This window comes from Hibiscus syriacus, unplaced genomic scaffold (genome assembly GCF_006381635.1).
Source record: "Hibiscus syriacus cultivar Baekdansim isolate YM2019G1 unplaced genomic scaffold, ASM638163v2 tig00110429_pilon, whole genome shotgun sequence".
NCBI lineage: Eukaryota > Viridiplantae > Streptophyta > Magnoliopsida > Malvales > Malvaceae > Hibiscus > Hibiscus syriacus.
In genome coordinates, this window is record NW_024062733.1 from 3,160,226 (window position 1) to 3,232,314 (window position 72,089).

Below are 72,089 nucleotides of genomic sequence, written 5' to 3' on the forward strand. Positions count from 1 at the left end.
ATATTATTATTTGAATTTAATTAAAAAATACATTAGAACTCGTCACCTTGAGGTGATGAGTTGCGTTTAGTTTTTTCTTCTTCAAAATGTAATAGATTATATTGAAAATAGCAATAAACTATGAACATTAGATTAGACCTTCAAAATTGCACATTAAGGAGAAAAAAACCACAAACTTAATACAATAACATAAGGACGTAAATAGGACTAACCTTACGAACATCATAAACATTAAATGAAATTGTTAAAATAATAGTATTGATTAAGAAGTTTTAATCTTCATAATCAGTAGACTCGTCATAACTAATATTAAGTTCTTCAATTCTCCATTCTTTTTAATGTTGTCGTTCACGTACGAATTGGAAACATGCTTATGGTTCTTCATCATATATGTTTGTTTCTTAGTCATTTGTCTTAGTTAGTGGGATATTCGAGCTGAAAGCAACATCCTCAATGGTACTAGCAAGGTCAAGATCATCAAACTCTACAAACACATCGACATTAGGCAAAGAATGATAGAAGTATGTCTCAATCATGCCAGCAAGGTCTACATCATTATTTAGATGAAATCTCGTGCATGATATTGGAAATTTATAATATAAGGAAGATACTCTTCTACTACTTCCAAGTACAACTCTTGTTTATATACTAAACTTCAACTCGTGTAGTTGGATATTTTTTTGGGAAACACATGGTTATATATTTTGAATTGTAAAAAATAGTTGCACAAATAGTTGACAAGTTTGAAAAAAACTCAAGCTTTGGAAGTGAAAGATTGAAGGTGTTTTAGTTTTTTTGCTTCAATATCATAGTTAAATGGATTTCAACTCACACATATTAATAGTTGCTGAAGATGATTAAATGAGCATTGAAAAGTTGGTGGAAAGGGTCATTATTTGGCCTATGTGAAATACACGTTTTTTCTGATATGAAGTGATAAATGCACCACAAAAAAAAATTTCTGATTTGAGTTGATATATCACTAAAAAGTTACTGAAGATGATAAGACACCACTATTTCAACCGTTTTCTGAAATGTTGTTTAAATTATACATTGAATGGCCTCTAAAAAAGTTGCATTATTGATGTAGTAAATGTCCTCTGAAAAGTTTTTTGATTTCAGTTCATATTTCACTGAAAAATAGTTGGAAGAGTGCATTATTTTGCCTAAGTTAAAAAATACATTTTCTGAATTGAGTTGATATTATCACTAAAAAGTTGCTAAAGATAATAATACACCACTATTTCACCCTTTTTCTAAAAATTTGCTTGAATTTTGCATTAAAGACCTCTAAAAAAAGCAAATTGTTGCTGCAATAAATGACCTCTGAAAAGTAGTTGAAACGGTGCATTAATTGAGCACCGAAAAGTATATGAAACAGTGAATAATTTGGCCTGGTTGAAACACACATTTTTTATGATTTGAAGTGACAATTCAACACTAAAAAGTTATCTGATTTCAGTTCACATTTCACTGAAAAATAGCTGGAATGGTGCATTATTTTACCTGAGTTAAAAACACATTTCATTATCTGAGTTGATATATCACTGGAAAGTTGCTGAAGATTATAATGAATCACTATTTCACCCATTTTCTAAAAAATAACTTGAATTATGCATTAAATTACCTCTAAAAGCCAACAGTTGTATTATTGCTACAATAAATGACCTCTAAAAAGTAGTCAAAATGGTGCATTAATTGAGCACTAAAAAGCAGCTGAAACAATGCCTACTGAGATGGCATTTCACTGGATAGTTATTGAATGGTAATTAATGGTGGGTCGTATTTGTTTTAAATTTGCTCAATTCAGATGAATCTTCACAAGGCTTGTTATTTTTAAAATTGCATTGAACAAACAAAAACCAATCTCTCTCTAAAGCTATGGCAAATAAGTTTTTCACAGTCGTCCACCCAAATGGCTAAGTTGTCGAAAATGAAGATGGTGTTCAGTTCATGTCACAGAGGCCAGTGAACATGATGTTCCTGATAGATGTATCTCATAGGCAAATGAAAACGAAAATAGAAAAAAAAATTAGAGTTTTTGTTTTAAGTTTGAGATATCGACACATCATTTCAGAGACTCCGCTCAAATATGGAGCAATCCTACTCGACAACGACGACGATGTATCTATTATAGTTAACTTTTATCAATTTTCCAATAATCAAATGATTGAGATTATTACTAAAATTGTAGATGTTCTTATTTCCTCAATTGTTGCATCGGTGACCGCAGAAGCATGACCATCAAAAGATGTAGATAACCTCGTCGGGTGATTCGGTTAAATCCTTGCTCATTTTAGCGAGGACGATGAAACTTTTGTTCCACTTATGATGAAAAATGACACACTAATAATCGATGAATCTGATATCATCGAGGCTACTTTAGAGGGGAAAGCCTAAGATATAGAGGGTGATGTCTGAGAGGCAGACGTTTCTCATGGCCAAGCAATGCATAATGCTCCATCAGTTAGGCACACCTACCAAAAACCATAATTTTTGCAACCTCATATGCCTCAATATCGTTATACAGTTGTAATGAATGAGATAAACTATGATGCCATAAGGAATCTTGAGATTCCTGATATTCTAGATATATGCGCAGCCTACTAGGGGCCCTCGGATGAAGGATCGACAAAGTTTAAAGATGGGTCACAGTTTGGGAGGAAGAAGGATTCACAACTAGCTGTGAAGGAGTTTTATATCAAAGCTTATAAGGAATTCATTGTTGTGGAGTCTAACCAGAAGACATATTTTGTCAGATTTATTAATAATAATTTCGATTGTAATATATTGAAGTCTAAGTGTTTGTGGTCGGAATTAGACTTCGATGTCATATGTGCATACGTGAAGCTACTGGTGGAGAAAAATCCAAGCATTCTGGTATCAATGATTATGGAATCAATACGAAATACATTTGGTTATATTTCGTCTTATTACAAGTCCTGTATGGCCAAACGGAAAGCTATGACACTATTGTACGGTGATTAGGATCAGATGTACAATAGGCTGCCACATCTATTGACGCAATAGAATATTTTATCCCAAGAACCATTGTTCGCTCATATACTTATCTTGTAACCACATTTGATGGACAAGTTATCCCTGAGAAGAGAGTTTTTGAAGACTTATTTTGGGCTTTCAACTCACAAATTGAAGACTTTCGTTACTGAAAACATATGGATCAAGCGAATGACATTTTTTTTGTACGGCATATACAAACACGTCCTTATGATAATTGTTGCACAAGATGGTGATAGAAACATTGTCCCTATTGCAATCACCATTATTAAAAATGAGTCCGAAGAAACGTAGAATTTCTTTCTGTCAAACTTGCGCTCCTATGTTGTCAATCAAAATGGGGTTTGAATGATCTCAGACCATTCACCTGGGTTGTTGGCCACGATTGACATACTAAGAAGCACGTGGTCGCCTCCGTATGCATTTCATGCGTATTGTATACGTCATATTACTTCCAATACTATGACGAGGTTTAAAAATAAGAATATACAGAAAAATATTATCATATGGGTAACTTATTAAGTTTTACCCTTCATTTTTTAGTCTTTGTTTATAATTATACTTAAACCTAACTATTTTTTCAGGCTACGAATTACTATAACCGAGCTTTCATATAAGACTGAAAAATTTGAGGAAGTATGTAGAAGAGGTGTATAATTTTACAGTTGAGATACCTCGGGAAAGATGGGCATATGTATATAATGATCAAGATCGACGTTACAGTCATATGAAAACCAATATTGTTGAATGTATCAATTTAGTGCTAAAAGATACTAGACATCTTCCAGTGGCAAGTATTATTTGGGAGACATACTTTAGATTAGGTAAAGTTTGTCCAGACAAAGGTACCCAGGTAGAGGCAATGCTCAACGAAGGTAGAAATTGGGCTCCAGATCTAGAGAAAGCAATGGAAAAAATCAAACTCATGCAATATCAATGTATGTTCGTAATTTCTCCAGATTGAAATATGATTATATTGTCTAAGCACTTGTTCTACCGCATGAGGGTGGGACTTTTTCCACCTACACTGGTAATCTGAATAAAAGATGGTGTGATTGTGGTTGATTTCAAGCCTTCATATACCCATGTACTCACGTGGTTGTTGCATGTATGTATGTGAATGTAGACCCATACATTTACGCTGATGATTGTTATATCTTGCATACTCTGCGCAACATATACAGTTGCAAGTTTAAGTATTTCAAGAACGATGCATATTGGCCACCTATTGTCTTTGAAGAATGGTTCCCAATCCACAATTATGAAGGAAGTTGAGGGTGTAACCCCTTGACCCGGCCTAGATGTTATGACCAAATCTAGGCGGTTACATATCGTATTCAGAAATTCTTTCATATTTAAAACAATGTTAAAATCCATATAATAATATAATATGGAATTAGCCATAAGAAAGATTCATACGATAAACATATATATATTAGAAAACTGTATAAAACATACATAAAACAAAATACTGGTAATACAGATATACCAAGATAATAGCAAAAACAAGTGTCACCAAACTATAACTAAAGGCATATAGAGATATACAATAGTACAAAAATAGGAGTAATCGGTCCTTCTGATGCCAAGTCTGCTACTCTACAGTCTGCTACTATTTGAAAATGTTAAAATTTATAAAAATGAGCTAAATAGCTCAGTGTGCTCCTTACGGTGTATAAAAACATACATATAAAATACTTTCAGTAAAAAATAGTTCATCAAACATGCTTTAAGAATATGAACATTACCCTCATCCGAACACCAGAATGTGTAGGTTCCCCAGAACCGTACACCCACCTGTACACCCAATAAGGGCCTTATACATATAGCATAAGGACCTGCGGTAAGGATTTACCCTGTGCATAAAGCAGAGGAGTCTACGGTAAGGTCTTACAAGTCATAGACTAAGCCTGATATACTTCCTCCAATAATACCCCCAATGACAATAATAAACATGTATGTATTCGAGTAAAAACAATAGTTTAATCCATTAAAACATGAAAATATTCCATACTCATAAATCAAATAAAGAAAAACTGTAACCAGATATCATATAAGAAATATACAATAAATCAGGTATCAGATAAATAATATTCAAAAAATCAGGTATGATGTCGTAAAAATATTCAATATCATCATAAATCTAAAATAGTTCAAATAAATAGTTTAAAACAATAATTTAACACCATCAGTAAACACACATGTACCGGTATGAGTAGTTTGATTAGGAAGCCTACTAGCGAGTCTGTCGATCACGATTTGCAGCAGCGCTGGATCCCACGAATCGAAAAATCTATATCGAAATCCTAATATGAATAATAATAACCTCAATTTAAACAATTTACATAAACATATGGGTAACTTTCGAAGAACGCAAATCAAATGGATCTGACGGACCAAAAGCACCATATCTAACCGACCCTTGGTTGAGGGAAGCATGAGTACCTTCATAAAAATATATACTTGAATGAACTCCATAATCAAATATAAAATAAATAAGCAAAAATGCTAAAAATACTAAGCATTTTCAGATTAACGGGCACGATTCAAGGCTTTTGGGGTCAGAATTTGGAAAAATGGATTGTAAAATCAGACTCAAGACGTCGAAAAACGTCAAGATAGAGGTTTTCAGAAAAAGTCAACGGTGATCAACGGTCAACAGCTGACCAGTTTGGTTCGATTTGGACCAAGTCGGGTTATATCGGGTAGGCGAGTCAGGAAGCTTCTAGAAGCCCACCAGGCGGTAGACTTTCCCCACGCGCAGCGGTGGCACGTGGGGGCTCATGCGAGGCCTTCGGGGGTCGAAAAAATTACGAAAAAAATTCTATATGCATTTTAAAGGGTTTTGAGACACTTACCAAGTTCAGTTCATAGCTGTAAATGGCGAAGAGCTCGATTTCACAATGTCGAAAACTTGATCTTCATTACCCCTCACACGCCGACGGCAACAGAGACAAAATGGACTCGGGACGACGCAACGAACACGATGGTGCAGGAGGTGTCAAAATCAGAACAACAGTCGATGATGAAACGTCGATTAAAGATTTTCTTCTAAAAGAGGAAAGGTTGAAGAGAGAGAGATAGGAGAAGGGTTCAAACTTTCCAGAAATAGAAAGTTTCTGATTTTTGGGCTTTTAAACATACATTTGAAAAAATGGTATAATTACACTATAAGTCATATAGTTTTAGTTGCTTTATTAATTTGGATTTGAATTTAATCAAAATTTTCACTATGGTCCCCAAATTTAATTAAAATTTCAATTTAGTCCTTAGAATAAATTTTAAGCCCTAATTTAGGGTGTGACAGAGGGGTTGTCCTGATTCTAGTTAAATTCATAATGATAAGGATGACCCTCAAAGAGAGCAAGGTTTGTCAAAGTTATGTGGCTATTGCAAAAGTGAAGGCCACAACATGAAGTGTCAACATCTCCCAAGATATTGAGTGGGCCGATAAATCCTCATTTGCAATTGTTTCCCATGTTGTACCGATTTTACAAAATTAATCAATATCAATGATAATTTTTCAATTTTTTACGTTTCATATATAATTGCAAACTATAATGTTTAACTAAACTCAAATTCATATATTTATTTAAAATATTTTTTCAACAAAATAAACAATATTTCCTCTTCTTGATCCTCTCAATTTTTACATTATTATTTTTCTTATTCTCATTCATTTCGATAAGTCATTTGTTGCGTCGGCTTGCTAACTTTTTCATTATTCTTCTTCTTCTTATTCTCATTCTTCTTCATATTATTCGTCTCCTCATCCTTTCTTTTCAACTCCTTATGTTGATCAAGAATAGACTTTATTGATTCTTTCACCCACTCTTCATCTGAATACGAGCTTGAATCCGATTCATCAATATTAGAGTAATTAAACCAAATATGATCTTTCAAAAATTTCTTGAAATATTCTTCCTACAAATGCATGTTTTGGTTCTCCTATAACTTTATCAACTAACACAACTCCAATTTATAGTTACAATTTGAGAAAATGAACGTTGGAACTCGTCACATCGAGGTGATGAGTTTTAACGACTATTTTTTAAATCTAAACATCTATAAATTTTAAACCTAGACTGAGCACATCACAATGTTTTTTAAAAAAATTAAATTCACATGATAATATGAAAAAAATAAAATTCATTACCTCGAGGTGACGAGTTCCACAAAAATATTTAAATATTAAACATGCAATATAAAAATAATATCTCAAAAAAATCATCACTTCGATGAATTCCCCTATACGGTAGAAAATGTAGTAGATATCAAAATAAAATTTGGATTGGCATACTGAGCCAAATAAAAACCGCACCCGCCGTATTGGGCAAAAAACCACCGTGCGAATGTGGTGGCCCTGGCGACACGTTCTTCGGGGCTCACTACCGGACATTCATATACACACAATAATTCGGAGGGCATTTTATAATTCGGAGGTCTCTTACGGAAGCTGCTCTCAACCTGGTGTTGGGGGTAGCCTACTATCTTACCTCCCCCTTACCCCATATATATGGGAAAAAGGGACAGCCACAATAACAGATATCGTGTCTGAATCTCATATCTTGTTCCAGACTATTCCAAAATCCAGCCAATAAACAACCTTCCTTTTAGTTCTAGAACTTATCTTCCTAATATAAATATATATTATTTGGTTTTTCGGGTTATCTTTTAGTTGAAATATTAATTTAATTAAAACTTATTTTATTAATTTTTAGGATAAATTTTATATTTAGTATTTTCAACTATCATTTCTATTTCATTTTAGTCATCAAACTATTTTCTTAAATCATATATAATGTTATATTTTGATTATCTATCGTTAAATTATTAATGACTATAATAACATGTCATCATAAGATAATTTCACGTTATTATTAAAAAAATTATCATCAACAATTTTGTTAAATTTTTAATAATAGCTGACTAAAGCTTAACATAAATTAAGAATAGAGGCCAATGCTTTACTTTCAACGCAAACAACAACAATTCGCGCAATACGGAAAGAGCTTCGTCCAAGACAAGACAAAGTTCCTTGGCATAACTTGATATGGTTTCCTCGGGAACTTCTGTTGTGCGGCGCCTAAAACGGCTAAAAATGGCGTGATCGGTTATGTTATATCATTTAACCGGAAATATTATCAAATACAATAATATATTAGGTAGCGCTTATATAATGTAATAGGCAGCGCTTATATTAACCTATTTTCTAACTAAACATGTATATTTAAACCAGTAACATTGCAAATTTACCTATTACATTATAATTATCGGTTTTGATGTTTTTGGAATTGATATAATTTTAAATGTATCGACACTTTATGCGTGCACCTCGTTGTGCATTCATTTTGGGAAAAAAGTATCGACACATTTAAAGAGTGTCGATACATAATGTAAACCTATTTGCTAATTAACCAATATATTTTTACCGGTTACATTGTAAATTTACATGTTTCTGTGTTTTTGTTCTTTGAGAAACTGATAACAAGGTGGGTTTCCCAATATTATTCTTTTGTTACTGCAAAGTTTTTGTTCTTTTCTTACTGGGTTTTGCTTAAAATATCCTACTTTTTGTATTAAAAAATGAAAATTCTGAAATAAAATGACCACATAAGCAAACTTTTTTACTACCGGTTTTGTCATTTCGATACCGATTTTGTCATATTTTTACCTGTTATATTATTATAGATCGATACATTTTTATAAAGTATAAACACTTTATTGGCGCCATAACTTCTTTTCTTTTAAATTCCAAAATTGTCGATACTTATAATAAAGTATCGACACTTTCAACATATCCGGTAGCTCTTTATCGGTTTTATCATTTCGAGACCGATTTTGTCATATTTTTACTTGTTATATTGTTATGGATTGATACATTTTTATAAAGTATCGAAACTTTATTAGCGCTATAACTTCTTCTCTTTTAAATTCCAAAAGTGTCGATACTTATAATAAAGTATCGACACTATCAACATATCCGGTAGCGCTTTACCTGTTTTGTCATTTATAGATCGGTTTTGTCATTTTTTACCTGTTATATTGTTATAGATCGATACATTTTTATAAAGTATCGACACTTTCAATATATCCGGTAGCGCTTTACCTGTTTTGTCATTTACAGACCGATTTTGTCATTTTTTTATCTGTTATATTGTTATGGATCGATACATTTTTATAAAGTATCGACACTTTCAATATATCCGGTAGCGCTTTACCTGTTTTGTCATTTATAGACCGGTCTTTTCATTTTTTTAGCTGTTATATTGTTATGGATCGATACATTTTTATAAAATATCGACACTTTCAATATATCCGATAGCGCTTTACCTGCTTTGTCATTTATAGACCGGTTTTGTTATTTTTTACCTGTTATATTGTTATGGATTAATATATTTTTATAAAGTATCGACACAAACCGACAAGCTATGTTTGCCGGTTACCAAATTTTTTAATATTTCTTCATGATTTCCACCTATTATATTATTATTACTCGATATTTCCGGTAGCTCTAAACAGAATTTGTCAAATATCTTTTAATGTATCCGGTAACGCCGTATATTAACTGTATATTAGTCCGCATTTCCTGAGACAATCCCACGGTTTCCTCTACACATTCCCAAACATAGCATGATTGCTTGGATGACCATTTTGGACAGACTTCCAACCAAAGAAAGACTCAAACACATGGGAATTATTAGCGACGGATTATGTGTCTTGTGTAACACAACCCGGGAAACAAGAGACCACTTGTTCTTTGAATGTCAGCTGTCAAGTTCACTTTGGAAAGACATCCTACAACTCACCGACTTGCGGAGATCTCCATTGTCTTGGGATAATCTGTTGTCCTGGGCATGTGCTGCTTGGAAAGGTAAGTCCCTCTTAGTTACTATTTTGAAGTTTGCTTAGACTGCTTTTATTTATTTTCTTTGGGAAGAAAGAAACAAAAGGTTATTCCAAGGTAGCTCAAGAAAAGTTGATGATCTTCTTAAAACGATCAAGGAGATTGTTAGTATTCAACTAAGAGATAGGAAAATTAATAAACTAGATATAGTTAATATTTCTCTTTGTAATCATTGGGGTATTGATTAACCTTTTCTGTAAGTTGGTTGTTCATTCTCCATTCTGGTTTGTACTAGTTTATTTGATGATTATACTGTAGCAAGTTACTGCTCCTTTTGGGTAATAATATTCTTTTATTTATCCAAAAAAAATAATATATGATTAAAAATTTATTAAATAACTAAAATAAAATAAAAGCGATAACTGAGGCACCAAACTTGTAGTTTACCCTAACTTTTAAGTTACTTAATCCTTTAGAAAAAGAGAGGAAATTGTGAATCCCAAAACAATAAAATTATAGATTCACACCATTGCTGTTCTCAAATACCTCTAAAAGATTAAGATGCTTCGATGTGTTACGCTTGTTACTTGTTTTTCTTCCCTAACCTCTGAGCCTTTATTTTGTCTGTCTCCCAAGCTTCCCCACTCTTTATCTCATCTTTCTCTCCCTTTCCCCCAAACCAAGCGATCCATTTCGCTTCAATCCCGCCCCATGAACATCCTTAAAAACCTCGGATTCGGAGCCAACAGCAAGCCAGCCCCGTCAATGGAGGATTCCTCCATTGCTCAGGGTCCAGACGACGACGTTCCGGCTCCCGGTCAACAGTTTGCTCAGTTCGGTGCAGGTTGCTTTTGGGGTGTTGAATTGGCATTCCAAAGAGTTCCAGGGGTGACCAAAACGGAGGTTGGGTATAGCCAAGGGTTTATGCATAATCCCAGTTATGAAGACGTGTGTTCGGGGAGTACCAACCATAATGAAGTTGTTAGGGTTCAGTATGACCCTAAAGAGTGCAGCTTTGACACTTTGCTTCATGTCTTCTGGGATTTCCACGATCCTACTACCCCCAACCGACAGGTCTTATCATAGGAATCCCCCTCCCTTTTTAAAAAAAATATTACCCTTTCGGTTTGTGAATTTTGGTTGTTGTTAGAAGGTGAATTTTGTGTTTACTACTGAAATTATATGAATTATCTTATAGTGATAAATTGGAGGTAATTCATGGACTTTTTTCTTGATGTTTTGTTTGCATGGAGTTTTATATGATGATAAATTCTGGAATTTGAAGCTGATGTGTTTGTGGTATCTTTCGAAGTTTGAATGTAAAACCAGTGAACCTAGGGGAAAATTTAGTAGTTGGGCCCTTTTCTGTCTTGTAATGTGTGTGAATTCTCAGCTTTAAAGCAGAGTAAAATTCTCCCGTAATATGTGTTTATTTCTATAGTTGATAATTAAGGTGCTGCGTGATAGGCGATTTGTGGTCATCTTCTCTCAAGTTAAAAGTAAGTTTGTATAGTTGATAAAATCTTGTGATTGTGTTCAACGCTGGTGTTTTCTGGATTCTTGAACTGTAAGAGTGTAACTACGAAATACCCTGCTGTAATTATTGGATGATAGTTGCTTTCGTCTTCCATGTTGGTTGATTGGTTTTCCGTGACTTGCGAATGTGATTTTGTATCTTGTTTACCCTCGACATGTCATGATAAAATCATGTCGACTCCCCCTAGTGATAGATCTGCGGCAGGGTAGTCTTTGCGGATGATGTTGGTATGCTTGCACCTGCATCCTAATATGTTGTGTATCATCTGACAGGGGAATGATGTGGGAACACAGTACAGATCTGGTATATACTTTTACACCCCTGAGCAGGAGACGGCTGCACGCGAGTCCATGGAAAAACAACAGAAACTCTTGAACAGAAAGATTGTTACCGAGATCCTGCCTGCCAAGAAGTTCTATCGAGCAGAGGAATATCACCAGCAGTACCTTGCAAAAGGAGGTCGGTTCGGTTTTAAACAATCTGCTGAGAAAGGGTGCTACGATCCGATCCGATGCTATGGCTGAGTTACCCACCGCTCTATGCAGATTTTAGCTTATGCTTGTTTATAGTTTTCTGCCCTGTGTCTGTCACTAGCATTTCTACTACTAAACCTCCTCCTCTTAAATGGAAATTTGAATGAATGCCTGCTGATTTATGTAATTAATGTTCCCATTGGAAAATGTTCTTAAACTATATGTTGTATTTTGCATGGTGATTCGGATTTTACAAGATAGTATATGTTTAGAATTTTCAACCAATTGACAATACATACTTCTTGTAAACGTAATTGCTCGAATCTAAGGCTTTTAGAGATAATAATATTCTATTTTATCATTAAATCCAGTTTATACAATAAATTAAAAGATTAGGAAATTTCAAATTTTGTGTACCTTCTCAATTGTTGGTTAAATTATGTTACATTCTTTGATAAATTATACACATAATCCAATGCCAATTAACCTGAAAAGAAAAACCAAATAAAATGTAAAAGAAACATAACTCACCCTTAAAAATTTCATGGAAATTATGTATATTTGCAGTTAAAATTTTAAGAAAAAAAACCAGTTAATACGATTAGTTAAGTTAAATAGTAATTACCAAATACATAGTATAATTTTCTTGATAAATATATGGTGATTTCTCTTGGTTTGACTTGGGAATTTATAGGATGCCACTGTAAAATGCCAAGTTTTCGGACATGTCTAACAACTTAATTTTAGTTCCAAACAAAAAAATCCTCTTCGCTTTCTGTCTCTCTTTTTCACTCCATCACAATAATGACAGAAACAAAACAAGGCAAAGCTCTAAATTTAATTTAATTTTTATTTGCCTTTTTTTTTTGTCAGTAACCGGTCCCATCCTTCCACAAGCAGGCAGGTTCGTGTTCGGTCAACTCAACAGTCATGAATACTGAATAGTGTGCTTCATGATCAGTGAATTTTAGATTTGTTTGCTTATGTCTTTGTTCTTTCTTGGCCGTGATGGGTTCCTTTTTAAAGCTTCTTTCTGTATGGATCTATCCTGAATAATGGTTTAGCGATTCGTTGAGATCTGCAACTGTTATGATATTGAAGAAATGGGGTGTTTGTTACTTATGATAAATGCTACAGCTTTTTATCAAAAGTTATTGCTTTATCAGAATTTTGCCCATTTTAATCAGAAAACAAAGTTGAATTGTGGGGTTTGGTTGTTGAATTCTGATAAAAGAAATGTTGAGTTCTGGTTCTGGAGTTCTCAGTGGCTGCTTTATGATATTTTGTATTGCAATGAAATCATATACCTTATTATAGACTGCTAATCTAACCTAGATTTCATTGTATTCATGTCCTATGCGTCACGGGAACAATGTTCCTGCACTTTTGTCACTGACTTGAGAAATTGGGGAAGGCATAGTTTGTGCCCAAGGTGGTGTTTGAATGTTAGAACTTCTATGTTCAGGGTTTTCCATTTAGTGTTGTTGATGTGGTGGTCTTATGCGTTCATTCTTCTTAGATCGGATGGAGAGTCGTAGACGGCAGGAATCTTACACGGTTCATTTCCTTAGATTGAACGGAAAGCTGCAGTCGGTGGTGGTCTTGACTACAATGTCACCAGTTAAATCTAGTATCTGATAACCAAATCTATCTACTTGCCAACTCATCCATAGCCATCAACCCTAGGACTGTCCGACTGACACTAACCACCCTACTGCGTGGTCAGTGACACATATTCTCACATGCAAGGATATTCAACTCCAACCTCACTATTCATTGTCTCTTCAATCATTTTCTCTCCGGATTGCCACCGATTATGGTTCTCCGCTCAATTAAGAGGAAGTGACCTGTTTAAGGTTACTCAGACCATCAACAAGTACATGTATCGATTTTATTTCGAGTTGTTGTTTAGTTGAAACGTTTTTAACTTGTTTGTGCAGTGACTATTTATTCAAGCTTTTGCTAATAGGAGACTCGGGAGTTGGCAAATCGTGTCTTCTTCTGAGGTTTGCTGTAAGCTTCCATTGCAATTATGAATTGTACTGTACTGTTTTTCATCTATTAATGTTGCTTACTCTTTATAAATAAGTTTCCTACATTCATCCTTAAACAAATTGTACCAGTTAATTAGGCATACGATGGATGCATATTTTACCAGCTTCGTAGTGTCCAAAAACAATTCAGTGCTTATCAGTAAATGATCCCTGCAATCTGACTGCATTTTCTGTCCCTCAACTACAGGACGACTCATATCTGGAGAGATATATAAGCACCATTGGCGTCGATTTTGTGAGCATAAGTGAAATTAATCCATCTTTTTATTCGAATTTTTCGATTTATACGTTTGTTCTATGCTGCACAGAAAACACGCACTGTGGAGCAAGATGGGAAAACTCTAAAACTTCAAATTGTAAGAATCTTTCCTTCTTTATATCTTCACCATAACATCTTCCATTCTTTTTCTGTTTCTAATCTAGCCCATAGTTACATAAATCGCTCATTTGGCCATGATCTACGTATTGAACGTTACGATCCAAAATGCGGTACGAACACATTCGGATCGTTTCAAAATCGCGATTCGGTACATCGTAGTTTTGCAGTAGGGATAAGAGGAGATGCAATTAGAAAAAATAAAGGGATTAGGGGTTTGAGAGAGAGAAAATCATAGGAGAATAAGAGGGAGAAGGGAAACCATTCGGGGAAACCAGAAAAAAAAAACAGTGAGTTGAAGAGCCTTAACTTAGGTGTTGTATCATGGCCTCATCGGAACTGGAAGAGCCCATAATCGTTGTAGTCAGTGTTTTAAAAAACGCGCCTGTTTTAAAAAGTTGCTCGGGTCTGGAGCTGTGAAGAGTTTCGGCTATGCGGGTGTGAGGAGTAGAGGATGAAGAAGAGAAAAGGTTTTAAACGGCGCATGGGGAAGGGATTAGGTTTAGCATAAATTATGATCTATTTTTAGGTTAAATTTTAAAGGCTTTAGATAGTTTGGTTAAACACTGCCGTTTAATTGGGGTCCAGGATGGTTCATTTTTGTTCGCGTGGGTTTATTCTTAAAGGAGCCATGCTCATTTTTTATTCAATTTATTTTAGTCCTTAAATCGGATTTATGCATATTAGATTTTGAGTTTTGAATTATTTTGTGTTTATGTTTTGGTCCCTATGTTATTTTACTTGGATTTGCATAACTTTCTACATTTCCAAATTTCTTCTATAATTTATCTCAATCTAAGAAACTGGTACATCGTACCAATTTATATGGTTCATCGTACCGGAGCAATCCGAAAGAAGTCTATCCCTCATACCGAATTTTAGGGACCAAGCAAATTGTGATCCCGTTCCACTTTTCCGTACCGAGCGTACCGCGATCAATGTGACTATGATCTAGCCTACTTAAACATGCAGTGGATACTGCAGGGCAAGAACGGTTCCGGACGATCACCAGCAGCTACTACCGAAGGGCACATGGCATTATAGCAAGTTCTCTTTTCGGCGTTCGGTTTTCGCATATTATGAAGAGTCTGTAATATTGCTCCACATCCGGCAGATAGTTTATGATGTTACCGATCAAGCGAGCTTCCTTAATGTGAAACAATGGTTGAACGAAATCGATCGTTACGCGAGCGGGAACGTGAACAAGCTTCTGGTCGGAAACAAGTGTGATCTTACGATAAAAAGATGGTTCCGTACGAAACAGCCAAGGTAATAGTGGTTCAACTCTATGTTCTGCATTATTTTCACGAACTATCGATCGCACAGTCGCATCCATAATGTTGTGTGAATAGACCTTTGCAGATGAACTTGGCATTCCGTTTATGGAGACTAGCGCGAAGAATGCTACTAATGTGGAGCAGGCTTTTATGGCAATGGCCGGTGATATTAAGAACAGGTAGTAATTGCTGATGAAACAGATTAAACTATGGTTTGCTTTCATCTCATCTTTGGAAAAACATATATTCGTTCCGGATTCCGATCACTATCCATGTTGATTCGCTTTTTTTCTCTGCAGGATGGCGAGTCAGCTGGCGGTAAACAATGCGAGGCCGCCGATGTTGCAGATACGAGGACAACCTGTTAACCAGAAGACTGGTTGCTGCTCTTAGTTGATTTTAAACCATTACCTGAAGAGTGAGTAAATGCCTGTTAGAATAGATTTCTTGATTCAGCTCTTTCAACAAAAGAAAAACTATGCAGTTTCAGTTTGCCTGTAAGCTCTTTAGAATTTTGATTCTTTTACACTTCACTCTCAATGGCCTGTACAAATTGAGTATATCTGCCATCCATGTTTACCTTTCCTTCAAATGTTTGTCATCCATATAATTTCTTAATTTTATTAAAAAAAATAACAAAAACATATTCTTGTTTAATATATATTAATATGTAATAAATATAAATACAGCTTACAAATTCTAAATTTGTGATGATACAGCTTTCAAATTCTTATACACTACTCAACTCTCACACTCAACTATTTTGTTTTAATTTTAAATAATTTAATATATTTAGTTTTTATTATAATTTTAAATTTTCAAAAACTGTTAAGAAAATAAAAATATAATGATTTGTACTTATTATTTTAAAAGTTAAACACACAAAAAAATCATTGATGATTGTGAAAAACTATAATTAATTATAAAAATTTATTTAATGTCTTAGAGTTATTATTTAATTATTTTATAATAGGCACGACCTAATTTACCTCAGTAGTTAAAGGAATTATTGTTGTTTATAGAGCTCAAAGGTTCGAGCATCAGTGGCTTCACAAGACGATTGAGCATTCATTGTCAAATGGTTAAGAGTATTTATAATATATACTACTTTGTAATCATTTTAGTTACATAATTAAAAGATATTTTATAATAGTTGTCGGTGCTCTTTCAATAGATATATATTATTTTGTGGTTCATTTATCAATGTGGTCATATATATTCGTATCTATCTTTTGATCAAGTTTTTTAATAGATTTTTAATATTTTCTTTATATAATCATTTTGTGATCTTAAATGACTAGTTTTTGTATGGTTATAGAAAAATATCATAATTATGTATTCAATTTATAAATTATGGTTGTAGATCTTTATTATAATTATGAATATTTTCTCTTTTTAATAAAACTATTAGTTTCTATAAAAAATTATTCTATAATAATTTTATATATATTCATATTAAATAGTGACTCGTTATATGTTAGTAGATATTATTTTGTATAAATTTTTTTATATTTTTTAATTTTTTAAAATTTGATTTATGATTATGATTTTGGCATTGATAATGATGATAAACAGTGACCAATTTAGAAAAGAAATTATGGGGTAAATTAATATAAAATATAATAAAAATTAGGTAAATTACATCGGTGATTACTTAACTATTGTCAGATTTTATTTTGATCATCGATGTTTCGATTTAATTAATCAAACCACTCAACTATTTAAATACTTCAATCAAACCACTATCCATTAACATTTAACGAAGATGATGATGACGCAATTAAAAAATTGGCATAATTTTACATTTAGTCTTCATATTTAAACGTTTTATCAATTTAGTCTTTATTTTAATTCAATTAAATAAATTTAATAACTAATTAGATGATAACATGTGTCATCACATAATTAAAAAGAATTTTATTAATTATAATTTATTTCTCACTTAATCAAGGGATGATATGCGTCATCCCCACCTGAAAAAATAAATTGAAGATGCAGCAGTCATGAAAAGCAAATTTGGGTCTTGAGGAAAAATATGGCACGCCTGAATCACTGAGCCGAACTATAAGCTACTTCAGTAATTGATTACAACAACTTTTATATAAGTTATTTACCCCTCTTTGTCCTTTTTCGTGAAACAAAAAAAGGGCAAAGACAAAAGGACACAAATTTTCGTTTGGTGGAGTTGAAAAATTGACTCTGATAATTCAATTAAGAATAACTCCCTGTCGAATTGTGTTGCAGATGGCTCATTTGTCGCGAAGTCGAGTCTATCTTGAAATGGAATTGAAGCCATAGTTCAGAATTTGAATTGGAATGTGGCTTCTCGTTGCCAAATTGTAATCAACTTCGGTCTTCTTCTCGGTCAAAAGACCTCGGTTAAAAATTTGACTGGAAAGTAGTTCCTTGACTCCACCATGTGGTTGATAGGCCCTTGAGCTGAACGAAATCGAACTCGAAAGGTTTTCGTTGACAGATAACTTTTTTTGACTTAAGCTATGCTGCTGGAAGATGGTTCCTTATCACTAAGGCACTGCTAACCCAGGTCTTCTTCTTGACTTGAAAACCTCGATTGCAACCGGATAGTAGTGTGATTAAGGTGTCATCGAGCTGAATGGAATCGAACTTGATAATTTTATTAATAGATATCCCTTCTTACTTTCAGCTATGCTGTAAATTTGATTTGCCTCTGAGATGAGTGTAATCGAACTCGAAGGTATTCTGGTGACAAATAGCCCTTCTCGCCTTGAGCTATGCTGTAAATGATGTGCCTTTGAGATGAGTGTAATCGAACTCGAAGGTCTTTGGCAGATAACCCTTCTAGCCTTGAGTTATGCTACAAATGATGTGCCTCTGAGCTGAGTGTAATCGAACTCGAAGGTATTTGGCAGATAGCCCTTCTTGCCTTGAACTATACTGCAAATGATGTGACATGGAGCTGAGCGGAATCGAACTCGAAGATCTTTGGCAGATAGCCCTTATTGCCTTGAGCTATGCTGCAAATGATATGCCTTTGAGCTGAGTGGAATCAAACTCAAAGGTCTTTGGCAGATAACCCTTCTAGCCTTGAGTTATACTGCAAATGATGTGCCTCTGAGCTGAGTGTAATCGAACTCGAAGGTCTTTGGCAAATAGCCCTTCTAGCCTTGAGCTATGCTGCAAATGATGTGTCTTTGAGTTGAGTGGAATCGAACTCGAAGATCTTTGGAAGATAACCCTTCTACCCTTGAGTTATGCTGAAAATGATGTGCCTTGGATCTGAGTGTAGTCGAACTCGAAGGTCTTTGGAAGATAACCCTTCTTGTCTTGAGCTATGTTGCAAATGATATGCCTTTGAGCTGAGCGTAGTCGAACTCGAAGGTCTTTGGCAGATAGCCCTTCTAGCCTTGAGCTATGCTGCAAATGATATGCCTTTGAGCTGAGTGGAATCGAACTCAAATGTCTTTGGCAGATAACCCTTCTAGCATTGAGTTATGCTGTAAATGATGTGCCTTGGAGCTGAGCGTAGTCGAACTCGAAGGTCTTTGGTAGATAGCCCTTCTTGCCTTGAGCTATGCTGCAAATGATATGCCTTTGAGCTGAGCGTAGTCAAACTCGAAGGTCTTTGGCAGATATCCCTTCTTACCTTAAGCTATGCTGCAAATGATGTGCCTTGGAGTTGAGCGTAGTCGAACTCGAAGGTCTTTGGTTGGCAGATAATCCTTCTAGCCTTGAGTTATGCTGCCAATAGTTTCTTTAAAAAATGGCTTCCATTCACGGGTCTAGGGCGGTCATAATGCTCAGGTGGTTCCCCTAAGCATGTCTGAGCCAGGTGAGATGATCTTTGAATGACTCCCTTTCACAGGAAAGCCCACTGATAAATTATGTTAGTCGGATATCTTCCGTTGTGGAATTGAAATCTGGCTTGAAAATGTTAACTGGAAACCTGCTACTCGTTATTGAGTTAAGTTGATATGGATTCATTCTGAATTGGCTCTGGAGCCCATCTGAAATTGATTCTGAGATATGTAAATATGTCAAGTCGGTTGAGGTGTAGTTTCTCACTACTGAGTTAAGCAACCACCATCGATCTTTAAAGGAGCTTTTGAATCGAGTATCTTTTGTCATGAAGTCGAAACTTGACTCTGAAAGCTGCAAAAAATCATGCATGTGAAAAATGCTAAATGTAATGCTCTTAAGTATATCTAAGATGTATGTAATATGAATTAGCCTCGGACGGAGTCTCATTCTTTGTCTGCCGATCTTGATCATTGGAATCGATCATGCCCCATTTTCTTCTCGGGTTGTAGTCTTTCACATTTGAGACTGTCATGTTTGAAAAAGTTTTTCCTTTCTCTTATTTAGGAGGGAAAAAAGGAAATCAAAATAAAAGAATTCTGTAAAACATTGCCCCTTAATTCAGGCTCGTAATCAAATTGAATCAAATCATAAACATTAGTTCAAAGAATATCAAAGGAATCAATAGCTCTTTTAATGCTCTCAGAGTTATAGCTCTTTGACAAATATTCAAGTGGATGAGTTGGCTTTAGGTTGACCTAAGGTTTCAGCCATAAAAAATGTCATTTTTTCGGTCATTGCAACATACTTTTTCTTTGGCTTGGCATTTTAATTGGATGCGGAAAAAATGACGCAACTAGCATTATCAATTACTATATCTTCTATTTTGGTTCTTTGAAATCTTCTATTTGTTCAAGTTTTGTAAGTTCCTCTAACGAAGGTAGTACAGAAATATCGGTCTAAAAATGAAATTCTTGAGTGCTCGTGTGAATTTGACTATAACAGGTGTTCCTTAACTCCCTTAGTCCATTTTTACCGAAACTCCTTATTTAGATAAATTTAATTCGCCATTGTCTGGCTTGCTGAATCCATAAAGTCGGGGCGTTTAACCAATTGCTCTAGAGGGACATCTCAATATATAAACACCTTTATCTGGTTAGCTGAATTTCCATAAAGCCGGGGCGTTTAACCAATTGCCTTAGAGGAACAACTCAAGCTTTATTGTATATATATTATAATCACCTTTATCAGGCTAGTTGAATCTTATCCATAAAGCCGGGGCATTTAACTAATTGCTCTAGAGAGACAATTCAAGTTTTATTGTATACATAATATTATAATTTGGGTATACAGATCCAATTTCTTAAGTTTGTCAAGAAGAACCTGTTATAGTCTAGGTGTTTTTGAAAGTCAAGGAATCTCATCTTTAGAGTTCAATTTCCAAACAACTGACCTAAACTAGATTTGCTTACTCGATTATTTTATCTTTGAAGATCATTATCATCATTGAACGTCTTAAACAAAAAGTATAGTAATTCCATATGCAAAAGATGCCCCATGTTGTCCGCACCTATGCACATCTAAATACCAAGCCATATGAAGGGGGAAGGTTATATTGGTTATTTACAAGAGAATGGTACGGTGTTTGAATGTATCTTCTTGGGTAAGGTCAAATTCCTTTATCAAATATATGTAACTCTGATCACTTACAGAGTTTTTAATTCATTTGATATTCAAAGAATTTCAAGATTGCAAGTTTGATTCGTTGCTCGTCATCTTTAAAGTAACATAAATTTACAAAAAAAATCCGCATAAATTCATTGAAATATCCAAAGAAAGTTCAAAAACAAGTTCCAAACATGAGAAAGTTCAAAAAAAATTTAAAAAAGATGCTTTAAAAATGAATAAGGCCTCATTAGGATGCCCCACTTTCCATGACTTTTTCTACTTTGGGAGTGTCATTGCTTTCATCATAAAATTCCAGCTCTTTTTTGTCCATCATTAGCTGGATCAAGGCTATAAATTTGGCATATTCTTGTACATCATGTCCATCTTTATTGTGATAACAGTAATAACTGTCACCTTTGGAATCTGATGTGCCAGGATGTGGTGCAAGATACCCCGCATTTATCATTTGCCTTCATACCCAAGCAAGAGGTGACTTCACATCGGAGACTTTAGTTTTGGCCTTTTTACCCATCTCCTTGGTGATTGAATTTTCCTCATTCTCTTGATGATTAGATAGAGGGTTATGTATGACTGTGGGTGATTCTGAATTGTTAAAATGAATCAAACTCTTATTGCGTATTCTTTAGATAATCCTCTTAAAGGCGATGCAATTTTCAATAGCATGCCCCTGAACACCGCCATGATATTCACAGTGAACATTTTGGTCATGCCACATAGGGTATGGGGGCTTTAGAGGTGTCTTTCGATAGGGGACACAACATGTGCGTCAAACACTGTTGGTAGAGCTCCTTGTATGTCATGGGAATGGGATAGAAATGCTTATTTTCTCTCATTGGTTCTCTAGAATATGAAACAGTTGTAACGGGTTTTGATTTGCTGATGATCTCTATTTATTTCTTCTTTAGAGGAGGCTTTCCACTCGACCTACCTCCTGATTTAATGGTCATTTTGACTTCTTCCCCGAATTTCAGAATGCGATAACCGTTTGAATTATTTTGAAGTCCTGATAAGATTCTAGGTGAGACAGCTACTTGCGAGGTAGGTGACATAGTTACCCCTTTCGATGAACCTGCCCCAGGTGCACTTATCTGACATAGGCCAGCTAAATTGGCTACGATCTAATCGACCAAGGACTCTTGGCCTTTAGCAATTGTATCTAAGACACTCTGGCTATTTTGATTTATCTTTTCTTCTAGCTCTCTCTGGAGCTTCAACATGTTCTCTTCGATCTGAGTAATTCTAGCTTCCATCTTCTTTTCGGTTTGAATGAGGATGACACGTGTCCGAAGCTTGTGGAGGTATGTCCAGTGTTTGTACCCCTTTTGCTGAGACATTCTTCTGTTAGTTAATGCGAATACAAAGAAAATAACAAAATGCAAAATATGTCTAAATGCATGATGCATGAAATGTTCGAGGCATTGATCCTAAAATGTGTCTGTTATTATAAATAATCCTTATTGGGGACAAAATTGTTATGCTTTAAGAGACAAAAAACATTTTGATGGTATAGATCTCGAACAGCTCCTGACTAGTTGGTTCGTCTTCCGCCTTTTTCGTCACCGGTTGAATATCATGTTAAACCGTTCCAGCTCCTTTGGCTAAACTGTGCAAGTGATGAGCTACTTGCTCCAAAAAACCTTGAATAACTGCATCTCTGACTTTCACTCTTTGTTGAGCCTGTTCCTAATGAAAGTGTCATTGGAGTCCTCCATCGATAGGAATTATTCGAAGCTTGCTTCTTGAATTTGTTAATAGTGACCTGTTGTCTTTGAAAGAGTTCTCCAGGTCAATAACCTTTTCTCGTCTTGCCCCTGCAACTTTCGCCATCTCGTTTAGGAAAAGTTGACTTTTGACGTGCTTGGTGTAAATCCGATCCATTACGAGTCTTTTCTGACCATAGCTGGACTTCTGAGCTTTTCATCTCTTTGTATTATAACACCTTTTTCCATTAATACAAATTATTTACATTTAACGAACACGTTTTTGGTGGATCAACACCTCTTTTAGATGAATGATGCAAAAGATGACAATAAAATAAAAGAAAACAAAAATGAAAAGAGTTAGTGAGGTAAAGATAAAAACACAATCATAAAATAAAAGTCCTACCCCTCATGATATCTACCCCCACATGCTTATTATTCCTACCCGGACATGATCTCTATCCCGCATGCTAATTTCAAACAAATCATAACCGCATATTTGTCTAGTTCGCATTCTTTGAACCGAAAGTAAATCAGGAAATACTTTAAGCATCATAGGGTTTAAAATGAGGCTTTGGGGTGGGCTCTAATTCCCTGTCGTCCAGGTTTAGGTTCTAAAGAGGTACCCGAGTTCTCCTTACTGGTGCCCCATTGGGCTTGCCAGACCCTTAATCCTAAGCCCTTTACAAGCTTGTGTGGACTAAGTTAAACTCGAGAGGAAACATTCCCTTATGCCCGTACGGTGAATAAATTCACACGAAGACATAAGGTATATGAATCCCGAAGGCTACTTGTTAGGCTCGTACGGTGAATAAATTCACACGAAGGCGTCACTTTTACCCCTACTTAAATAGGGTTCGGAGCTCAGGTATAGATCTTGAGATAGAAACTTTTCAAAAATCTGAAATCATTGAAAAAATGTCAGTACAACTATTTATTTAAAAAATAATCAAATGTAAATAATTAGAATCAAATAAATAAATTAGAATTTAAATTTATAGTTTTCACTCAAAAAGACAACCGAAAATGAACTCTGGCCTGACTCACTTACCTGTTCCCCAGCGGAGTCGCCAAGCTATCGCAGCTATTTTTCGGGTGGGCCTGGAATTGGGCTTCGACTTGAATTGATTGGGTTAGAGTCACCACCGACCATTTCTATAGCCCTGTGTTCTCGTGGGTTTTTTATTGTCCCCTGATCGATGGTGGTACCGTGGTATTTATATAGCCCCGTTGGGAGCTATTTTCGGCTATTTCTAGGGTGATCCCAGATATTCTGGGGTTATTTGTTGTGGATCGTTTGTGGTTGATCGGTCATCTCGGGATGGGTCAGTCCCGAGATTTTAGGCCGGCCGTTTCACCCTTTGACTGCTCAGTTCCCCCTGTGCGGCGTTGTTGACATGTTACCTGTAATACCCCCAACCCATACCCGATCCAGATCCGAGTCTGAGGTGTCACATTGACTTTTCAAACTTTGACTCTTGACAAAATTCAAGAAAATTTAAAACTTTCATTAAAGTAAAAGTGGTTTATTTACATAAATTGACCACAAAAACCAAAATCGATCAGAGCATATTTAATTCAATCAAATAGTATATGCCAACTATATTCAAAATAACCAAAACCATTTAAATCATCTATTTTCTGATATGAAATTTTATAAGGAAGATGTTGACCTGTCTTACTCTTCTTCGCTTCTCTTCTAGCTTCTGTAACCTACGTGTGAAACAATCACACGCTAAGTCTATGACTTAGTGAGGCATAAAAACTTATAATGCACTTTATAACATATATCAATACATGCATGTTCTGTTATATCATGCTATACCAAATTACATGATTTCCTCATATCATGTAAAATCATATCAGATTAATTAACAATAAATACATACATACACATAAATCATCATTAGCAATTTATCATGTAATCACATACTTTTATGCTTAACCTTTTCAATCAAACACTATACACACACAACATTATATCATTTTTATAACATTTATCATATCACTAACATATATTTGTTTATATCTCTTGATTAGCCCATGTACATATGTGAGAACTATAGATATGTGAGTCTATGGAGGTTGTGCACTAATGCTGTCACCACAGCTCATATAAATGCACCGAAGTGCCACGTAGAATTGCACCGAAGTGCCACGTAGAATTGCACCGTAGTGCCGCATAGAATTGCACCGTAGTGCCATATAATATGTCCATAAGGACCACATATCATTCCTTATGAATCATATACATATACTAGGGATCAAGTATGTGTCTCACAAGACTTCACACATGTTCCAAAGAATATATATATATCCTGAAGGACCACGTAGACCCTCGACTCTTGGCATGCCAACTATACCCCTAGCTCTCATGACACACAACATGGGCATTGTCATTTATATCATTTCATATTCACACATGCATATTAATTATCTTTTATCGCATGTCTGATCTCTTATAATCATGTAATCACATAGCTCATGTCATTTCTTGTAAAATCACATATATCATGTAATACATATAACTTATACACTTTCTCATATGTTCACATAGTTCACATCACATGAATCATATCTTTTCATATAGTTTATGTTTTATTCTCTTATATTCCCAAACGTGTAATACATATCAGGCATGGTTACACAACTCCTTTCTATATAACTTGCATGTACCTATATTCTTTTTCATATACTCACATAGTCATATAGTATGATATTTCATATAACCTCATGAATCACCTCACATGGATACATACTCAAATACTCATAGTTACATATCACTTAAATTATTCATATTTACCTAATCCATGGTCATATAGCTTCTATCACCATGTCACTTATCTAATCTTTTATTCTCATATGTTCATATTTATCATATAACACATAAGTTTTATTGCATATTTATATCTCATTCCTACATCACTAATTCATAATATAATTTACATCATATCATCTACCTTATTCTGTATTTCTTGGTATGCACTTGCATTACCTAACCTACATTATACTTATAAACCTAAATATATTACTTCTATTATTTCTTTTATATACAATTTAATCTATTTACTTAATTCAATTCCGTACAACTCCTATAATCATTTCATATCACTCCATAGCTTCTATTATACAACTAATGTATCATAATTTTATTTAAGCATATGAATCTTTCTCCTCTATCTTATCTTATATGCTCATAGTATCACTGAAGTTCAAGTCTCCTAGTTAATATATTATTTATGTAACCTTTTCTTACTTAGTTCATATCCTTTCTCATAAACTCACTTTTACCATATTCTCATATTATTACTTAAATTATCTCATAGCATGTATTCACGTAGTAATATTTCATTTATATATATGTATATATCAAAGATCTTATCACATAACTTATCTTTTATATTCATATAATTTATTATCATATCATATGGTTTATATCATCATAACATAGCACATATTCACATCAGCCATATAATACATATATACAATAACATGTCAACACATATAAATCATACACATATATACTTCTATTTATGAATTCATGCATTTTACTATGGAAAATAGACTTGTCGCAAGTCTTATTTCCATTTAACACCATATAATACTAATATGCACTCACCTGACCTCACTAGTCCATTCTAATCTCTTATCTTCTCTTTTTATCGATCTTACTTGTCAATGATTCCGGAACTCGTTTAGGCTCTGAATCTACATAATTATACATTTTAAGGCAATTATTAGATACCTACACCTTGTAATTTGATACTCGCAACTTAAACGAACTTATTAAACCAATATTTACAATTTTCCTTTAGGGGGAATCGGTTCCCTCCTTTGGGGGTATCGGTTCCCCCATGACATTCTGGAAATTTTTATTCGCTTGAAGGGGTATCGGTTCCCCTTGAATGGGTACCGATTCCCCTAGCCCAGAATTACATTTTCAGCACGAAAAATACTTCATTTCAACTTAAACACTTCCTATTTCAACCTCTTTTATATGCTAAACTCAACACACATACTTAAACCCATTTGTACTCATTTATCCCATCTTAATTCTCAAAAACCTTTCCTCTTATGAAATTCAATAATCATACTTAAATTTCAACATGTTCTAAATTCCTTTCTATCACTCCAAATCTCTTAATTTAACTATTGACAAGTCAAATTTAACTTCAAATTCTACTTATCAATTCTTTTCCAAAATTTCATATAAAAACTCCAAATCTTTAATCTCTCTTAACCCCTCCATTCTTTGATTTTACCATAACCCAAGCTTTCCTTAAGTTTATCCATCAACTAAAGATCAAAACCAAACTTAAAATTCAAATAATAATCAACTAATAAAACTCTCATCTTTGCCTTGCTCTCCCAAGTATGAAGAAGAAGAAAGGAGAAGAGAACTCTGGATGTTTCTCACATTTCCCACGTTTATATTACTCAAAAAGGGAGGATAAAAATATTTCCTACGAAAAGACCATTTTACCCCTTTAGTTAATCAATCTTTACTATTTAATCCAAAATCCTTTACTTAAGTCCCTGAACTTTTAGCTTATTTCAGAATTGAGCACAAAGTTTCCAAATTTTACATTTTAGTCACTGACCCGGCTTTTGGGATGTTACAAATCTCCCCTCATTTTAAGAAAATTCATCCTCGAATTTTCACTGCATACCTTTATAATATCATGCCTTCTAATATTTTAATGTTGCTTCCCTTTCTTAATCTTTCCTATTACCGCTAGCAAATTTACCATTTTCCCCAAACTCAAATCTTCATATACATCCACATCTTTATAAGTCCATATAATATTATTCATTATATAGACAGTAACCCTAATCCTTATTCATCAATATTATGAATCAATTGATCTTTTTCATCATTCTCTATATGCTTTGCACATAAATCAAGCTTTTGCTCATTCTTAATCCTTGTCTGTATTACTATACACACAATCTTTTTATATAACCCTTACGTATTTACTCAAAGAATAATCACCCGTTCTTGTTCTTCTAATAATTGAAAATTGTATTGGTCCATATTAAACTCATAACTGATATCTCAATATACCTCTTGCCATCCTTGCTCTTTTAAACTCCATATTTGACCTTTCCCATCCATTTTATTCCTTCAAAAATAAAATCTTCTTATACACATATCATATCTTTTCTTTAATATACACATACTCTTTTTTATCATTTATACTCATCTCTGATTACTGATCTTCATCATATCTTCGTAGCTTGATAATCTACTGTACTTATACAAAACCTTATTCTTTACCATTTCTTATATTTGTATTTCCTTCCTTAAAACACCCTTTTAAACATAAAAATACTTATTTCCTTGCCTACATCATATCTATATGATCAAAACCATATCCAAATCCACATCATACTTGATTAACTTAACTTTATCTTTTCTTCAAATCTTATAACTCTATTATCCATACTATTACAATTAATCAATAACAATGCTTCAATTTAGGGCATAATCCCTAATCAAACTACTCATATTCATCTTCTCAGTTGAAATCCAACCAGTGCAATTTACTTACTTATCAAATCCACATTTATTCTCATACACCATACAATTTATGTTATTCCAACACAACCTTATAATTCCTTTATCTTATAAATTGATCACTGATGTTCTCATTCTTAAACTCTTCTTATCAATCCTTATCTTTACTCAAACATATGAATCCTCACATTCTTCACTATATCACATTATTATGATCAAAATATACAACTGTATCCAAATCCACTTCATATTTGGTTATCTTATCCTGACAATATCTCAATATCTCAAAATCTTATAATTACAATACATTTTCCATCACCTCATCTGGTTAGCCAACACTAACTTTTTCGATCTAGAATGCAAGTCCTTATAATAGCCACACTCTTGCTTATACACGGTACTATCTCTTTGTTTCAACCTCATAAGTTCTGACTTTATATGTCTTATACGCTTGTCACTGATGCACTTATTCTTGAATTCTTCTAACTAAAAACCCTATCCATGAATCTTCTATCATTCTTATGTTAACATCTATTCACTATACTTCAACTTCTCCACATAGAACTAAACCACTTCATCTAACTTCTTCACGTCAAAACAGTTGAAACTCTTTAGCGTTCTTATGGTGACACTTATTCACCATATTTTATCTTATTCACGTAGTAACAAAACTAATCCATATCACTTTTTCGATTCAAACAGTGAAGATCTTTTATCACTATTCTGATATGATTTCAACTTTCTGAAATCAATTTTTGATCTTACGAAAAACTTCCTGAGGTGTACGCTCTTCATCCTGCCTGGCCAGGGCAGGTGAATTGCTATCACAATCAGGAATATCGCCTCTCACTTCACTTCGAAATTGCTATAATTATACTTCTATTATAACTTAGTAATCTAATTCAATTAGCAAGACAACACACACCTTATATTATCATATCAGAAATTTTCACCTTATATTGGCATGTACATATTTTAAAAACTCTTTTACCTTCGGTTTAAGCCTAGAATCGGATAAAACTTGACTCTGATACCATTAAATGTAACACCCCCAACCCGTACCCGACCCAGATCCGAGTTTGAGGTGTCACATTGACTTTTCAAACTTTGACTCTTGACAAAATTAAAGAAAATTTAAAACTTTCATTAAAGTAAAAGTGGTTTATTTACATAAATTGACCACAAAAACCAAAATCGATCAGAGCATATTTAATTCAATCAATTAGTACATGCCAACTATATTCAAAATAACCAAAACCATTTAAATCATCTATTTTCTGATCTGAAATTTTGTAAGGAAGATGTTGACCTGTCTTACTCTTCTTCGCTTCTCTTCTAGCTTCTGTAACCTACGTGTGAAACAATCACACGCTAAGTCTATGACTTAGTGAGGCATAAAAACTTATAATGCACTTTATAACATATATAAATACATGCATGTTCTGTTCTATCATGCTATACCAAATTACATGATTTCCTCATATCATGTAAAATCATATCAGATTAATTAACAATAAATACATACATACACATAAATCATCATTAGCAGTTTATCATGTAATCACATACTTTTATGCTTAACCTTTTCAATCAAACACTATACACACACAACATCATATCATTTGTATAACATTTATCATATCACTAACATATATTTGTTTATATCTCTTGATTAGCCCATGTACATATGTGAGAACTATAGATATGTGAGTCTATGGAGGTTGTGCACTAATGTTGTCACCACATCTCATATAAATGCACCGAAGTGCCACGTAGAATTGCACCGTAGTGCCGCGTAGAATTGCACCGTAGTGCCATATAATAATGTCCATAAGGACCACATATCATTCCTTAAGAATCATATACATATACTAGGGATCAAGTATGTGTCTCACAAGACTTCACACATGTTCCAAAGAATCCTAGACTCTTGGCATGCCAACTATACCCCTAGCTCTCATGACACACAACATGGGCATTGTCATTTATATCATTTCATATTCACACATGCATATTAATTATCTTTTATCACATGTCTGATCTCTTATAATCATGTAATCACATAGCTCATGTCATTTCTTGTAAAATCACATATATCATGTAATACATATAACTTATACACTTTCTCATATGTTCACATGGTTCACATCACATGAATCATATCTTTTCATATAGTTTATGTTTTATTCTCTTATATTCCCAAACGTGTAATACATATCAGGCATGGTTACACAACTCCTTTCTATATAACTTGCATGTACCTATATTCTTTTTCATATACTCACATAGTCATATAATATGATATTTCATATAACCTCATGAATCACCTCACATGGATACATACTCAAATACTCATAGTTACATATCACTTAAATTATTCATATTTACCTAATCCATGGTCATATAGCTTCTATCACCATGTCACTTATCTAATCTTTTATTCTCATATGTTCATATTTCATATAACACATAAGTTTTATTGCATATTATATCTCATTCCTACATCACTAATTCATATATAATTTACATCATATCATCTACCTTATTCTGTATTTCTTGGTATGCACTTGCATTACCTAACCTACATTATACTTATAAACCTAAATATATTACTTCTATTATTTTTTTTATATACAATTTAATCTATTTACTTAATTCAATTCCATACAACTCCTATAATCATTTCATATCACTCCATAGCTTCTATTATACAACTAATGTATCATAATTTTATTTAAGCATATGAATCTTTCTCCTCTATCTTATCTTATATGCTCATAGTATCACTGAAGTTCAAGTCTCCTAGTTAATATATTATTTATGTAAACTTTGCTTACTTAGTTCATATCCTTTCTCATAAACTCACTTTTACCATATTCTCATATTATTACTTAAATTATCTCATAGCATGTATTCACGTAGTAATATTTCATTTATATATATGTATATATCAAAGATCTTATCACATAACTTATCTTTTATATTCATATAATTTATTATCATATCATATGGTTTATACCATCATAACATAGCACATATTCACATCAACCATATAATACATATATACAATAACATGTCAACACATATAAATCATACACATATATACTTCTATTTATGAATTCATGCATTTTACTATGGAAAATAGACTTGTCGCAAGTCTTATTTCCATTTAACATCATATAATACTAATATGCACTCACCTGCCTCACTAGTCCATTCTAATCTCTTATCTTCCCTTTTTATCGATCTTACTTGTCAATGATTTTGGAACTCGTTTAGGCTTTGAATCTACATAATTATACATTTTAAGGCAATTATTAGATACCTACACCTTGTAATTTGATACTAGCAACTTAAACGAACTTATTAAACTAATATTTACAATTTTCCTTTAGGGGGAATCGGTTCCCTCATGTGGGGGTATCGGTTCCCCCATGATATTCTGGAAATTTTTATTCGCTTGAAGGGGTATCGGTTCCCCTTAAATGGGTACCAATTCCCCTAGCCCATAATTACATTTTCAGCACGAAAAATACTTCATTTCAACTTAAACACTTCCTATTTCAACCTCTTTTATATACTAAACTCAACACACATACTTAAACCCATTTGTACTCATTTATCCCATCTTAATTCTCAAAAACCTTTCCTCTTATGAAATTCAATAATCATACTCAAATTTTAACATGTTCTAAATTCTTTTCTATCACTCTAAATCTCTTAATTTAACTATTGACAAGTCAAATTTAACTTCAAATTCTACTTATCAATTCTTTTCCAAAATTTCATATAAAAACTCCAAATCTTTAATCTCTCTTAACCCCTCCATTCTTTGATTTTACCGTAACCCAAGCTTTCCTTAAGTTTATCCATCAACTAAAGATCAAAACCAAACTTAAAATTCAAATAATAATCAACTAATAAAACTCTCACATTTGCCTTGCTCTCCCAAGTATGAAGAAGAAGAAAGGAGAAGAGAACTCTGGATGTTTCTCACATTTCCCACGTTTATATTACTAAAAAAGGGAGGATAAAAATCTTTCCTACGAAAAGACCATTTTACCTCTTTAGTTAATCCATCTTTACTATTTAATCCTAAATCCTTTACTTAAGTCCCTGAACTTTTAGCTTATTTCGGAATTGAGCACAAAGTTTCCAAATTTTACATTTTAGTTAGTGACCCGGCTTTTGGGATGTTATATTACCCGTCCTGCTAGGGTTTTGCAAACCCTAACCTACCTTGGGATAGATCAGGCCCCAAACCCATTAGGCAACCCTTTGAACTGGACCGAAATATTGGACCTGGACAAAATTTCGAAAAAAAGAAAAACATTAATAAAACAAATAAATAAAATAATAATAATAATATACTAATTAATAATATAATATTAACTATATAATATATACTTCAAAAATATTTTTAAACTATATATTATTTTTAAAAAAAGTTTTCAAAAGTATATCTTATATAGTTTTCAAAATGTTTTTTTTAAAAACTATATATTATATATATTTTCAAAATTATTTCATAACTATACATTATATAAGTTTTCAAAATTTTTTAAAAACCCTATATTATATATTTTCAAAAATGATTTCAAACTATAATATATTTATATAAAAAAATACGGACGAAAATGAGTGTCTGCACTATTGTTACTGAGGGCAGGAAAAAAATGAGTCAATAGAGAAAATCAACCTTGAGTCCTTGGAGTATAAATGTCACACTTTATCCACCAAACCAAAGCTTATATTTAGTAAATCTATTTAATATTTTTGTATTTGTTCTTAATTTTATATAATCACATATTGTCGTAACCGTCCCTCGGGTGGGCCCAAAATTGGGCTTCGACTTAAATAAATGTGTAGACCCACCACCAATCATTTAAAATTAGGTTGATTGGATACCTTAATTTACTGTCTTACCTGATCTACACTTTACCATAAATATATCGGATTCAGAAGTTGATTACAATCAAGGAATGATTATCACCCATGTATTGCCATTTCGATACCAATTTAATTTTCTAGTTGTCTTAATTGAGAAAGTTAAAAGTTAAATTAAAATTTAAAATTATATCCAAATTACTTACCTTTGATCGATTAAAATTCCCATAAAAAGTCAAAAAAAGTTAGATCGTAAAATAAAATAAATAAATGTTAAATAAAAAAGAAAAAAAACAAAGGTTAAATTAAGAAATAAGAATAAAAATAAAGTTAAGATAAAAAGAAATAATAATAAAGTGAAATAATATTAAAAGAGAAATGAAGAAAATGTTAAATTTTAAAAGAAATAAAAAAATGAAGAGAATATTAATTTTTAAAAGAAATATTAAATTTTAGAAGAAATAAAAAATAATAAATAAAAAAAGAATGGAGAAAATGTTAAAGGATCAAATTAGAACAAATTAAAATATACGGACCAATTTGATGCTAAAAATGAACTGCAAGAGAAAAACAAAATGTAAGGGTGCTAAATTGTGAAATATAAGAAATTTAAATAGGGATTAAATTGAATAAATTTAAAATTCAAGGGTAAATTCACAACAGGTGACCAAAATGAATTACACTTCAAACTTCTAGGGACTGTGGAAATAATTTAAGAATCTTGTATTTACACATTAGTCCTCTGATTATAAATACCCCTAAATAAAAAAAATCATTTTTCAACCCCCACCAAAAAACACTCTCAAGCTCTCCAAATCCTCTCAACCCCCTTCTAGCCGACCTAGCGTCAGTCACATTCCGATGACACATTCGTCGCCCAACCGCCACCCCCGGTGGCCGAGAAACCCAAAAATACCCAAAACACTCATTTCACCCTTGTGAACACCGAACCGAGGCCGAAATCCTACAAAAATACCCCAAATAACATAGATATACACTTAAAGGTTCAGTTTTTTTTACCTTTTCAAAGTGACCCGTCGTTTTCTCGGCGACCGCTTCACGTTCCGGCGATGACCTTCATTCGAGCAAAAAATTGACACTTTCTTGGATTTTTTTATGATTATTTTGCTTACTTTCGAGTTTTAACTTGGTTTTTTTTATGGTTTTGGTTGTTATATTTGATTGGGTTGGTTTCGATTGTTTTGTTGTGCTTGCTATGCAATATTCCTTTGTATTTTTCTTTTTGTTGTTTGACATTTCGCCAGAGGCTTTTATAGCCTTAGATCCGGTCGGTGTAGTCCTAAAGATCTCGGGGTCATCCTTGATCTTTATGGGGTTGTGACTAGTTTGTTTTGTTCAAGTTCCCGTTAAGGTTGTTGTTGGCCGGAAATCCTAGGATGGTTCAGTCCCAAGCGCTCGGCCGAAAATCTTGATCGATATATTGGCGCGTGGCCTCCACGCGCGCTGCTTGCTTCCTCTTTTGCGGAGTCCTTGGTTAAACACAAAACCCTAATTTGATTTTAGGCTAGGTCAGGCCCCCTAATTGAGTTTCTGGGTCAGGCTACCCGATTGGGCTCCTTGCTGGACTTCTTGGACTTGAACTATTGACTTGGACTCTTAATTTGGACCTTAAATAGAAAATAAAATGAACTAAATAAATAATATAAATAATAATATATACTAAATATAATAATAAAAACTATATAATACTGTAATTTCAAAAATATATTTTCAAAAATTATATTATATGTTTTTAAAAATCGTTTTAAAAAACCATATACTATATGTTTTCAAAATAGTTTTTTTTTAAAAAACTATATATTATACGTTTTCAAAACTATTTTAAAAACTATATATTATATGTTTTCAAAACCGTTTTTAAAAACTATATATTATATGTTTTCAAAACTATTTTTAAAAACTATATTATATATGTTTTTAAAAAATATGTTTTCAAAAACTATATATATATATATATATATATATTATATTTTCAGAAACTATATTTGAAATTATTATATATATTATGCTGTACAATTTAATAAAGACCTTGGACGGAAATAAGTGTCTACAGCTGCCCTCTTTGCGAATTTATCATGTAAAAAGAAATTGGGCAAAGATAAAGGGACACAAATTTTCGTTCGGGAATTGCAAGCAAGCCTACTGTTGATCTCTGAGTTTAAAATCTGACTCAATGTTATAGTTGCAAGCAAGCCTACTTGGCGAGATCTTTCCATGTATGAATGTGTGAGAGATTTAGCTAATTGTACCATCTAATAGCCGAACCTGCCAAACTCTCATAGAAGCAGTGAATCACGAGTTGGTCATTCCCTACGTATCATGTCATCTTTCGACAGAACATGGTAATGTGAGTTGAAGGACAACTGTTCCCATCGAACTTCTCGAAGTCTGGGATTTTAAATTTAGTAGGAAGAATCAAATCCTGGACTAGGCTTAATTCCAAAGCATCAACTCTATAATAGTCGTTGTCCCCTTTAACCATTTTCATCTGGTCTTCTAACTACTTGATATTTTCTTCCAATTTATTTGCCTTGCCCTCTTCATCAAAATCCGGTATATGGTAGTCATCCGGATTATTCTGAGGATTCGATGCAGAAGCTTGTACTTTTACAATAGACGAGGCTTGTGCTTTCGCAGCAGATGAGTCCCTTTTAAGTCATGGTAAGATTCCTGGTGAGATAACCACTTGTGGGGTAGGTGACATAGTTACTCATTCAGATGTCCCTGCCTCAGGAATACTCGCTTGATTCAAGCCAGATAATGATGTGACAATTTGATCAACCAAAGATTCTTGGCTTTTAGTGAATGACTCCAAAGTGCTTTGATTATTCTAACTTATTTTTTCTTCAAGCTCCCTTTGCAATCTCAACATGTTCTCTTCGAGTTGAGCAATCTTAGCTTTCATTTTCCTCTTCTTTGAACAAGTATTGTGAGAATGAGGTGGTATGTCCTGTGTTTGTTTCTTTTTTTGATGAGACATTTTCTGTTAGTTAATGTGAATGTAAAGAAATGTAAAAGAAAGAAAAAAATAATGCAAAATGTGCAAGAATGCATGATGCATGAAATATTGAGGCACTGATCCATAAACGTGTATGTTATTATAAATAATATTTATTGGGAAAAATGTTATTTCTAAGAGATCAAAACTACTCAAATGTATATCTTGACTAAATCTTCTAGTCCCCAAACGGCTTCTAATAGGTTGACAAGTATTCTTCCTTCATCTGTCATAAGCTGAATACCTTGTCGAACCACTCCGCCCTCTCTCACCAAACCATGCAAATGATGTGATGCTTTCTGTACTTGCTCTAAGAAGTCTCGAATAACCATATCTCTAGCTTTCACCATTTGCTGAGCTTGCTCCCAAAGAAAATGCCATTGAAGTCCTCCCCATCAAAAGGAACTATTTGAAGCTCACTTTCCTTCTTCTTGAACTTGTCAACAATGGCCTTTAATTCAGCTATCATTTTGTCATCCTGTTCTTTTTGTCTTTGAAAGTACCTCTCTAGATCAGCTACATTGGTCTTCAACCGTTTGTTCTGATGTTGACTTTTTAACAAACGCTTTTGGGAAGTCTTTAACTGTTCTTTCAGTGTCTCTCTTTCATCATGTCCCTCGAACTTCATTTTTAAGCTATTGGTTCACCTTTCCAGTATTCAGAAGATCTTTTCAAACTGGAATTGTTCTGAACTTGCTCCTGATACCTTTTTCTCAAATCTTCCAACTCAAAGCAAACTTTCTTCTATTATTTTTCTAGCCTGTCTACTCGATTATTTTGAGTATCGACATCTAACTTCCATTGGAATCTCTCGGCTTCGAGTTCTCTTAGTCTTTGTTTCAACTTCTCTTTTTCAGCTTTGAATTCATTCTTTGATATCTCTAATTCGGAGGGAACTGGTTTAAGATGCTCCTCAATGGTCTGAGTATCTTCATGATTTGGTACAGGAACAGTGTCATTATTCCTTATCTTCCGCCATTCTAAATAATCTGGAGTAAGCATGTCTTTAACTGCTACGACATCTGTATGAAATATCTTTTTCCATGACTCAGCTACATATTTGACATTCTTCTTGTAATTGTCCTCATGGTATGCGAATTATGATCCAAATATTTCATGTGTAATTAGGATAAACTAACGTGCCTCATACTACCGAAGTGCCAAAAGTGGAGAATAACTGACTCTTCCCCATAATCCAAGTAACATTATGATTCTTGAGTCTCTACAAAGGACGTCACTATAGGTCAGCCAATGAGCCCTCTAGACAATGTCCTTATCTTGAAGGTGCGTGAATAACTTTACCCATTTTTCCTTCAGAATGTCTTCTCGTCACTTTTGTGTAAGAAATTCTTTTAAAGGAGAGTAAGTGGTGCTGAATCGGCAGTAAGAAATCCCATCAGCCTTCCAGAAATGACTATGGATCCAAACCTGGAGAAGTTGTGTGCACCCTATAAATCTTCCTCCATCAGTCTTTCTACAATGGTTTAGTGCAAAAGTTTCAACTAAGATTGCTGGTGCAAGGTTCACTCGCTTAGGCAGTTGTTCGAACAGTTCCACCACAGCCACCTCGATGTATCCCAAAGTTTTTGGGAAGATAACCAAGCCGTAGAAACCTAGTGCGAAAAGGTCAATCACCTTCCCTTCATCTGGATGATTCTTCATTAATTGCTTGATATGGGTCCAAGCAATTCATTTTCCTTTACCTTTGTGCTAAATTCGGGCAGTTACCCACTTTTTATCTACCCCTGCAACCTTTTCCAACCCATTCTTGAAAGGCTGACTTTTGATTTACTTGGTGTAGACTCGGTTCATTCTGATTCATTCACAATGTAGTAAAGTAATATACTCTTCAATTGTGGGCACCATGTCATTTTGGTTGAATGTAAAACAGTTATACTCCAAATTCCAAAATTGCACTAAGGCTCGAATTAGGGGCTCGTCTATCTTGATATAGAGTAGAAGTACGATATCACCATACCGTTAGCAGAATCTCTGTTTCTTGTCATTTTTCCAACTGTCTCAAATACTATGTAACTCTTGAACATCGTTCTGTTTAAGGCTGACAGAAGCATAACCAACCATATCTGACGCATAGTCCTTTTTCCTTCTGAGTCTTCTCTGACCATAGCCAGACCTCTATTTTTTTCACCTCTTGCATTACAACCCCTTTGTCCATTAATGCAAATTATTTAAATTTAACGATCACTTTTTTTTACGGATCAACACCTCTTTAAATTATGCAAATGATAAAAATAAAAGAAAACAAAAAAATAAAAATAAAATGGAAACAAGTTAGTAAGATAAAAAATAATAATCAAAATAATAATGAAAATAAAAAAATTCCTACCCCGTATGATATATACCCCACATGCTTTTATTCCTACCCAGTCATGATCTCTATCATGCATGTTTTGAACAGAAAATAAAGTAGGAAATAACTCAAGCATCCTAGGTTTTGAAATGGAGTTTCGGGGTGGGCTCTAATTCCTTGCAATCCTCTGGTTTAGGTTCTAAAAAAGGTACCCGAGTTCTCATTGTTGGTGCCCCATTGGGCTTGCTAGACCCTCAGTCCTAAGCCCATTGCAAGTTTATGTTGACCAAGTTAAACTCGAGATGACACATTCCCTTATGTCTGTATAGAGAATAAATTCACATGAAAACATAAAGTATATGAATCTCGAAGTTTACTTGCTAGGCTTGTACGGAGAATAAATTCTCACGAAGACGTCGCTTTCACCTCTACTTACGAAAGGGTTTGGAGCTCGGGTATAGAGCCTGAGAGAAATTTTTGAAAAGCTGAAATCATTAAAAAAACATTGGTACAACAATTTATTTGAAAAAATAATCAAAGGTAAATAATAAGGATCGAAAAGATAAATTAAAATTTAAACTTGCAATTTTCGCTTAAGAAGACAACCAGAAATTAATTTTGGTCTGACTCACTTACCTGTCCCCAGTGGAGTCGCCAAGCTGTAGTAATCGTGCCTCAGGTGGGCCCAGAATTAGGCTTCGACTTAAATAAATGTGTTAGAGCCGTCACCGATCATTTAAAATTAGGTTGATCGGATACCTTAATTTAACGTCTTACATGATCCACGTTTTACGAGAAATATATCAGATTCAGGAGTCAATTACAGTCAATGAAGAATTAGAACCCTTGTACTGCCCTTTTGGTACCAGTTGTCTTAATTGTGAAAGTTAAAAGTTAAATTAAAATTGAAAATTTGATCCAAATTACTTACCTTTGATCGATTAAAATTCCCCTAAAAAGTACAAAAAAATGTTAGATCGTAAAATAAAACAAATAAATGTTAAATAAAAAAAGAAAGAATTTTAAAAAGGTTAAATTAAGAAATAAGAATAAAAATAAAGTTAAGATAAAAAGAAAGAATAATAAAGTGAAATAATATTAAAAGAGAAATAAATAAAAAATGAAGAAAATGTTAAATTTTAAAAGAAATAAAAAATGAAGAAAATATTAATTTTTAAAAGAAATAAAAATAAAATAAAAATGAAAGAAATATTAAATTTTAGAAGAAATAAATAATAATAATTTATAGAAAAAAGAATGGAGAAAATGTTAAAGGATCAAATTAGAACAAATTAAAATTTATGGACCAAATTGATGCTAAAAAAGAGCTGCAAGAGAAAAACAAAATGTAAGGGGGCTAAATTATGAAATATAAGAAATTGAAATAGGGATTAAATTGAATAAATTCAAAATTCAAGGGTAAATTTAGAATAGTTGACCAAAATGAATTACACTTCAAACTTTAGGGACTACGAAAATAATTTAAGAATCTTGTATTTACATATTAGTCCTCCGATTATAAATACACCTAAACTGCCCCCGATGGTCGGGTAACCCAAAACACTCTTTTCACCCTTGTGAACACCGAACCGAGGCTGAAATCCTGCAAAAATGCCCCAAATAACATAGATTTACACCTAAAGGTTCATTTTTTACCTTTTCAACGTGACCCTTCGTTTCCCCGACGATCGCTTCACGTTCCGGCGATGACCTTCCTTCGAGCCAAAAATTGACGCTTGCTTGGAATTTTTTTGATGATTTTTTTGCTTACTTTCGAGTTTTGCCTTGGGTTTTTTTTAAGGTTTTGGTTGTTATATTTGCTTGGGTTGGTTTCAATTGTTTTGTTGTACTTGTTATGCGATATTCCTTTGTATTTTCTTCTCTGTTGTTCGATGCTTCTCCGGAGGCTTTTATAGCCTTAGATCCGACCGTTATAGTCCCGAAGATCTCAGGGTCATCCCCGATCTTTCCGGGGTTGTGACTCATTCATTTTGTTCACGTTCCCTTTGAGGTTGTTGTTGGCCAGAAATCTTGAGATGATTCAGTCCCGGGCGCTCATCCAAAAATCTCGACCGATTTACTGGCACGCAACCTCCATGCGCGCTGCCTGCTTCATCTCTTGTGACGCCCCTTGTTAAACACAAAACCCTAATTTGATTTTGGGTTAGGTCAGGCCCCTAATTGGATTTCTAGGTCAGACTACCCGGTTGGGCTCCTTGCTGGACCCTTGTTGGACTTCTTGGACTTGGACTCTTAATTTGGATCTGAAATAAAAAAATAAAATGAACTAAATAAATAAAATAAATAATAATATATAAATAATAATATATACTAAATATAATAATAAAAACTATATAATACTATATTTTCAAAAATATGTTTCAAAAATTATAATATATGTTTTCAAAAATCGTTTTTAAAAAATCATATACTATATGTTTTCAAAACCGTTTTTTTAAAAACTATATATTATACGTTTTCAAAACCATTTTTAAAAAACTATATATTATACATTTTCAAAACTATTTTAAAAAACTATATTATATATGTTTTTAAAAAATACGTTTTCAAAAACTATATATTATATTTTCAAAAATTATATTTAAAATTATTAAATATAATATTTTATACAATATAATAAAGACTCCGGACGTAAATAAGTGTCTACACATACATATTAGGCATTTATTTTACGAAATTCCCTAGTATCTTTGGCATGTTAAAAAATATATAAGCATCGTATTTTTTAACACCATTTGTTTAACATTTATATAATTTATAAAGACATTTAATTTATGTTTTCAACATCTTGTTATACTTAATTTTATATAATTCTTCCTCATTATTTATTTAATATTTTCTAAGATACTTATTAGTCTTTCTATCATCATATTTGGAACAAAAGAAGAATATGTTACATCTGGTCTTTGAACTTTTAATTAAATATGTACTATAATAATTATAAAAAAAATTAATTCAGCACATGTACCTTCATTAGATTTATTAAATATTAACAAAAAAATAAAGGATATATATAACATGTTAACCAAAAAAAGTTAAGGATATATATAAAATATTTAAAACATAAACTAATTTGTAATCACCTTAGTTTAATAAAGAATGATATTTATAAAATATTAACAAAATATTAAGGATATATAAATAATAGGAAAAAGGGTAACTTTTACCCTTGTAATAGACTCAATTTAACACTTTTTGTCCCTATCGTATTTTTGCATCAATTTAGCACTCGAAGTTGTTCAGTTGTATCATTCTATAGCTCACCCCTAACTTAAAACCATAAATTATAAACCCCAAACCTCTAAACCATAAATCATATGCTCTAAATTCTAACTTTGGGTTTATAATTTAGGGTTTAAGTTAGAGGTAGGGTATAGAATGATGCAATTAAATAATTTTGAGGACTAAATTAATGAAAATACGATAAAAATGAAAATGATAAATTAAATCTATTACATGAGTAAAAATGACCTTAAGCCTAAATAATATTATATGATATTACTAAATATATGTTTTGGTTTGGTGGATAAGATACACCACCACCACCACCACCACCACCATCATCATCATCATCATCATCATCATCATCATCATCATCATCATCATCATCATCATCATCATCATCATCATCATCATTTTTTGCCTAAGTAATATGTTATATAAAAGTTGTTGTAATGCACTACCAAAGTGGCAGTTTGGTTTACTTGATGAGGTGATAATGACATGTGTCATCTATTGATTGAGTGTGGAATAAATAAAGTATACTCAATTAATGAAATACTCTCTAAATTATGAGGTGACACAAATCACTGTCAAATTGAATATTAATTTATTTAATTGAATTAAAATGAATGCTAAATTAATAAAATGTTTAAATATTGAGGATCAAATGTAAAATTATGTCAATTTTTTAATTACTACATCATTATTTCCGTTAAATGTTAATGTTAATTACCTGATTGGAGCATTTAAATAGTTGATGGTCTCATTGATTAAATCGAAATGTTAGAATTAATATCATGCAGATGATTTCCTAGTGACATATAAATAAAATTTACTCATGAAAAATGAAATTTAATGAGATCGTGGTTTGATTTTAGCTTGATGATGATCATAAATGATGGCGAATTAAAACAACAATGCAATGGGTTAAAATGTGTTAATTTAGGAGGTTAATGAATTTGTTGCTAATATTCCAAATTAATTTTATTGTTTTTCTAATATTTATAAATATTTGTATTTATATATAGGATAAATTATTTCCTTAGTCACTAAATATGGTGTTGTTTCTATTTTGGTCACGAAGTTAAATTTTTTATCTATTTAATTACTGATATTTTAAATTAATTTCCATATGGTCACCATCTTTAGATTGTAATAAAATTGTTTACATAAATATAATATCACATTCTTCCTTCGACACTTGTACATTTTGTCAACCTAATTTTAATTTAAAATAAATCAATAAAATCAACCCTTCATGTTTATAAATTCTAGCATTTTAATTTTTATTTGAAAACAAAAAAAAAACATTTTCCTTTATTTTTTTATATTTCCATTATTTTTTACTTTATGAAATTGAAATAGCCATTATAAATATCATATATATATATATATCAAAATATATATTTGTTAATTTCAAAATTGTCGAGTCACAAATATAAAATAAATATGTCATTAATAGTTGGTTGTAGTTCGTAAATATCTTAGGTTAAATATAAGTTTAATTAATATATATTTTTTATATTCTTCAACACATTATAGTTTTTTTAATAAATACAAATATGTTAAGTTCATTGAGTGATCTCATTGATAAAATATAATGTTATTCTCTTTAGAGATATTGAGTTTAAGTAATACGTTTGCATATTGTGTGTGCTAGTTAACAATAACTAGAAATGATTTTGAACATATACTATCTTATAATTACTCTAAATTATTCAAAAATAAAATAAATATATTAGTCTTTTTTATAATAATTAACATTATCTTAAAATTTAAACTTATACAATTATGCAATTACAATGTATATTATAAAAAAGAAACATTTTTTTAAATATAATCACATTCTATCGGTGAAACATGTATAATATCCTTACAAAATTAACTTTTCAATAAATTATTGTTGTATACTTCTCATTGAAGCATTATCATTTTTATTATATAATTTCATTATTTTTTATAAACAAAATTAAATTGAATAAAAATAATTTTGTCTCCATAATGACTTTATTTTTTTTTTTATAATTTATCTAGATTTTACCATAAAGAAAATGATTTCTAAATAAATTTATTAATTCTTGTTAAATTTTGAAATAATTATTTTATTTAAAGATTATATAAAAATATAGAAAGACAAAAATATTATTATACATATATTTATAGTTTTAAATATTTTTAATAATTTCTTAATTGAGTTGGTACGTGATTTTTTTGATACTAAATTCTATCATGACTTTAGTAATTAAGATAAGCATATAACAATATAAAAAGAAAAAAAATACTACTATACAAACATTTATCATATATATATATATATTTATAAATTTTCAATTGAGATGGAATACGATTAACTCACAATACTAAATTTAATCATAGTTTAATATTTAATATAAATACTATTATTTAAATAAAGATTTTTTTAAATAATTTTTTAAACTAAATTAATGCCTATTAATCCGTACAACAAAGACATATACACCTATTTTTATTTGGTAATCATCCATTTACATATTGTTTTTTTGGTAATCATCCATTTACATATTTTTTTGTGTGGTAATTGCTCTTATTCGAAAACAATGTGGAATTGCCCTAGTAAAAAAAGTAAAAAAAAAAAATTCGAGAAACGCACAAAAAAAGCACACACTCTACACTCAGCCATTTTCTCTACTATATTAACTTATCGAAAAAGGGTTTCATTCCGATTCCAAAATTGAAGTTTCTCTTCCAATTTCCAAGCTCCCAATTAGGGTTCTTCCTGTCTCTAAGGTCCGTTCATCTTTTCTATCTATCTCGTTTCATCACATTTTTCCCGATTTGTTTTATACTTTTCTTTTCTCCTTTTAATTCTCTTCACCCTCTTCATCATTTCCTCTTAGATTTATTTTTCTTAATTCTTTTGAAATGATTAAGGAATATCTGAAAGCAAAATAACATTTGAGCTTTAACCTGTAATATAAGTTTCTCCGGTGTTAATTATAAACCGTTTTAACAATTGATTAGAGTTTTACAATCTTTGATTTTTTCTTTGCAGGTTTAAGGTGGTTGCTTTTTAAGATATTTTGTGGTGGACAGAAGTTGAGAGAAAGCTATGATACTAAACTTGAGCATTATCTAATAAGAATGCCGGGCATTCCTTTAGTGGCTCGTGAAACCTCCTCGTATGTTCTATATGATTAAACACATTCGGTATTTTTTAATGTTGTGCTAGTATTTATGTTTAGTACTCTGAGGTTTGCCTAATTTTTAATCATGTCATGCTAAATTTTTCATTTACTTTATAGTGATTTAGAGAGAAGTTATAGTCGAGCTTTCTAAAATAAGCTTTTTATCTATTGAGTAATGTTTTGTGTAACTGGAACGGATTACATAAATTTCAAGAACTTTCTTACACAAATTATTATAAATATTTGTAATATTTTGTGTGGCATAAATTACACAAAGCCTACCCAATTGCAGAAACTATTTCAATTTTTTATAATGTTTTGTATAATATTAGAGTTGACGGAGAACTCATATTCAGGATCTCATTTTAGTATTTTTCCTAACATAGACCTTCCTCGCGGAAGTCGGTACGTGTTTGGTAATTTAAAATTACTTAGCACATTACTGAGCATGTTTTATTTTCTTGTTTGGTTCATTTAGTTGGAATGTAAGCTTTTATTGCTAGGTTGATGAAATGTACATTCCCTAGAAGTATTTTTTACTAAATTATCATTGCTTTAGAATTTACTTTTTCTATACATGTATAAGTAAACAAGTCTAAACAATTATAGACATCATTAGCATGCACAGTAAACACTTGCAAACTTTGGAGAGATTTTGTGAATGTCATGTTATTTTGATGGTTAAATATTTTTTTCTTTTTATTATAAAGTGTTTTAAATTTGGTTAATATACTAGTTAATTTAAATATATTAACTGATAATTTATCAATTTTTTATTAATGTATTAAGTTAAAATTTTATATTGTAATAATTTTAAAAAATATATATGCATAATATATTTACTTAATATGTAAAGATGGTTGTAAAATGAATGGATAAAATTGACCAAAATTATAAAAATGAAGGTGAAAAATGTCAAAACTGAAGACTGCATTGAGAATCTTACATTACCTAAGGAAGAGTGATGGATATTAGAGGGCAAAATAGCGGTGAATCAGTAGAACTGGAGCTGAACAAACGAGTAACGAAAGATGGAACTTCAGAAAACTTAGGGTTTAAATCAAAGAAAATAATGAAAATGGTATGGCTGTAAATATTTTACAGCTTATTTATACTAGGATTACAAATAAGGTTTTAATCCCAGCCCTAGATTTAAACCCTAAAGTTAAATAATAATCCTAGCGACTTGACCCTAAAGATATCGTATAATCCTAGCTGTCTAGATGTTTTCTAGTTAATTAATAAGACTGAAATAATAAAATAACATAAAAGTAAAAGCTTCTATCTCAAAGAGGTCGTATTGAGATTATCCCAATATTTCAGAATCTTGGTACTATTGGGAATGTAAGAACAATGGCTCAAGGTTATCTTTGCGAACCGAGCATGAGAAAGTTACGCCACAATGTAAGATTACTCAGGAATCTTACATGACTTAAACCAAATGCTCCCTCAAGGTTATTTTGGGAGTATCTTATTCTTAGTCACATGTTTGATTATTGAAGATTTATTATAGAGTGTAATATGTCTATTTGTGTAAGTTCATGAGTAAGAATTCTCGATTGTTGTTATCATTTTTCCAGCTATTCAAGAAGCACAGATCAGATGTGCCGAGAAGATTCCTGCCTGCATTTATCTGCAGAAGAGGAAATTGCTGCTGAAGAGAGTCTATCTATTTATTGCAAGCCTGTAGAACTCTATAACATTCTTCAAAGACGGGCTGTTAGAAATGTAATATTTATGTTTCTTGTTGCATCGGCATTTTATATATTTAAATATTTCTGCTTTGAAACTATCTTAATTTTCTTTTCATTGGCTGAGATTTTCCTTTTATCTTTAACACACATCTATGTTTTGATTTTATTCTGCCTATCAGTTGTGCATATCTTTTCAATGATTTTTTTTTAAATTTCAGCCATCGTTTCTTCAAAGATGTATGAGATACAAGATTCAGGCAAAACACAACATGAGGTAATATTTTTAATCCAGTAATTAGATGGACTATATATTCCTAATGTTTATGGTTGTAACTTGCAAGTGCTTTTTGTAGCATTAACCTTTTATTTCCCATTATAGTGAGCTGATGGGAGGGCATAAAGGGGGCATTCAGACCTTCATTAGTACATTTTGGTAGAAGAATATTAGGATTTTAAAGGTGATCATTGATGGTTGTTAGGGTAGGGCCGGTAGACAAATCTTTTTTTTTTGATAGGAAGTTAAGGCCTCGTTAAAACCCCCCTTCATGATTAATGGAACACCAATTGGTATTTCTTAATCAGCAGACAGAGGAAAAGAGTGCCTCATAATTCATTAATAAGTAAAAGATTACATAATGTTTAAAACAAAGAAGCCCCTTACAAAAACAACCTGAAACACACCAAAGAACACATCTTTCACTCTATTAAACAATATCCCAACCCAACAAACAATAACTACCCAATACCAGCCTTAGCTAAGCTATCAGCTTCTATGTTTGCCGTTCTATCAACCCATCTGATAGCTCCTTCCAAAACTCTTATCATGGCAACAATATCTTTGACTAGATGAAGGAAAACACCAGGACAGCTATCTAAATTCTTAACCCAATCCACAGCAAGTTTGCTATCAGATTCAACAATCCACTGATTCTTGAACCTCTGAAGAATATGCTCAAAGATAAGTACACCCCTCTTGATGGCAACAAGCTCCAGCAAAGTTGGAGGGCCTGGATCTGCAGATTCTTTAAAAGTACCCATAATCTTACCAGCCTCATCTCTTAGTAAACCACCCATACCTCTCTTTCGCCAATCATTGCAAACTGCTGCATCTACATTCAGTTTTAGAAAACCCTTTGGAGGAGAAATCCAACACACAATTTTAGTAGCCGAATTTCTGGAAGAAGAACAGAAATCTGCAATAGATGGATCACTTATCAGGGAGTCTTTAGTAATAGTAACCTCGTTGAACTTAGCTAAGAACCAAGAAGCAAGCCTTAGCCTAACCATGAAAAATAACTCAATGTGATCCAAAGACCTTCCTTCAAACACCACAACATTCCTAAATTTCCAAATGGTCCAAAGCACTACTCCCAGAATTAAGGACCAAATAGAAGAAGAAAACATCATGTCATTCCAAGCAAGTAAAAATCCTTGTGCATTTCCATGAAGGACCGAACTAATATTCCAAAAATTCAAAAACTTATTCCATAGGGACCATGCCACCGTACAAGAGAAAAATAGATGAGGAATAGATTCAATCTCTCCTTTACACAACGGACAAGAAACATCAACAATCCCCGAAACCCCTCTTTTTTGAAGCTCAAACTTAACTGCCAATTTCTGATGGGCTACTTGCCACATAAAAGTTTCTATTTTAGGAGGCACCAACCCCTTCCAAATACATTTCTCCCAGAAACTATCTTTTACCGATTCAACGAAACAAGTCTTCATACAAGAAACTATGTGTTATATGTATTCTTATGTTTAACAATGCATATGCTTGTGGGATTAGCATCGGCAAGGGAGCAATGAAAAGTTTCTTTACAATAGGATTCCATTTTTTTTGTATGATTCTGGATGGGTTTATCAAGTAAAATGTGGATAATGATTATCAGTCTTTTTGTTGATGGTTTGCTGTCTTGTTTTTCTTTGATCAAAATTTGTTATGTACAGGTAATATTGAGTTATTAACTGCGTTTAATTTGGTTTCTATGTAGAATACAAATGTCTGTGTCCATATCAAGGATTGTGAATGAAGGTGTACTAACTCAAAGCCTTTTTCCGTTATACATTTTGTTGGCAAGAGTAGTTTCGGATGTTGCGGTTGCTGAGGTGGGGTGTCTCATTAGCTTACATTCAATGCTAATTTATTGTTGTTGTTGTTATACTTCATGTATGATATATTTACTTTTTGAGTCCCACAATGAAGTATTCTGCAGTTTATCGTTTTCGTCGGGCATGTATCTTGACTAGCTTCACTGGCATTGAGGGCAGTAACCAAGCTCAAGCTAATTTTATTCTCCCTGAGATTAATAAGCTAGCAATGGAGGCCAAATCTGGTTCGCTTGCAATTTTGCTCGTCAGCTTTGGTATGTTTTTATGATCCTTTACATGTAGGTGCATTGATTAGATCCTTTATACTGGCCTAATTTTAGCATGAACTGTTGTAAACTTCTTAAATTTTTACTTTTCTTTTGGCTTCTGAATTTCTCATTCTATTTATTTTGACAGCCAATGGAGGATGCTGCCTATGGGGTAGTATACCATTAGAATCATTATATTTTTCATGGGAAAAATCCCCAAACTTCAGCTTGGGACAAAGAGCTGAGCTGAGATTACCTGTTGACATGCATTCTTGCTTACTGAAGGTGTGGCATCAAAGCCTACTGGTTATAATTTTCTTTTCCTAAAAACTCTTTAGTACTGTTCTACTAATTGCTTAGCTGCTATTTCAGTTAGTATCATTACAAAATTAGGTTGTCTAACATTTGGTGAAGGCTTTATTTTTGGGTACTTATTGCTGAGTCATTAATGTATCACTTCTAGGGAAGTGTTCAAAATTCTAATAATGCTCCTGGACCAATTTTTCATATTCTTCTGAGACATAAAATAATATAATTAAGGAATGATTCTGGAATTGAGCTCGGTCTCAGTTCCTTTCCCTTGTGTTTTCATTGAGCATATGCCTAAAATATTATTCAACCATCTCTCAGACTGTACTTGAGAATTCATCCTAACCACTGCTTGAGTTGAAGGGATAGTTTGAACTCCTACCATGCACACCTATGAAGGCTTCAAAGAAAACTTTTACTGCTGTTGAGAAGTTGGTAAAAGCAGGGAAATATTTGTTCAACAGTGTTGAAGGAGTATAACTGTCTGGAGAAAGCAAATAGCATAGGGCTCTGGCTCTGTGTTCTTGGGGTGTTGGTTGTGTTGCTAAAGCATTCGTGTTCAATCGGGTTTCCACGAGCTTATTTGGCTGTGTAGGATTAATAAGGAACTGAACTTGCCAGGCACTTTTGCTACTTTTATTGTTAGTGAAATTACTTCCTTTAGATGATTTTAATCAGTGTAGTAAATTGCAATGAATTTATACAGTGATGATTGGAACTTATTTTTCTTGCTGCAGTTGACTTGTTTGAATGAGGACAAATGCATCTTAATCCAAAATTCGAGCAATTCTTTGCTAACGGTAGTTCTTGTGTGTGTTTTTTTTAATAATACATTTCTGATATTTCTTCTAGAAATATTAACTTATGGTATTTAATATGGTCATTTGTTCTGCAAAAGAACCAATCACTGCAGCTGCTGGTCATCATTTCTGCCGAGGAGGTTGGGGCAAAGGAAAAATCTCCCTATAATTCATACACATGCAGTGGCATTTCTTCTTCATCGTTGTCTCATATTATTCGGTAACCCTTCTTGTAACATTTATAATAAATTATTAATTGTAGTTTTTCTATTCTAACAAAACCTATTCTCTTTCTATTTCCTGAAAATTTGATGTTACCTAGTTTTTCCTGATGTCAGTATATTTGTACGAAATAACATTTTCATTCTCTAACTAGCTCACCACTTTCCACCATTCAACTCTCTCAAGTCTTGATTGAACTTTAAAATGATACTCAGATTCATTTATTCTCATAAACCTTTGGTCCTCCTAAAAAGGTTATTTTAAAAGAATGTGGTGAAGGGCAAAATGATATGGTCTGAACCTTAAGTTTATCATTGATTATTGTTTTATTGTGATGAAATCATGCCAATTTTTTTTGCTAAGACCGCCTTGATTTATCATTGAAGTTTTCACTAGCCATAGATCATATTATCATACAGCAGGATCAGCTACTTTGTTTCATCAGTAAGAAGTTTGATGACAATTTTTTTCATGATCGTTCTGGATACTTGATGTTTAATTTGATTTACCACCCACCTATACATATTCATATTTAAATGCCAACCAAAATAAAATTACTCCTGAAAGAGAAAAAGATTGTGCATTTGCATTATGTTCTTTCCTTCTTGAATTGTTGTCTTTATTTCTCTTTCTAAGTCTCTAACTTTGTTTCTTTTGATTCTAGGCTGAGAGCAGGAAATGTCATCTTTAATTATAGATATTACAACAATAAGTTACAGAGGACAGAAGGTATTATTTCTTAGATCTCTTTTCTATTAGGAATGGGGGGCTGGAATCATATACTTGTTATGCCTTTGCCTGTAAGCTTTTAAAGTGAGAGAGAGGATATGACTTGGAAATCAAACATTGAAATTAAAGATATTATTTTTGGCTGCTAAAGCTGTTAGCATTATTTAGAATTATACTTAATTTTTTGCTTGATGATGGATCCTTTCTTTAGCTGCTTGTATCTCTAAGCAAAGGAGATTTTTTCTTCAAACTGTGGTTCTTCTCTCCTGGACCTTGTATGGTAGTCACTTCTGTTAATTAGTTATTCATTAGCCATTGGTTTTTGGTTTTGTAATTTTATATCATTTATGCAAGGTACTCATCTTATTGATTTAAGGTAATAAATTCTAATTGTTTGCAGTAACTGAAGATTTCTCTTGCCCTTTCTGCTTGGTTAAATGTGCAAGCTTTAAGGTTGTTCCTTTTGCTTCTATTTTTCTTTCTTTTGTATTATTTTGATTCAAATGAACTTGAATCCGTATTTCTTTGACATTTATGGTTGATGCTTAAATTTTGTATAGGGTCTGAGGCATCACTTGCCAGCATCCCATGATATCTTCAATTTTGAGTTTTGGGTTGGTAAAATTCAGGAATCTGCGGTATCATTTTAATAATTGATGCTTTCATACCAATATTTCTAATGCATAGGTACTTTGTAGGTGACTGAAGAGTATCAAGCTGTTAATGTTTCAGTCAAAACTGATAGTTGGAGATCTGAGGTAAGTGCATTTTCTTGTCGGGACTTTAAGAACACTATTTGTTGACTGGTTTCTGATTTCCCCCTTCTCATTACTGAATTAAATATTGGCTGCTAAATAAACCGATTTGGACCATTGTTAGTGGGTGGGGCTGACCCTTTTTTATTTTTGTTTCTTACAAAATTTATACTGAAAAGTATTCTAAAATAATTCAAAGTTCTAATTTTATTTTATGAAGGATCAGGGTGAACTTTGCCACCATAGTATGGCTCACCGCTCACCATTGAATTTACCGCTATTCCTCAATTTAGTTATATAGTCAAAGGTTCTAGCTTCATCAATAGATAGGAGAATCGGAGCAATGCCCGTATAACTGATTTCCATAAAAAAATATGTAATTTGCATGTGTATATGTTCTGTACAGATTGTTGCAGATGGTGTCGATCCTAAACAACAGACTTTTTTCTTTTGGTAAGTTGTTTAATTTTCCATTTTATGTGCTTGTGAATCTCTTTTCTCATCTTATTTCCATGAACTTAATATGGTAACTCATGCTTATGCCAAGCTCAAAGCAAATGAGGTGTAGACGGCAGAAGAACCTAGCTCAAAATGCAAGGCATGTGCGTCCTGTTTTCATGGAGTCAAAGCTTCCGGGAGGAGGCTGTGAGCTTCTTGACAAGGCTCATGGTATGCCATTTTTATTTATGATTGCATGAATTAGTTTAACTTTCTATTAAAAATTCATTTTGTTTAATCAAGTTTAATATTTTCTTGAAGAAAAAGGGTTGTCTAGGCTCTCCTGGAGGAGGAAAGTGAAACTAAGGTTATGTGGTTAAAAATAAAACAAAATAACCGCAGATTTGGCAAAAAAGAGCCCCTTCCTGGTTATCCCTTAAATATGTTGAGTGGGAATTTTTAGTTGAGATATTGGTTTCTGATATTTCCAATTATATTTTTCCAAATATTCCAAGGTTAAACGTTTTAACCAGAATATTCTGGTGCCAAAAATATGATGTATAAGATGGTTCTCTATTTGGTGCTTTAATCCTTGGAAATGCAAGAGATGCCTAATTGCTACTGATGGATCATATGACCAAAGAAGATTACAAGGGTTTTGTTGTCGATTGACCTTTTATAACCTGTATGCATAAGTCTAATCTGAAACAATCTGGATTGAACTTGTTAAAAGAAGAGGACAATATTCACCAAGAAAATATAACTATATATATGTTAGACCTACAGTACATAAGGTCTACGCTCGTAGAAGCAAGGCTAAAAATCTTATTTAGTATACTAATGTTTATTATTTATTATGTATTGATGGTTTCTAATAGTTACCATCAATTGTGTGCTTAATGATCCCTAATAGAGTTACTAACGGTTATTTTTGGTGGGTTACTAGTACTAGAAAGAAGGGAGAGCAGTGAGGGTTCTGGGCTGGTCAGATCTTTAGTTTTGGGAGGAAAATGGTCCCTCAAATTACCTTGTAGGCTGGTATTTTTGAATGTTATATGTAATCTGCCATTGGCAGTAAGTTTATTGAATTATTCTTCAGTTTGCTAACAATACACGTGTAAATAGCACAAGAAAAGGAAAGAAATTAAACTAAAAAAAAACCTTTTAGCCCAAGACAAAGTACACCTGTACAACTTATTTTAGGTAATTTACATCCTGTAACCCTCCCCATCAAGCTGGAGCATAAATGTTAATCTTGTCCAGCTTGTCCCGCAGATAATCAACTTGATTTTCATTTAGGTCTTAGTGAACAAATCGGCAATTTGCTCTATTATTTTCACATAACCAATAGAGATAATATTGCTAGATTCTTTTCACAAATGAAGTGACAATTAAGCTCAATATGTTTGGTTTTTTTGGTGATAGACTGTATTCGAGGCAATATGAAGAGTTGCTTGGTTTTCACACAGTTTTTCCGGTGATTGATGTTCCAACCCAGCTTCAGTTAGAAGATGGTGTATCCTTATAATTTTACATGTGGATTCTGCCATAGTCCTATATTCCAATTCTACACTGGATTGAGATACAACATTTTGCTTCGTATTTCTCCATGATATTAGGCTACTACCCAAAAAAATAAAAATTTTCAAGGCCAGCTAACGACCACCGTAGCTGGAGATTCACGAAAGATAAGAACGAACAAACTTCAGGGAAATAAATTAAAGAAACCTAGCTTTGATACCATGTTAAAAGCAGAGAATAATGGAATATTTTTCTTTTTATTCACCAAGAAAATATAGCTATATATACAAGTGTAATAACACGAGGAAAAAAATCTTACTGAAAAAATACCGAACTTGGGAGGCGGATAAGTTGGCAAAAGAGGGCATTGGATGAGTGGGGTGTGTAGGACTTATGTGTTAGAGTTGGGGGGTTTTGTTTTGTTTGGTTTATACTGGATGTTATGTTCTGATGATTTCTAAGTTGTAATGTTCGATGTTGCAATAAAATTATGAGACACTCTTTTCCTCCTTCCAATGCTCGGCGAAACTTTCATATTTCGTTGAGTATGAAGGGGGGTTTTTAATGATGTCTCCCTATTCTATAAAAAAAAAATGCCGAACTTTTAGCCCAAGACAAACTACAGCCTAATTTTAGGTAATTTACATCCTGTAACAGAACTGCTGGACCTTGAGAATCTTGTTTGTCACTTAGCTCATTCAAATATTGATGAAGGGGCTCTTGTCTCAGGTGAAACCATTTTACAAAATGCTAGAATTGGTGCCGTGGAGTCTGCGCAATATCTTCCATACAGTTTCAATGTTGCTGCTGGGGTTTCAGGCGCTGCTGGACAATCATATTCTGATTCTGAACGTATTCAATCAGTGTCTGGAAACAATCTCACACCCTCTGCCCTGTTGCAATTTGCGAAGACGAGAAAAATATCGATGGAACGTTCTGATCCAAGAAAGTAGGTTCATTTTTTCTCTCTATTTATTAAGCGCTCTTAATTCATTCCAAATCAGGCATTGACTAAATGCCTTTTTTAAATTAGAGAATTACCAATTGAGCTTGGTCCATGAATTTAAAGACTTTGCGTAGTCATTATTGTGAACCTTTCTGCATTAGTCTTTCTTGATGCAAATGGTAATAGCCTGTCAGATTATTGTTGCTAGAGAATGTTAGTCTCATAATTTTATGGTGCGGAAGGTACTTTATCCACTCCCTTATCTGTCAAGCGGCGTCGTGAATCCTGGTTCAAGCATTAATGGTCTAAATCCTATATCTATCATTTCTATCACACTTTGGTAATTGAACTGACAAGAACATTTATGGCAAACCAACTAATGATGGAAGTGTGTTTGGATACTTTTTCCTTCTCCGCTCACCTGAGCCCATTTTCCCTAATGACTGAGGCGTTCTTGTTGAATCATGAATACGGGTTTGATTTACTCCTTTCTGTCTTTTCAGCCGAACTCTCCTTCAGAAGCAACAGTTTTTTCACTCACATAGAGCACAGGTGAGTGAGAACTTTGTAATTTTTGCTTGTTAATTGGTTTTGAAAAATTGCTGTGATATCTATACTTTTTACTGTGTGAGAGCAAGGGTGGGGAGAAAGAGGAAAAGAAAAATATAGCCTTCTGTTGCTTACACTTGTCTCAGACGCACATTAACACTGTTAGAAGTTTGAAATTTTGGATCTAATTTCTTGTTGTGGCCTAGCTAGTTGTCTGTGGAGGGCATACGAAATGGAGTGAGGACTGGTTCTGGTTTTCCCTTTTTGTGTGATATACTTGATAATCTTTGCATTAGCTTTTATCAAGAGATATTAAGCTTAGTAATAGTCAACTATGAAATTTGTGCTTCACTTAATAGTTTATACAGCGAATCTCTTAAACTATCTCTCTCTTGTAGCCAATGGCGATAGATCAAGTAATGTCTGATAGAGACAGCGAGGATGAGGTTGATGACGATGTTGCAGATTTGGAAGATCGAAGGGTATATTTTTGTTTAGATTTTTAGTTGTTTATTCTTTCATAATCATGCTATTTGGATGCTTGTTTGGAAGGGATGATTGTTTTGGATTTTGGTTAGTGGCCAGCTAAGAATTGGAGGGTGATGTAGGTATCGACAAGCTCCTTATTAGAAAGTTAAGTTTTTACACTAATTTACACGAAAATTGGAATCACAGTAATCATTCTGAAAATAGTATATTCTTTCCAAGGAATGTATGAAGGGTAATTTATGAGAAGATACGTGTTAGATTTTAATCTTATGAATGCTTTTGGGGGATGTAAATTGTATTGATGTGACCCATTTACCTGCAACGAGGACAAGCTAGGAACTGAAATCATTGAACTGATAATAATAAGGTATCAGTTAGTAATCAATAATGTTATCAACCATTATAGAATTAAAATTTTGACGCCTTGAATTTCAGCAACACATGGTTTTAGTTGTTGGGGCTTCCGAATGAATTGCATCTTTTTTTTGTTCGACTTGGTGAAGCTTTTTCATTTACAAAGATTGCATTAAGATGCTCGAGCATGTTGCAGATGCTCGATGATTTCGTGGATGTAACCAAAGACGAGAAGCAAATAATGCATTTGTGGAACTCTTTTGTGAGGAAGCAAAGGTAAGCTTGTCTTTCTCTATTTTTCTGTTTTTGTTTTGGTGATCTCTTTTGCTTTTACCTTTCTGACTTGAAACTGGTTGACAGAATCTTATAATTCATCACATTATACGTTCTTTAGAAATAAAGGGACGGAATGGAAGGTCATAGGGTTTTCCAGTCTAATATAAGCCATGTTTCATTCATTCTTGCTTCCATATTCCTCTTAGTGGTGAATGTTTAACAATTGCATTTGAACTGGATCTGCAAGAGCCATGGTTGTCTTCCCTCCTCTCCTTCTCTATAACACTTTTTTTAGCACATTTGAACCTATCTGTATGACTCCGAAGAATTTATTTCCCTTATCATTTCTCTCTTTTGTTGGTTTGAATCAGAGTATTGTGGTTTTTTAAGGGGTGTTGATTTGCTTGAGTTGTATTTTTATATCGGTGATGGCAGGGTGTTGGCGGATGGTCATATTCCATGGGCATGTGAAGCATTTTCAAAATTACATGGGCGTGACCTTGTCAAAGCACCAGCTCTCATATGGTAGGTTGTCCCTTGTTTGTTTTTTTAATTAATGTGTACATTCTCTTGTACTTGTTTTTTGCTGCGTCACTGGTAGGGTCATTCTCTTGTTTGTTTTGTATGCGTTTGCTTGCCGGATTATAATATTATGCCAACTCTCTGACTGCAACCATTTGTTGCTGCGTTGGCAGGTGTTGGAGATTATTCATGATCAAGTTGTGGAATCACGGCGTCCTCGATGCTCGGACGATGAATAATTGTAATATCGTTCTGGAAGAATACCAAAAGCAGGATTCAGATCCTATAAAAGGATAAAGAGATGGTAAAGGCTTCCTATTTGGCAGTTGGTAAACAAATCATGATGCTCCAGTCTCCCTAAGCACTTTGCTTGCCATTAAGCCTACTGTTTTGTGTAGCTTTGTACAACAGATTGGTATGATTCGTACATTTTATGCGTATTTTTAACTCACAACAGTAATAAAATTTTCTTCTTAGCTTTAACAAATCCTTTGGGTTTTGCGAGTAAAAATCGACTGAAAAAATTGAATTTTTTAACTCGACTCAATTCTAAAAGTAGAAAAAGAAAATTCAAATTCGAGTTGAATTATAAAATGTGATTCAAATAATTAAAAATTTTAAATGATTAGTGGATGAATTTTTATGTTTGAGTCGAGTCTTTTTAACTCTACGTGATATATGTGTATAACATTAAAAATATATGAAGAAACATATATCTATATTGCATATGTTTGTATAAAGTTGTTTAAATTATAATCAATTAATATCATAACATTATAAACATTATAATTGAATTTAAATAGGAATTCGAATAATTTGGTTTGACTCGATTCACATTTTATAAATTTGTTTTGACTCGAAAAAATATTAAATAAAATATAAGTTATAAAATAAGATTTGTTAACTCGAAACTTTTAACTCGTCTCGACTGATCAAATATTCACCTTGTGTATGTACTAAAATCAGTGCTCATCTTGGTGTTTAAGCAAACAATTAGAATAGTAAGTTTGACGTAAGCCTGGAAGTTCACTTAATAGAGTAACATAGAAGAACGAGTTCGTTTATTTAATAGATCGTCTTTGCAAAAAAAAATAAAAATAAAAAAGCAAGTCCAAACGCAGAAGAATTTCAAGAAAATAGACAAGGCAACATGTTATATGTGCTGCTCGGATAAATACTTCCTATAAAATCAGGGACAGAGTCAAAATTCTAATTTAGTGGGGGGGGGGGGCAAAGTATATCTAACAATATAAAATGAGAGGGACAAAATCCAAATAAACTAAAATTTGAGGGCTCTAAATACATATTTTCCATATATATATATATATATATTTTGAATAATAGAATATTAGGGGGCAGTGGCCCCACAGCCTTACACATGGATCGTCTCGGTATATAATCGTGTTACGTATGTGTTGTTGGGAGAAATACTTCCTATATAATCGTGTTATGTCTCATTGTGTAAAACAGAGTTCCATAGAATATAATTCAGCAAATTATACTAATAAAAACAATTTAAATTCTATATAAAAAACAATTTTAAAAATTAAGAAACGGTGATCCAAATCGATAAAATTAGGTTTAATTATTTTCGATTGAATTTGTAAAAAATTTAAATATTATGGCTTCATGATATTTAGGGTTTTCATATATATATATATTAAAAAACTTGTAACCCAGAAAAAATAAAATATTATGGCCAAGTTGAGGACCTCAGATATCTCTTTGAATCAAATTAGCAAACCAATGTGAAAAAAAGAAAAAAAAATTACTATATAATGATATTTTTAATTCTCCAACTCTTTAAAAATTAATCATTTTAGTCTTTAATTTTAAACTCTTTAAACATTCAATTTTTAATCTTTATCAAATCAAACTAATTAACAGAAAAGTTAACAAACTTACACTAGTTTTTATCAAATCAAACTAATCATCAGAAAATATAACAAGCTTGTGTAAGTTATTTTTTTCCTTTTGTCAATGTTGACATAAATTATTTTTTTATCATTTTACACAAAAAAATTATAAACATATTTAAAAATGATAAATATTAAAATTTTATATATAAATATAAATAAAAATAATTAAAGTATTAAAAATTATAAAAATTACATATTTATAAAAATTATAAAAAAAACTAGCCTAAATTAACTTAACATATTTATATTTTTATCAGTTAATTAGTTTGATAAAAAATAAAAGTTTAAAAATAAAAAATTAAAATAAGTTTTTATAAAAATTTAAAAAAATCAGTAAAAAGTCTAGAATTATATATATAATGAAACACAAAAGACTCGATTTTGGTTTAGACGAATTGGTTGAATGAATGTCAACAAATCCTGTCGCTGTCAAAATTGGTTGAATGAATGTCAACAAATCCTGTCGCTGTCAAAATTGGTGGCCACCGCAAAGACTACCAACGATCTGCTGTTGATCTTCTTAAAGCAAGCAACTGGGCATTTGTTTTTTCTTTTTTTTTTTCTGCATTCCAAGCAGGTTCGTTTCCCATGTTTGATTAGATTCAAAATGACTTTTGAATAAATATATTCAACCATTCAAACTTAAACAAATATATTAATTTTTTTTAGATCTGTAAATAAGTTATTTATGGGCCTGATATAAATTTTTTAAGACAAACTACATTATTACTCATTGGATTTTAGATGTTACTTTATTTTCATCATTAAAGTATAAAAAAATTTCAACTAAATCACTTATCTTTTGAATTGAATTAGTTTTTTTTATTGGGTTGTTAAGTCAATAATTATGTGATGATATGTTTGTTATCTTTCCTTTTAATTATAGAAAAACCTAGATCCCTTTAGGTTTCACTGTTAGTCGATTGTTGCACATCATATGTTGTCGTTCATGACAAGATCAATACCGAATATTCACACTTTTGTCATTTTTATTCTCCTCCAACTGAGTTTTTTTACGAAATCCACTCAAAATCGATGAAAATTCATCAAAAGCTACAACCTTCTAATTTATAATCTCCTCCTCTTATTGTCCAGTGAGGTGAGGTTATTTTAAGTTATGTTGTTATTCTTTTTAAAAGAATACATCTCATTTTTCATATTTTCAGACAAACATTTAAAAACTCTGGTATCCAAGAAAGTTTCAAACACCTAAAATTGGTGGATTTTTAGTGTTTAATTTTATGAGTTTTAGAGAGTTTTTGAAAAAAATTATATGATAGACTGATATAGGGAGATGAGATGAATAAGTTGGTGTTTAGATTAAATTAAAAGGAATCATAGTGTTATGTGTGTGGCTTGTAATTTTCAAGCCTACAATTTGATAAGTTCAAATGTTGGTCAAAATTGGCAAGAGTTCAAGTTCAAATTTGCTATCACTAAAGATATAACCTCCGTATCCTGGGTTAGTAGTTTCAGGCTAACTCGATAATAATAAAACGATCCCACTAGACTTCTAAAATAATTTGAATCAAATTAAGAACGAATTTGGGCATGAGTTAGGCCCAAATAATAGCATGAAGGGGTATTTTCGCATTTATATGAAAGAAGAGGGATTAAAGGAGCAATTATACCCTCATTTCAAACAAAGGTTGATTTCTTTTAACGATGATGATGTAATTTGCCTTACCCACTCCCCATTTCCCTAATTTTCATCATCCTTTTTTCCTTTACCAGATCCCATTTCTTCTCTATCTTTCTACCTTTAAAAAATCTATCAAAGATAGAAACTTGACAATCCTCCAAGCCCATTTTGGAAATTTTAAGGTAAGAATTGAAATACCCTCACCTCAAGCTTCAATTTAAGCTCTCATTCTTTAAGTTTGATCACCATAGCCATTGATGGGGTTTTAGTGGGGTTTAGGAAACTATGGATTTCTAACTCGTTTTTAGTAGACTTGATATAAGAAAGTGTTCATAGCCTCATTTTAGTCTCATGAATAAGTTAGTAACTCATTTTCCATGTTATATTAGTGAGAGAAGTTGAAGAATGTTCCAAAACCAAAGGAAAAGAGAAGTTAGCTTTTGGTTGAATTGGAGACGTTTTTCCACAGCTGAGCACCAAGGTAACACATTTCTAACCATTCTATACCATTTGTGGACCTTTTAGTGTCTTGCTTAGCTTGCATTGTTTTGTGAAACATATGAGCATGCCTATGGTAGATTATAGTTTGAAGTATTTTTAAGCATGCAAATTGACTATTTATGACTCTTATAAACGTACATAAAACTTAAACATTATTTGATGACCTTAAGGGTGCGTTTGGTTCACGGAATATAAGATTACTAGTGGGAATAAGATTACCGGAATGTAACATTACCTAACACATTACTGGGAATGTTACATTACTGTGTTTGGTTTGTTTGTCAGTAATGTAAGATTACAGTGTTTGGTTGAAGGAATAAAAGATTACTGGAATGTATATTTTACCAAATTGACCTTGTTTTATATTTTTTAACAAGTGAAATTCTAATTATTTAAATAAAAATTATTTATACAAAAATTCATCGATAATATATTTAAATAAAAATTATTTATATGAAAATTTATCGATAATATATTATTTTATTATTTAAATATATCATGTATTATTTTTATTTTAATTAATATTAAATTTTAGTTAATTTATTTTAAGAATATATTAAAATTTTACTTCAACATAATTTATATAAAAATATTAGATGTATACTTTTGTTTAAATCTTAACTAATTTTTACTTTTTTATCCTTTTGAATAATTTTAATATTTATAACGTTTATTTATAAAAAAAATTCTTCAAAATTCAAATAGCAAATTGAATACTATATATCAAGTATTAACGGTAAAACTAGAAGCAAAGAACATCGAGAAAGCTCAATCCCAAAGTAGAACAATGGCAGCACAAAGCAATATCCATGTTTTTCTTAAACAAAACTGTTTATAATTTCCAACATAAATTACAATCAGAAACCTTCCAAATAGACAAAAACAACTAGTTTTGATAGGATTAAGCCCAAATTATATTTTAATTCATTCTCCTAATTAACTCATTGATGTAATTCTCACGGTTGCCGGCATCTCCTCCTTCGACATAGTGGTTCCTTTTATTCTTTAGACCACCCAATGGTGCCTTGAGCTGGAATGGCCAGAGGAAGTTGTTGGCCTCCTCAAAATGAGGTCCCACAGTCATTATCTCGTGGATGAGATCTTCTACACAGATGATGTCAAATTTGCCCAGAGCTTGATGACCAAATTTCTATTTCAAGCATCAAGAATTCAAGCATGTAAAGAAAAAAAGTGAAGGCATAACTCATGCTTGAATAAAATCAAAGATAAAGGAGAAGCTCAGTGATTTATCATGCATATTACACAAATAATGCATTGTAGCATGTTGTGCCCAGTTGATTTTGAAAATATTATGTAACTTCAGGACAAGATACTTAATTGCTTCAAATAAATCAAAGTCCAATACTCCTAGAATGAAATCAATAATCCAAGGCTAGATCAAACACTACCAATAAAAAATTGACAGGGATAAGAGAAAATATTGCAGAAAAGGTAACATCCGCCTAACACCGAACTAGCTAAAATTCAACAGCAATGAAGAGCCAAAAGTTATTGAAATGAACAAATACAAGCAAATCTTTCAGCTAAGTGAAACAAATTGATTGCAACTTAGATGCCAAAGGACACACAAGTGGAGACACACATCTATGACATAAAATTCTCTGCAACAACATCATGCATGATGTTTCTATGTCGTTTATTAAAAATACTCGAAACCGATTTTGTCCCGTTGATCAAAATTCAACAACAATGAAGAGCCAAAAGTTCTTGAAATGAACAAGATACAGGCAAATCTTTCAGTTAAGTGAAACAAAGTGATTGCAACTTAGATGCCAAAGGACACACTAGAGAAGACATACAACTATAATATAAAATTCTCTGCAACAACATCATGCATGATGTTTTTGTGCCGTTTATTAAAAATACTCGAAACCGATTCTCTTAGAAGATCTATAATATGAGGAATTCAAATTGGATATGATCATTGTGTTGCAATGATCTTTTGTGGTGGACCCATAAAAATTCCAAGTGTTCCCCCTAGTGGGATGATGCCAGTTGTTGGCACTTATCAACTGTTGATAATATTTCTTTTCACTTCACATAGAATTGAAATAAAGGTTCGTAGTCTTATAAGTATATGCCCGAAATTCTTGTACTCCGGCTCAGGGATGGATTGAGGAAGCGGTTGATGTAGTCGTCTCTTTAAAATTTTATATTATTATATATTTTAGATTTTTATTTGTATTTTATATTAATAATATGTATTCATCTCCCTTAAAATTTATAATTAAATATCTATTTTGGCTTACAACTCAGAGTTAACCGGCACACTGCTTACAAATTGAAATGAAAATGATAGTTTTGGGGGCACAGTTGGAGCTAGCTTACCTGATTAATTGCCTCATCTAAGGCCTCACCAAAATGGAAAATATGGCCATATTAGTTCGAGTTTTGTGTTGTTCTAAGGACCCAATAAATAACAGGGTTTTGCGTATGAAAATTAAAAAGTTAACTTTTAGCAGAAGAAGGGCGGGTGATTTTGAAGAGTGATAATGATGAGAAATAAGGCTAAGCTAGAGTGGTCTCCACATGGTCACTCTCTCTCTATCCATGATACAGACGGGAGAAAATGACCTTCTTTATGGCATTTGGAGAAAGAAAAGAAATGGCTCAAGAGATAGTGGATGAACACAATTCCATAACAGGATAAATAGCCATAATTTCCACAAACAAATCTCAAAGACAAATTAATGAAGTAAAATCTTCCAGAACAGGATAAATAGCCATAATTTACACAAATATATCTCAAAGACAAATTAATGAAGTAAACTCTTATGGCAAGCACAAGAAAAAAGAATTTCTTATAACAATAAACACACCAAATAAAAGTTCCCAATACCCATACATAAAAGCTTAAATCAGAAGCACAAGATGACCTAATCAAAATTCATCTACCAGCAAGACTAGCAACTCAATAAAACATGATCATACTGAGATCATTCAAGAACAAAAACATAATTACATATATATGCAAGTCAAACTATATTTCCAAGGCAAAAAAAAAAAAAGAGAAAGCTGACCAGATTATGTGAGAAACTCAATGAAGAAAACTCGGAAAAGATCACTAAAAATTCAGAGGAAAATTCTTTACAATAAATGAAACTCATCACACACTTATTGAAACGAAAGAAAACCTATTAAGTCGAAGCATCCATGGATATAAAGACAAGGAAGGAAACCTTTCAGTAGACGGATCCTTAAATTTGGTCTTAAATGCATAACTTAAGTTTGTTTAACCACCAAACATAAAAGATAAAATAAATTATAACAGAAAATTTCATAAAATAGTTAAAAAAAGTACCCATCAAAACCATCAATTATAGCTAAGTTCAAGCCAAATAACAACATGCTTCAAGCAAGCCCAGACCAGCAAATCAGCTAAGGATGAAGATAAACAAGTAAAAAGAAAAACCCAGAGAGTAAAACAATTGATCATCAATAACGGAGAAAAACCAGGAACAAAATTGAATGATAATCAGAAAATGAACAGATATTGGGGAAGATGACTTTACATGCAAAGGCTAGACATATACAGAAGGAATTTTCGGAGATAACAATTAAGAAGAAAGAGAGAGAGCTCAAAGTCCATGGAAGAAGGTGAGAGTATTACGCTTCTTTATTTATGTGTTAGCTGTAGGTTGTTGCCTAAAACTTACTCGTCAAATCATGATTTTTTTGGTTAATTCATTTCTGTTTTCATTAATACAAAGGAAATTGAAGAACGATTACCTTTTTCCTTAAAATTTCCAAGTATGAAACAGAGAAGAAACATCAAAGAAATTGAAGATTAAACAAATGAAAAGTAGATATGTAAACTCACATGCTTATCGCTTTCAGCTTTTCAGGGGAGCAGTGATGGAAGGCGGACGTAAATCACGCACGACAGGAATTTCACAGAATCAACCGGAATGAATGGAGAAGGCTATTTTAGACAAGAGGACGGGAATAATAAAATACCTAAGGGAGATGGGGGATAAATATTCCAGGGAAAATAGTAAAAATATTTACTGTTGGTATTATTTTTTAACTGGCAATTGGTAATGTGTCCCCATCCAAATGTGGGTATATTCACCCAGGAAAAAATATTCCTCCCAGGAATAAATTATATCCTGAACCAAATGGGGTCTAAGGGGGCAAAAGGGTAGTGTTAGGTGGCATTTGTGTCCAAAATCGGGTATTTCTAGGTTAGAGTATCGGTACTAGAAGAACAATAATGATATTGTTCCTCGCGTAGTTAAATTTTATAAGCTATTTAGGTCTAGATTATCGATACTTATTTAAGTGGTATAGATACTGATCTGTAGGTGATACTCATTTAAGTGGTATCGATACTGATCTCTAGGTATCGATACTTGAGGGGTAGTATCGATACCATTTTTAAGTTTAGGATTTTAGTAGCCAATTTTGGTATCGGTACTCAAGGGAGTATCGATATCGAGGGTCGAGTACCAGTACTCCCAGTAGAAGTATCGTTATTGGGATATTTTTTTAAAACATCGAAGCCATTTTTGCTATCAATACTCGGAGTAGTAACGATACCCTCGTAGAAGTATCGATACTACAATTAGGAGTACCGATAGTATAGAATTTTCCAAAACATCGAAACCAAATTTGATATCGATACCAAGGGAAATATCGATACCCAAGTGTACTAGTACCGATACTCCAACTAAGAGTATCAATACCCTCATCATTGTTCGGATACAAAACCTTCTTCAAATTTAAAAATTGGGTAGGACGAGAAAGGGCCATCGAAACTTCATGAATAAGACTACAAGTGAGAATAACACTAATGATCGTATCTAGAAACAATACAAAAATAGGAAATCATAACCTTTGTATGACACTCGAGAAAACACCTTGGAAACCATATGCACTCTAGTAGCAGGGTGAACGTTTGATTGATAGAAATGTTCAGACAAGTCTAAATTAGTGCAAAAGGAACTTCCTTACCGATTGGACGTAGATGCCCCTAGTACTCATAAGGAGTTGGTTGGTCAGGTGAATGTTCTGATGTAGAAATTTTGGATCTCACCGTAGGTAGGCTAGAGAGATGTGCATCTATGAGATGTAGTGAAACCCTCAAACCACACCATGATGTCTACCTCTAAATGTATGTTAGCTTAACATTTTTGTATACTAATGGTTATGTTTACTAGAATGTTCATGTAGAGGACACTTATAGTATAGTTTGGTTAATAGTGTGGCACTGAGTTTGTGAGCTCATTGTTCGAAATCTATTTTTGTGCGTATGTTCTTAGGAAGAGCGTTCAAGGAGCCATCACATAGTCTGCTTTCTAGACTGACGCTAGTTTTTTGAGTACGTCTTGAGTATATTTATGAGGGCATGTACTGTATATGGACCTTCTTGTATTTGAGTTGTAACAATATTTTAAAATATTGATTAAACTTAATTAGGATGTATTTTGGGGGCTCCCGTATTTTGTAAATCAAATACTATCATTTTATTTTGTTATTATTATGGATGACATTAAATGGATGATTTAATTGTTTTAAAAATAAAATTTTTGGGTTAGCCACTCTGGTGGTCATGTGTGATGCCTTGGTCCGTCGATTTTCAGGTCGTACTGAATTAGGATGCTACAAAAGAATTCAACTTTGATTTTCCTACCATCGAAGAATTCATATTGAAAAGTGGAAATAAAGGATATCAAATGTTACAAGTTGATTCAAGTTGACAAGTTGGCAAGCGACCAACTTTTTACATGGGAAAATTCATTTTAATGACCAAAAATGAATTTTAACTTGTACAAAAGTTGGTCACTTGCCAACTTGCAAAAAAAATCATCTTATAAATAGGACTACGCATTCTCATTTGAAATCAACTTTTCCCATATACAGAAATCAACAATAAATAAGACTAAGCATTCTCATTTGAAATCATTCTAAAAAAATCATCTCTCTAATTTTTTTATTCATTCTCCCACTTTGTAATATTTTGGGAATTCTAAGGAATTATATTTGTTGTCATATTTTCTTGATAGTGAAGTTATCACCCGTTGGTGGTGCCTGAGGAGTAGACGATATTTTGTTGAACCTCGTAAATTTGGTGTGTTCTCTCTATTATTGTTCTTTGTTGGATTTTTCCATTGGATTTCAATATTCAATAGTTTGACGGGTTTATCTACTGTAAAATTTTGGTAGTTTTGATCTTGACATTTTAGATCAATTTTGAAACTACGTTCGTGTGGGAAATAACTTAATTTTCCCAATAATTAGTATTAGAGCTTCAATTAAGGTTATCCTGATGGTTCCGTTGCTGAAAATATCTAGTTCATGCCATTGAAGATTGTTCATTGGCATTGAAATGAAAAAATACGGATTATTTAAGACATCAAGCTCTTCATCCAGACTATTGAGGAGGGTGATGTCAAATACAAACTTCTCGATGAAGTTGTTCGATAGATCCAGTCATTTTGACATGTGGTAAGGCAAGGTGTTAGACACTATATTCGAATAAGGTCTAGAAATCACCATTGAAGAAGGAAAACCCGCATATATGGAGGACAAAAAATGAGGAATAATCAATCGTTTACCATGCAACCCGATTCGATCTTGTATTTCTTGAGAGCAGAAGTATGTCTACAAGAATGATACTTCTGTAAGTAAGCTATGGAAAGTATTGGGGGAATAATTGTTAATGAAAAGTTCTTAGAATTGTCTCCATATGAAGAAAATATTATTTATATTTAATTATCAAGTAGGCACTAATATGAATAAACACATCACTGCCTTCAATGAGCTAGTGGCATATTTATTGGGTATGGATAAAACTTTCGAAGATGAAGACTTGTCTTTAATGTTGTTGTCATTTATTTTAGATGAATTTGAGCACCTTGAGATGATATTACTTCATGGTAAGGATAAAGTTACCTTTAAAAATGTAAATGCTTCTTTGTATAGTTATGAGCTTAGGAAGAAAACCAAGAAAGAGAGTAAGTACGAAACAACGGAGGCCATGGTGGCTAGAGGTAACTTGAAAAGCCAAAAGCCAAAAAGGAGATGGATATCAAAGTCGAAGTCCATAATGAGAAATGATGAATGTGCTTTTTATGAGAAAATGTCATTGGAAGAAAGATTGCCCAAAGTTGAAGAAGAAAAGAAAAACTGCTCCAAATGCATGTGTTGCAGAGCATGATGCCAATTACTCTGGAATATCATTGGTTGCTTCATCATCGGCATTCCATTTATATGAGTGGATATCAGATTTTGGTTGCACCTATCATATGTCCCCTAATAGGGAGTTATTATCTGATTTAGTAGAACTAAATGTAGGAGTTGTTTATATGAGCAACAATAATACTTGTAAAACTGTTGGGATAGGTTCAATTTGATTGAAAAAAAAGATAATCAACCAGAGTTTTGACTGATGTCCGATACGTTCCTAGTTTAAAGAAAAATATCATCTCGTTGGGAGCCTTGGAATCTAAAGGCTTAGTTGTTACTATAAGAGATGGAGTTTTGAAAGTCACATCTGGCTAACTTGTTATGATGAAGGGCATTAGGAAAAATAATTTGTATCACTACCAAGGTAGTAAATTATTGGAGAAGCTTTTGGTGGTGATAATTTGGACACCACTCAGTTGTGGTACATGCTGGAGAGAAATCCTTGCAAATTATGAAAAAAGGGTTGTTGAAAGGTGAAAAGGCTTTCAAATTGAACTTTTGCAAGCACTGTGTTCTTAGAAAGCATAAGAGGGTGAAGTTTGACACTACTATACATAATACGATAGATATTTTGGATTATATTCACTCAGATATGTAGGGTCCTACCAAGACACTGTCTTTATGAGGAAAACATTACTTTGTAACTTTTTTAGATCACTTTTCCAGAAGAGTTTGGATGTATCCGATGAATTCTAAAGATGAAGTGCTCCAAATTATCCTTAAATGGAAAAATATGTTGGAGAACCAAAATGGTAGCAAGTTCAAATGACATAGGACAAAAAATGAGGGAGAATATTGAAGTGATCAATTCTTTGACGTTTTATAGGAGCATGATATTGTTCGAAACTTCACTATTAGAAATACACTACAACATAATGAGATTACAAAGCATATGAATTAAAAACTATTAGAAAAATTTCGATGTATGCAATCTAAAGTTGGGTTGGATAAAGCATTTTGGGTTGAGGCTGTGATATATACTAGCCATCTCATCAAATGTCTACCGTCATCGATGATAGAAGGAAAAACACTATTGGGGGTATTGTTTAAAAAATCTTCTACATATTATGATTCTTTAGATGTATTGGGATTCACTTCCTATTATCATGTGAAGAAATCAAAGCTTGTTCTGAGAGCAAAGTAGGCTTTCTTTATGGGAATCACCCATGAAATGAAGGGATTATGCTTTTGGTGTATAGATACCAATAATATAATTAATAATATATATGTTACCTTTGATGAATATTCCATAGTAAATAAGGTAACAAATGAAGTTGTTCAAACTAGTAGTAATTTGTAACAGGTGGAGCATATCCAAAACATGTAGAATTTTAATAGATTATGATCCAGAAGTTAATACAATTGATTCTTCAACTTAAATAGAAGAATCAAAAAACGAAGAGGTTTAAACCCGAGAATTATTGGAGACATCAGAACCACTTGCAATTACAATGTTAAGGAGAAATATTTATAGACCTACTCGATTTGTTGATATATTCACCTATGTTGTTCCAATTATTGATGATGATATCCCTATCACTTACCAAGAACCAATACAAAGTTTGAAAAGTGACAAGTGGAAAAGTGTCTTGGATGAAAAAATGCAATCTCTTGGAAAGAACAACACCTGGAAACTGGCATAATTACCAAAAGGTAAAAGAGCAATTGGATGCAAGTGGGTATTTGTAATGAAAGATAGATCTCCTAACAAGAAAGATGTTCGTTATAAGGCAAGGTTGATAGCTAAAGGCTACGCTTAAAAGGAGAGAACCGACTACAATAAAACATTTTCCCCTGTTGTGAAGCATTCCTTCGTTAGAATATTATCGGTCTTGGTAGCACAGTTGAATTTGGAGCTAGATTAACTTCATATATAAAAGGTATTCTTGCATGATGATTTAGAATAGGATATCTATATGACTCAACTAGAAGAATACAAAGATGGTGGTCGTGAGAAATGGGTTTATAAATTGAACACATTGTTATATGGATTGAAACAATCTCCGAGGAGTGGTACTGATGATTTGATAGCTTTATGAGGAGTCACAAGTACACCAGAAGCAAATGCGATCATTGTGTTTATTTGTAAAAGATATAAGATAGATCTTTTATTTATCTCCTCTTATATGTTGAAAATATGTTGATTGCTTTGAAGAGTCAAAACAAGATAGACAATTTAAAGACTCAATTGAATCAAAAATTTGGGATGAAAGATCTAGCTGAGGCCAAAAAGATTCTTGGTATGAGATAAACAAAGATAGATAGAGTGGAAAACTTTGTTTGACTCAAAAACAATATTTTAAAAAGGTGTCACACCTCGATATAAAATTTTAATTTGCAAATTTTAATGATTAATGAGGACCAAACTACTAGATTATAAAAATTTTGGGTTAATTTTTAAATTTCCAGATAATTTAGGGACTTAACCCTGAATTTATCCATTCTTCTTTATTATTAATAGGTAAAAGGGTGGAAATAAAAAATGGGAGGTTAGCAAGGTTTGAACCCATGAACTAAGGGAATGATGCTTATCTACCAACTAGGCTAGGGTATTATTGGTGATAAGGTTCTAGTCCTTATTATATTTAACTAATTTCACTTACTTTTTAAACACCACAAAACCATTATTCTCTTCCATCGAAAATCACTCGAACGTTCCTTGTTACCTCTCACCGATCAACCACTGTCTAGTTGTTTGCGGTGTACACTGCTGCCACAGGTGCATTCCTCGTCGATTCACGATCAAAATGGTATCGTCACCTCATTGTGAACTGCTACCAATCATCGTGGAAGTTGTCACGATGATACGCTAGCACTAAGGTTTTTTCCACTGTTTTCACTATTTCCCATTAATCGCAACATCTGTTCACCACATCATCGACGTTATTAGGTTAAGTAGGTTATAGTGAGTCGACCGATACTCTCATTACCTTCATAAAAATGATCATCGATGTGTGTGAAAGAGAGTAAGTTTTTCTTTCTCTTGAAAATCTCACTTTTGTCACTCTCCGTCACAAACCAAGCTTAGCACATGGTTTAGAATCACACGATTTTCGAATATAGAAAATTTGGCGTTATTCTGATAACAGGAGACTACACACGTGCCCCACACATTGCCTTTGCGCTTGGGCGTCGCCTGCAAACTAAGGGAGTTTGCTTAACCAACTGAATCAGTATGAACCAAGCCGTTGATTGAGCCGTTGCTCGAGCCAATCGAGCTATTAACTGAGCTATTGAGTCAAGCCAATGAGAAGAGCTGAGTCATACTATTGACCCCGTTGACTGCCATTAACCATTGACCGTCATTCATCGGTTGTTGACTATCATTGACTGACACTTGATCGTTGTTGATCAATCGTTGATCGGAAATTTTATTTTTTTATGAGACATCTTATCCTGATATTTTTTGATGTCTCAAGTCTTTTTTGGGGTATGTTTTACCAAATTTGAACCCGATAAGTTTTTTTAACATTGTACCTTCCAATTTTTTGTGATTAAGCTCTATTTCTGGTGTAATTTCTTTTGCTCTGTATCTGAGATATTTTGGGACATCAAATTCAAGTTTTAGAGTGATCGAAAGGAGTACAAAGGTCGACTGATGTAGGTCAGAAATTGAGTTAATACATTACTACCTTTTGTATACTTTATGGAACCCGTTAGTATTGGTAAATGCATTAATGAATATGATTGGTCATATGAATATATTTAATTATTTTTGAACTCGATCTGAGTGCGATAAAAAATTAGTAAACTGAATAAGACTCAGATGAATCTTATAAGAGACTAGAAGACTGATAAGAAATATTTCCAAGTTCAATGTTTAATCAATAAATCAATTAACCCCAAAATTCTTATATTCCAATATTTCTTGTTAAAAGTTTTAATGCTGAAAATATAGGGATAAGAAATTACAGAATAACCCTTGAGAAATAAAAATGACCCGAATTGACCCTAATAGTGA

At 32.7% G+C, this 72,089-nt stretch overlaps 2 protein-coding genes and 1 pseudogene across 3 annotated transcripts; all 3 read left to right on the plus strand.

Annotated features, from left to right (window-relative positions):
• The first annotated feature begins 10,410 nt into the window (after positions 1-10,410).
• On the plus strand, positions 10,411-12,062 carry LOC120124814 (peptide methionine sulfoxide reductase A1-like). Its single transcript, XM_039143392.1, has 2 exons — positions 10,411-10,939; positions 11,675-12,062. The coding sequence occupies exons 1-2, from the start codon at positions 10,427-10,429 to the stop codon at positions 11,924-11,926; spliced, it is 765 nt and encodes a 254-aa protein (XP_038999323.1). The 5' UTR covers positions 10,411-10,426; the 3' UTR covers positions 11,927-12,062.
• A 743-nt stretch (positions 12,063-12,805) lies between these two features.
• LOC120124775 lies at positions 12,806-16,018 on the plus strand (annotated as a pseudogene).
• Positions 16,019-44,395: 28,377 nt separating this feature from the next.
• LOC120125105 (polycomb group protein EMBRYONIC FLOWER 2-like) lies at positions 44,396-57,273 on the plus strand. 2 transcript variants are annotated; one of them, XM_039143596.1, is made up of 21 exons: positions 44,396-44,492; positions 44,758-44,884; positions 46,471-46,618; positions 46,803-46,858; positions 48,582-48,696; positions 48,794-48,953; positions 49,096-49,232; positions 49,994-50,056; positions 50,155-50,276; positions 50,943-51,007; positions 51,408-51,460; positions 51,568-51,621; positions 51,706-51,765; positions 52,169-52,215; positions 52,310-52,431; positions 54,451-54,670; positions 55,171-55,219; positions 55,615-55,698; positions 56,256-56,335; positions 56,771-56,860; positions 57,031-57,273. In XM_039143596.1, the coding sequence occupies exons 2-21, from the start codon at positions 44,847-44,849 to the stop codon at positions 57,152-57,154; spliced, it is 1,887 nt and encodes a 628-aa protein (XP_038999527.1). In that variant the 5' UTR covers positions 44,396-44,492; positions 44,758-44,846; the 3' UTR covers positions 57,155-57,273. The 2 variants fall into 2 exon arrangements, with proteins under 2 accessions (XP_038999527.1, XP_038999528.1); XM_039143597.1 differs by having other exon boundaries at positions 50,170-50,276; positions 57,031-57,271.
• The last annotated feature ends 14,816 nt before the right edge of the window (positions 57,274-72,089 follow it).

Bases quoted from the DNA above. Each gene is read 5' to 3' on its own strand.
- LOC120124814 (XM_039143392.1), top strand. From the start codon at position 10,427: ATGCTTCGATGTGTTACGCTTGTTACTTGTTTTTCTTCCCTAACCTCT. The intron at 10,940-11,674 runs GTCTTATCATAG...ATCATCTGACAG, and splicing joins CTACTACCCCCAACCGACAG to GGGAATGATGTGGGAACACA.
- LOC120125105 (XM_039143596.1), top strand. From the start codon at position 44,847: ATGCCGGGCATTCCTTTAGTGGCTCGTGAAACCTCCTC. The intron at 50,277-50,942 runs GTAACCCTTCTT...TTTTGATTCTAG, and splicing joins TCGTTGTCTCATATTATTCG to GCTGAGAGCAGGAAATGTCA. The intron at 51,766-52,168 runs GTAAGTGCATTT...TGTTCTGTACAG, and splicing joins CTGATAGTTGGAGATCTGAG to ATTGTTGCAGATGGTGTCGA.